The sequence below is a fragment of the Symphodus melops genome (genome assembly GCF_947650265.1).
Source record: "Symphodus melops genome assembly, chromosome: 16".
Taxonomy (NCBI): Eukaryota; Metazoa; Chordata; class Actinopteri; order Labriformes; family Labridae; genus Symphodus; species Symphodus melops.
Genome location: NC_136706.1, coordinates 6,931,474 through 6,999,032, shown reverse-complemented (window position 1 = coordinate 6,999,032; position 67,559 = coordinate 6,931,474). Strand labels below are relative to the sequence as shown.

The 67,559-nt window shown below is 39.9% G+C and overlaps 10 protein-coding genes across 12 annotated transcripts in view; 6 read left to right on the top strand and 4 right to left on the bottom strand.

The window, feature by feature from the left end:
- Window positions 1-3,747, bottom strand: part of usp20 (ubiquitin specific peptidase 20) — a 14,055-nt gene extending 10,308 nt beyond the window's left edge. The window contains exons 1-10 of one of the 2 annotated variants that reach the window (XM_079364135.1): window positions 3,585-3,747; window positions 3,277-3,495; window positions 2,921-3,013; window positions 2,597-2,650; window positions 2,279-2,341; window positions 2,027-2,167; window positions 1,827-1,929; window positions 1,430-1,499; window positions 868-981; window positions 672-771 (exon numbers count right to left, since the gene is read on the bottom strand). In XM_079364135.1, coding sequence (XP_079220261.1) covers window positions 672-771; window positions 868-981; window positions 1,430-1,499; window positions 1,827-1,929; window positions 2,027-2,167; window positions 2,279-2,341; window positions 2,597-2,650; window positions 2,921-2,998 — 723 coding nt within the window. In that variant the 5' untranslated portion in view covers window positions 2,999-3,013; window positions 3,277-3,495; window positions 3,585-3,747. Of the gene's footprint in view, window positions 1-671; window positions 772-867; window positions 982-1,429; window positions 1,500-1,826; window positions 1,930-2,026; window positions 2,168-2,278; window positions 2,342-2,596; window positions 2,651-2,920; window positions 3,496-3,584 lie in introns of both variants that reach the window. The other variant, XM_079364136.1, reaches the window with a different exon arrangement.
- A 927-nt stretch (window positions 3,748-4,674) lies between these two features.
- rpl7a (ribosomal protein L7a) lies at window positions 4,675-7,832 on the top strand. 2 transcript variants are annotated; one of them, XM_079364137.1, is made up of 8 exons: window positions 4,675-4,773; window positions 5,646-5,766; window positions 5,969-6,118; window positions 6,354-6,494; window positions 6,756-6,835; window positions 7,090-7,220; window positions 7,538-7,607; window positions 7,698-7,832. In XM_079364137.1, exons 1-8 carry the CDS (start codon window positions 4,771-4,773, stop codon window positions 7,800-7,802), a joined length of 801 nt encoding a protein of 266 aa, XP_079220263.1. In that variant the 5' UTR covers window positions 4,675-4,770; the 3' UTR covers window positions 7,803-7,832. The 2 variants fall into 2 exon arrangements, with proteins under 2 accessions (XP_079220263.1, XP_079220264.1); XM_079364138.1 differs by lacking the exon at window positions 4,675-4,773 and adding an exon at window positions 5,188-5,211.
- Window positions 7,833-8,371: 539 nt separating this feature from the next.
- Window positions 8,372-11,561, bottom strand: surf1 (SURF1 cytochrome c oxidase assembly factor). The gene is made up of 9 exons (XM_079364140.1): window positions 11,428-11,561; window positions 11,259-11,325; window positions 10,453-10,580; window positions 10,285-10,367; window positions 9,725-9,916; window positions 9,563-9,635; window positions 8,865-9,027; window positions 8,669-8,750; window positions 8,372-8,564 (listed from the first exon to the last, which is right to left on the bottom strand). Exons 1-9 carry the CDS (start codon window positions 11,488-11,490, stop codon window positions 8,501-8,503), a joined length of 915 nt encoding a protein of 304 aa, XP_079220266.1. The 5' UTR covers window positions 11,491-11,561; the 3' UTR covers window positions 8,372-8,500.
- Window positions 11,562-11,687: 126 nt separating this feature from the next.
- On the top strand, window positions 11,688-14,945 carry surf6 (surfeit 6). Its single transcript, XM_079364139.1, has 4 exons — window positions 11,688-11,822; window positions 12,393-12,605; window positions 12,761-12,843; window positions 14,108-14,945. The coding sequence occupies exons 1-4, from the start codon at window positions 11,732-11,734 to the stop codon at window positions 14,783-14,785; spliced, it is 1,065 nt and encodes a 354-aa protein (XP_079220265.1). The 5' UTR covers window positions 11,688-11,731; the 3' UTR covers window positions 14,786-14,945.
- Window positions 14,946-15,804: 859 nt separating this feature from the next.
- Window positions 15,805-19,634, top strand: kyat1 (kynurenine aminotransferase 1). Its single transcript, XM_079363626.1, has 13 exons — window positions 15,805-16,187; window positions 16,283-16,341; window positions 16,468-16,615; window positions 17,037-17,186; window positions 17,307-17,393; window positions 17,504-17,629; window positions 17,711-17,831; window positions 17,918-17,994; window positions 18,081-18,170; window positions 18,631-18,817; window positions 18,897-18,973; window positions 19,078-19,164; window positions 19,254-19,634. The coding sequence occupies exons 1-13, from the start codon at window positions 16,116-16,118 to the stop codon at window positions 19,308-19,310; spliced, it is 1,338 nt and encodes a 445-aa protein (XP_079219752.1). The 5' UTR covers window positions 15,805-16,115; the 3' UTR covers window positions 19,311-19,634.
- Window positions 19,635-26,469: 6,835 nt separating this feature from the next.
- Window positions 26,470-30,671, top strand: spout1 (SPOUT domain containing methyltransferase 1). The gene is made up of 12 exons (XM_079363628.1): window positions 26,470-26,585; window positions 26,663-26,702; window positions 27,298-27,411; window positions 27,501-27,660; window positions 27,739-27,828; window positions 27,912-27,961; window positions 28,416-28,546; window positions 28,903-28,975; window positions 29,081-29,179; window positions 29,266-29,368; window positions 30,129-30,276; window positions 30,427-30,671. Exons 1-12 carry the CDS (start codon window positions 26,523-26,525, stop codon window positions 30,505-30,507), a joined length of 1,152 nt encoding a protein of 383 aa, XP_079219754.1. The 5' UTR covers window positions 26,470-26,522; the 3' UTR covers window positions 30,508-30,671.
- Window positions 30,672-31,518: 847 nt separating this feature from the next.
- On the bottom strand, window positions 31,519-37,486 carry st6galnac6 (ST6 (alpha-N-acetyl-neuraminyl-2,3-beta-galactosyl-1,3)-N-acetylgalactosaminide alpha-2,6-sialyltransferase 6). Its single transcript, XM_079363631.1, has 6 exons — window positions 37,378-37,486; window positions 36,822-36,900; window positions 35,618-35,812; window positions 33,988-34,400; window positions 33,781-33,888; window positions 31,519-33,189 (listed from the first exon to the last, which is right to left on the bottom strand). Exons 2-6 carry the CDS (start codon window positions 36,843-36,845, stop codon window positions 33,003-33,005), a joined length of 927 nt encoding a protein of 308 aa, XP_079219757.1. The 5' UTR covers window positions 36,846-36,900; window positions 37,378-37,486; the 3' UTR covers window positions 31,519-33,002.
- An 845-nt stretch (window positions 37,487-38,331) lies between these two features.
- Window positions 38,332-44,201, bottom strand: st6galnac4 (ST6 (alpha-N-acetyl-neuraminyl-2,3-beta-galactosyl-1,3)-N-acetylgalactosaminide alpha-2,6-sialyltransferase 4). The gene is made up of 5 exons (XM_079363623.1): window positions 43,679-44,201; window positions 43,437-43,583; window positions 42,675-43,084; window positions 41,792-41,899; window positions 38,332-40,828 (listed from the first exon to the last, which is right to left on the bottom strand). The coding sequence occupies exons 1-5, from the start codon at window positions 43,688-43,690 to the stop codon at window positions 40,642-40,644; spliced, it is 864 nt and encodes a 287-aa protein (XP_079219749.1). The 5' UTR covers window positions 43,691-44,201; the 3' UTR covers window positions 38,332-40,641.
- A 622-nt stretch (window positions 44,202-44,823) lies between these two features.
- Window positions 44,824-54,356, top strand: miga2 (mitoguardin 2). Its single transcript, XM_079365114.1, has 16 exons — window positions 44,824-44,937; window positions 46,299-46,552; window positions 46,674-46,884; window positions 46,975-47,090; window positions 47,208-47,328; window positions 48,228-48,355; window positions 48,600-48,717; window positions 48,928-49,034; window positions 49,213-49,325; window positions 49,783-49,855; window positions 51,043-51,129; window positions 51,265-51,363; window positions 51,857-51,991; window positions 52,109-52,162; window positions 52,256-52,372; window positions 52,879-54,356. Exons 2-16 carry the CDS (start codon window positions 46,457-46,459, stop codon window positions 53,095-53,097), a joined length of 1,794 nt encoding a protein of 597 aa, XP_079221240.1. The 5' UTR covers window positions 44,824-44,937; window positions 46,299-46,456; the 3' UTR covers window positions 53,098-54,356.
- Window positions 54,357-59,912: 5,556 nt separating this feature from the next.
- On the top strand, window positions 59,913-66,368 carry dolpp1 (dolichyldiphosphatase 1). The gene is made up of 8 exons (XM_079364684.1): window positions 59,913-60,071; window positions 60,762-60,862; window positions 61,000-61,084; window positions 62,783-62,882; window positions 63,227-63,325; window positions 64,305-64,433; window positions 64,578-64,667; window positions 64,968-66,368. Exons 1-8 carry the CDS (start codon window positions 59,996-59,998, stop codon window positions 65,002-65,004), a joined length of 717 nt encoding a protein of 238 aa, XP_079220810.1. The 5' UTR covers window positions 59,913-59,995; the 3' UTR covers window positions 65,005-66,368.
- Window positions 66,369-67,559: the final 1,191 nt, after the last annotated feature.

Below are 67,559 nucleotides of genomic sequence, written 5' to 3'. Positions count from 1 at the left end.
TCGCAGACTTGAAGAAAGTTTAGGACGTTTAGGAAATGCACTCAGCTGCTTCTTCTTAAAAAAGAATTAGGTTGGGTTGACTCCTCTGTGCTGAGACACAAAGCTTCATCTCAGAGAGAGAGTTAGCTTAGCTTAGCATAAAGAATGGGAACAGGGGGGAAACCGTTAGCCTTGCTCGGCCCCTGCAAAACAGTGCGTCAACATAGAACTCGTTTGCCTGATTTGTATGAAAGCAGATGGATGAAAAAGTGACAATTTGAAGGTTAGCCTAGTCCACATTCAACCGCGCTTCATGCTTAGCTCAGAAGCGAACTGCCTCTCTGTGAGAAAGAGCTCGTGTGTTCAGATTGTCTGTGAAGTCTTTATGTGTCAGGAGCAGAAAAGAAAACCCCTCAGAGGATTGGCTGGACTTCTCTGAGCACGTATTGTTCTGATTCATGTGCTTAGTAAGTTTCCTCCCCACTGTTTAAAATGCATCTACGACTTGGCCTAGTTGTGAGGATGAAGGAACTATCCCTTAAAAAACACAAAAACTCAAGAGCCACATTTCAAAAATGTAGTTGTTAAAAAAAACAAAACAGAAGGTTTTAAGGGGGGGAAGTACATGGGTTTGACGGTAAACATAAAAAGAAGACATTGTGAAGCTGCTGAGTGGTGCCAGGTGTAGTTACCTGCTGGGAGCTTGCCCCTACCTGCTGAGCGTAACCACGAAACATAGGGTTTACGAGTTTGATGCCATGAGACAGACTGGTAGGGACCACATAGCTGGGCCTGGGAGGGTTGATACTATGACAGTTAGTTTGAGCAACAGACACACACATTACTCGTCACAACAATTTCGGTTTCATCTTTTTCGCTGCTGATTACCGTTTTTTATGCCAGAGTTCTGAGATGAGTTTCTGGTAGCTCTTACACAGAGCGGGCTTCTTATCGGTTCGTACCAATCCACTGCAGTCCAGGAAGAACTGAGTGAGAGGAGGACTGGTGGGGGAAAAAAAGAGAAGGGGCAAAATAACATCAGCAAGACTTGTTTTACTGAAGGGGAGTTAACAAACATAAGCCCTTTTCAGAATTGGTAGTCATATTCATATTGATTCCGTGATGGTATAATATCTATGTCTAATATCTAAGTCTTGCAGAAGAACACACACACACACACACACACAGTGCTGTCCTCCTGGCTCAGCTGATACAGTCTCGCCTCTTTAATGCCTCTGTTACAACCTCTGATGACGGTGCATAGGGGTGGTCGCTTCGCCCTCTTATTATTATTATTATTATGAGTCATTCAGATTGAAGTCGAAACGTCACAGGGGCGTAAATGCTGCGGCTTCAAAAGGCAGTCTGAATAGGGCTGATGAAAACGAAGAAGAGGAACAAACACATCTCTGGGGATGTAGCAGGTGTACTGAGAGGAAGTGAACCTCACCAGTTGGACAGGGCTTGAAGAGCAGCGTTCATGTAGCACGAGTTTCCGATGTTTTTCATCCCTGTCAGGCCTGCATAAAAGGGGAGAGAGAATGTTTCTTAAATTCAGAGAGAGTGCAAAATGAAGCAGCGGCGACTTATTTTTGGACCTAGCTGAACAGAGGAGACACACAAAGAGGGATTTTTGATTATCAGTACCACAGGGCCCCTATTCTTAAACTCCGAAGTATTTATCTCTATTAAAAATGGCTGCTATGACCTGTGATTACAAGCAATATTTACAACTTTTGACGCTGATTCTTCAGGGCTTTTTGATTGAATTCATTCCTCTTAATAGCTTTTTGAACATCCAGGGGGGAAAAAAAGTTGTTTGGGAAAGAATTTATGACTCTTTGTACCTCTAGGTTTGAGTTCATCCTCCTCTGACTCTGACCCTTCATCTTCTGCAACAGCAATGGGAACGCCTTTTAGCGGGTGACCTACTGGTTGAGGAGCTGCTTCCTGGATAAACCAATCGAAGATACTTCTAATGTTAGGCACGTGAAGAAAAGGTTGTGTGAATTTTAAAAACGCAGCGCTTTAAGGAGAGAGAAGATACCTGCTCTGCAGAGAGACAGTGGTGAGGAGCGACGGGGACGGGCACCAGCGCCGGCCTGGGCTCCAAAAACACCTCCCGCTCACACACGTAACACCAGATCCTGAACGTCGTCAGGTTAACGGTCAGGTTGTGCTTCTTAGTCTACAGAGAAACAAACTCACAATGATTTACAGGACTGGTTGTTGTTGTCATCTGCTTTTCACAAATCACCAAGAAGGTCAAGTGATGACAGAAGCCGTGTGGGGGATTTACCTGTGCGTGCAGGGTGCTGTGATCAGAGAACGACTCGCCACAACCGACATACGGGCAGTCACTCTAAAAAAAAAAGCACAAATAGTGCATTATAGAGGAACCTTGAGGTGTAAATCACAGCTCTAAAGGTGTTCTTGATTTCCTGCTGATGCATTTATAACAACATTAATGGCCCACGTCATCATTAATTATTGAACATTACGCTGGACCTTGCATTTAAAATGCCGTGGTAGCTGCACTCAGGAGTTCAGAGTTGAGGTGCACGAGCTAAACCATGCAACACAATGTTTTTGTAAGTATTCAAGTCTCAACCATTACCTGCAGACAGGCCCACAGGTTTGGCCCTCCAGCTCCACAAGACTGGCAAGTCCCCTGCAGCAAAAGAAGAAAATCTTAAATATGTACACAACACAAAAGATCAGGATAAAATGTGCATGTGTCCAAATGATTTAAAAGGAATAGGAGCTGACACAATCAAGGTTGCTCTTAGCACTATAACAGAGCTAATTGCATTACATTCCATCTCATGTGGTTATTATTGCAATCTGAAATGATAAAGGCTGAAAAGGTCATAGGTACATGGTACATACAGTCAATGAACTGCAGTGAGCATCTTCTGACATTGTGAAAAATGACACCCACCTTGGATTTCTGAAGGAGGTCCTCCTTGGTCACCTCTCCTATGGAGTCCAGGTGAGGACACACTTCTGGTTCAGCCATGTCTTCTCACTGTCTCTATGGGGGATGTCAGCTGCTTTGACAGGGCAGTAACACTAACACTGACGTATTTCAGATGTTACAGCTAAAGCTAGCTTTATGTTAACACAATAATAAACGCGATGGGCAGCCACAGCAAGTGAAGCGTCTTGTCCCCGGACTGACAGATGAGACAGACGTTACACAACTGTAGTGTTGTTCAGGCCATCTTTTCATAATAATAGTCCACGTTTAAACCAATTATCTAACAGCTCTGCAGCGTGAAAGGCCCCTATGTTTACCAACGAAAAGCTTGTAGCGACCATCTCACGGCTGCAGCGATGACAGCGTCCTTAATGTAGGACTCGGATTCACCAACACGAGCTGCTCGTCCATGTTCAAATCCGCAAGATAGAAAAGAAATCGAGGAGCCGAGACGAGGGTCCACCATCCCTTAAACTAGTCCGCCTCCTCCCCATCCAGAGTCAGCACGGTCCGGCACGGCACGGCACGACGCAAGGCTAGAGGAGGAGGAGACAAGGAGACAAGGAGACGTCAGCTAATTACAGATAATCCTTCAAACGTACTTTTTTCATTATTATTACATTACCTTTGTGTTTTTGCGTATGACGCGTGTGTTAAACAACGTGTGAATTGATATGAAACATAATTTAGGTTAATAGAGATGACATTTTAAATCCCTAACGGTAAACTGTTTACGGAAGTGACGTACCAACAAACGTCGCTTAAAAACTCCGCCCGTCCACTCACAGTGAGAGATTCGTTCCGCCTGTTTCTGAGAGAGAGACAGTAGCAGCGTAATAAAGAAATGTTTAATGTGAAAGAGTGCAGATACCTCCCTTCTCAGTTACGTTTATTCTGTGTTTTCATATGAAAGAAACGTAAAGGTGAAAGAAAGGTCTGAAATAAAGTAATTAAACCTTAATAATTTCTCAAGAAATGTATTATATATGAGGATAAACCCCTGTGTGCATCACCCCTGGGTGTATCACTTCGTTTTCAAAGGGGTCCCAGACAACATATTCACAAAGACATAAGTACAACATAGTAATATATAATTGTGCAAATTACATGGTTATTTAAATTATTATTTTAGTCCAAGAAAGACATTTCTATAAATTCGTATTTTTATTATATGTATAATTTATTATATGTATTGTATGCATTGTTTTAATATAAAATGTTGATAATTCCAGGAAAATGAAGAGACGTTAATTAGTAACACATTCTCTCAGACTTATTTTCAATATTTTTGCATTTGTTTCGATGTGAAGTTTCATTGATTTTAGTCACAAAATTTAATCACAAAATCAGCTCACAGTTTAGTGAAATATACCATCAAATATACATTTAAATTCATAGGAACAGTTTGTCCTGTAATTACTAATCAAGTATAGTATAATTAAAACTAACAATATAATAAATATTGTAACGTCCTTCCGTTACACTATTATACGGTGTAGCTTATATGCCTCCATCAAGTGTAATTATGTGTGAATAAAAGTATTTTTGTATTAAGTTGATAAAGACTGAAACACATTTCTATTGCTAAATTTATCTTGAATGACGTACACATTAAATTAACACTTTAGATGATCATCTTCAAACGGATCCTGAGTCGGTATTTAAACTTTTTAAAAACATTTCTAGAAACACGTGTCGTTGTAAAATCTGATCTCAGATCGGCTCGTGACAGGACCACGTAACCACGGCGCAAACCTCGCGGTATTTATATTACCCAGAATCCTTCTGTCTTCCTTTCTGCCTGATCCGACATGGTGGGTACACAGTCGCTTCTTCTGAGAAATCATCGCTGCTGTTGTATCTGTTTGCATCCTTGTTTATTTTCTTTTTTCGGTAATGTTAAGTTCACGTATGGATTCTCTGAAGCATTATCTTTCAAATGTTGTTGATATTGAGTGTAGATGTGATGTTTTTTATCGGATAACACCGGTTTAAGTGTCTCCGGTGTTGCCGGCTGGAGTAGCACTGTGACTGCCATTCGGGAGCTAAAGCTAACTGGGTGAACATGCTCGATTCCTGGTGGTATTTGATGATGTTATTACATGTTCAGCATGGATGTAAATAGTCACTTTATATTACGTATTTCAGTATTGTGCCTTGGTACAGTATAGGTCATTCAAACGTTGTTTAGTGTTATACTAGTATGTCCGGTTGTGTGAATGGGCCCTGGCGTTGCTTTCAATTTGTGAATGGTAATGCTAACTAGCAGCTATGGTTATTAACTCTTTAAAGTTCTCGACGTTCAAAGTTCTTTAATGTTAGACGGCTTTGTAAATTAATTTTGAGGGTTACGTCTGTAATGTATCTTCAGTAGTGGCCGATTTGGTAGTAACAGAGTCTTCTAATAGTTTCGTGTGGCTTGTCAGGAGCAGAGCAGACTGGTCAGCATGGACACTTGTGTAGCTTGATTAACTTTGAGGCTTTCAGTGAATCTGAGTTTGTTGGTAAAACTTTGTTTTCTTAATATTTTAAGAGTATGCAAAGGAGCAGATGAAAGATTTAGATGGGACTCTGATTAATCTGTATTACCCGCATGCCCTTTCAACTATGAAACTTCTGCCTTACCTATTCTTGTTAATGACTAAGTTATTGTATATTAACACCATTTTTCCCATCTTTCTGACAGCCTAAGGGAAAGAAGGCTAAGGGGAAGAAGGTGGCTCCTGCCCCTTCTGTGGCCAAGAAACATGAGGCCAAAAAAGTAGTCAACCCCCTGTTTGAGAAGAGGCCAAAGAACTTTGGCATCGGTAAGTATCTCTGGGACGCATTTTGTGAGGAATCAGAACAATTACTGTGCAGATGATGTAAACGAATATTTGCTATCTTAATAACACTGCTGACAATCTCCCACCAAGATCTCTGATGCACTTTTAGATTAAAAAAAAAAAGTTTCTTCAGTTTTGCGCAGCATGATGCTGGACACTTACTGTTTTTGTTGGATCCACACAGGCCAGGATATTCAGCCCAAGCGTGATTTGACGCGCTTTGTGAAATGGCCTCGTTACATCCGCCTGCAGAGGCAGCGCTCCATCCTCTACAAGCGATTGAAGGTTCCCCCTGCAATCAACCAGTTCACCCAGGCTCTGGACCGCCAGACTGGTGAGTTTAAAATGGTTTTGCTGCTTGCTGAAGAACAACAATTCATCGACACTACTTTGTTGGTGTAAGGATTTTGCAAATGATGTGAAAGAATATTTGCTATCTTATTGACAGTGCTGACAATCCACCAAGATCACTGATGCATATACTAGAAGTTCTCTGCCATAGAGCAAAATGTGCATGTTTGCACTTGCGAGTTGTTGAAGGTAATTTTGTAGTGTGTTGCTCTCCCCAGCCACTCAGCTGTTCAAGCTGGCCCACAAGTACAGGCCAGAGACCAAGCAGGAGAAGAAGCAGAGGCTGCTGGCACGCGCTGAGCAGAAGGCTGCTGGAAAGGGAGATACCCCAACCAAGAGGCCCCCTGTCCTCCGTGCAGGTGAGCATTACAAATCAGAGAGCTTTACAAATTGGTTGTCGTCATAAAGTGAACCGACAATATCTGCTCCACCTGTAACAATTGTACGCCTCATTTAACTTGGCCTTACTGCAATGATGACTTGAATTTCTTCACCTGAATCACACCTTGATGCTTTATTGAGCTTTTTAACCCTGAGCATCGGCCAAAGTTCTTTGAAATAGTCTGGAGTCTGCTTGGTAAATATTGAGACATTAATTCTATGTTTCTCTTTCCACACAGGTGTGAACACCGTCACTTCTCTGGTGGAGAGCAAGAAGGCCCAGCTGGTCATCATTGCCCACGATGTGGATCCTATTGAGGTAAATTGTAATACTTTGTACAGCAGCTGTTGCGTCTAGAAAAGTGGTCTCTAGCAATGATGTTTGAATTTCTTCACCTGAATCATCTGTGTGGATCAAAACACGAGCTTTTTAACCCTGAGCAGAAACCACCCACCAACCTGTCCTGACCGTTGTTAGACAGTGGATGCTTTTTTGGGTCACATTTGAAAGAATTGCTTCTTGGGGTTTATATTAAGACTTTTGTCCTTTTGTTCTTGCTGTTGCCTCTGTAGCTCGTCGTGTTCCTGCCAGCACTGTGCCGCAAAATGGGCGTCCCATACTGCATCGTCAAGGGCAAGGCTCGACTGGGCAGACTGGTGCACAGAAAGACATGCACTTCAGTGGCCTTCACACAGACAAACCCGTAAGTGTGCACACTAACTGAACTCTTGAGTTTGATAAAGGTTAGGAGCGACATTACAGGCTGAAGCACGAGACAAACTTAGTAGTAGGAGGGGTTTCATCTTTTCACAGCATGTCTTGTAATCCCGTTACAAATGTTTATGTAGCATTTCTGTTTGTACCCAAGTGTTGTCTTAAACGGATCTACACACTACAGGATATTTTACTAAATCTTCACAAAATATTTAATTCACATTTGGGCAGATTGGCCCAGAATGAAAACCCAAAGGTGTAAGTGCATGTCTCTGTATTGTACTGACTGGTTTTGTTCTCTCCTAGTGAGGATAAAGGTGCGCTCGCCAAGCTTGTGGAAGCCATCAAGACCAACTACAATGACAGATATGAGGAGGTGAATAAGACTCGACTGTTGGATTACAACATTTTGTATCTTTAAACCCTGGCCACCATCTAAACTGGTTGAATTTTTTTTAATCCTCAGATCCGTCGTCACTGGGGAGGTGGAATCATGGGTCCCAAATCCACAGCCCGCATCAGTAAGCTGGAGAAGGCAAAGGCCAAGGAACTGGCTACCAAGCTTGGTTAAATCGTTTGGAATAAAAAATGTATGTCCTAATCGAGTGTTGGAGTTTTGTGTTTCATCGAAGTGCTGTGGAGCAAAGTTTCAATTTACAATCGATTACAATTAATTTTGGGGGGTTAAATTGCATTACTCCTGACTCTTCTGAATGTCAGACCAAACTGAATTGGGACCAGCGACGGTTGCATAATGTGACTTCAAAGCACAATAAATGACAATTACCATATTTAAAGTTATTAGAATGGAATGGTTATTTCAGAAAATCACTTTGGGAATGGTAACTTTTGTGTACTTTAGTGTGTGGGATCCCCACATTAAAAAGATGAACCACCAGTTGGTCCAGCATATGATACAACTATTCTAGTTTGTCCCTTTGGCAGTCTCTGCAAACCCAATTAATTCACACTAATAACAGCATTACAACATGCTGAAGGTACTGTTAACTACTTTATGATGGAGGATGTGGAAGTGCTATTTTCTTTAGAACCTGATAATCAATAAAACCCCTGACAATACCAAAATGTGTATCAAAGTATTCCTACCAGGAGATGTGTAGCAAAGAATGCAAGGGCCAAATGAATTAGTCTTAATTTATTCTTATAAACATCTTTCTAGAGGTCAATCCAGTCTGCTGTATCACTGGAGTTGACAAAGCACTAATCAAGTATAGCACAACATTAACAATGTCACTGCTTAACATCACTTCAGACGATCTTCTTGACAAACTTTGCAAACCACATGTAGGAGGTGGCGGCGCACAAGCCATACCTGAGGTAAAGAGAGTGACAAAATCAATTATACAACATACTGCGGCTAACAGGACATAGTAAAGTTTGTTCAGTGTGCATTTATAAAGACAGCATCCCACTTACCACGTCATTATGTACTGCATGTGTTCATTCCTCAGAGTGACTCTGGTCTGTCCGCCTAGTGGCCCACCAGGGATGGTGCTGCCTAATAGGCACAAGACAAGTTCATTGAAGTCAACGTGATCTTAATGGCTCCATTTAACACACAATCACTATGACGTAGTCGAGTCTAGGAGACTTAGTAGTTCTTGAAACGTACCAAAGTCAGCATCAATGAAGATGGGTTCTGCTCCAGTGACAGTGGACATGCCTTCCAGGTCTCTGTAATGCCAACGGTTTCTCTCCACATCATTGTTGGGCACAAAAGGTTTTCGTTGCTCTGTCAGTCGGACTACACCGACCACATCCACCTCACCCTCCACCTAAACAGACGCATTATCACAGCTCCATTAAGGAATAAAAACATTTTTTGGCTATAGTTAGGTTAATTTTTTTTGCACCAAGACAAATTCCTTGTATGTGCAAATATATTGGGCAATAAAACCTGATTCTGATGCCAAAGGATATCAAATATTTGCAGATGAGTCTACAAATATTTTATCCACATACATTAAGTTTAAAGGGAAACTACAGAGTGCACACAGTCGGTGTCTGGAGCAAACTAACATTCTTGGATGCGTTGTTAAATTGAAGTAAATTCACCAGAATTCTTTAATCTGCTCTTAATTTTTAAGTTAAATTCTAAACGTCGGAGGCTTAATTAGCCACCAGCATAAGACAGCTGAATTGACTGCAAATGTGCTGCATTGTGGGTCATGTAGGAAACCATTTTTAACAAAGAAGAAAAACTGAGTGGAATAAAAAAAGACATCTTGTGTTTTGTACTATTCACTATGAGTCCCATATTGGTGAGAGTTTCAGCATAAACAGGTGGAGTATTTGTGTGTCACTACCAACCTGCCCCTTCATCCTGGTCTCTGGTCTTATCTTCTGCCTCGGGACGTATCCTCTGTTCACGAGGATTGTGATGCTGCAGTGGAAGAGGGCAAAGGTCACAAAATGCATTAAATGTATAAATACGAGGATAACAAAATGAAACAGTTTCATGTGTTGTCTTACCCGAGGTCAGAACAGTAGAACGGAGTGATGACGTTAGCGCCAGTCTCTCCGCTTGAGGACAGCCTGCCTGCCTCTCGGGCCTCTTTCTCGGGGTCTACAGGTGAGCGGGGCAGAACGTACAGCTCCTGCGAGTGGTCGAACCGTCCTCGCACTCGCACCCTCCTGTACTCTAAGCTGTTCAACTCATGAGGACTAACATCCAGGGAGGAAAAACACAATGAGGATATCTGCACAATAGTAAGTTTCCAGGAAGTACATTTCAATGTGTACATGTAGTGTATCAGGTGCACAGCGAACAAGATCAATCATAGTTGAGAAAGAATGCTTATGTTTTCGCACGTATTCCTTCAAAAATGTCTAAATCAATGCTACACACATTTCTCTTATTATAAGTGCAAATAATATTTTTTTGTATTTTCTAATGTTCTTGACATTTTGTGCATTTTCAATTTGACCTTTGAAAGAAAAATAGCAGTTGGGTATGAAGTCATATACAATGTACTGCGATGAACAATTAGTTTGCGTGTGAGAATATTAAGAATTCATATAAGGGTACTCACTCAGCAGGGAGAGGAATTGGTTCTGCTGTTGTTAGCTTCAACAGCTCATCAATTAGCTGCATTTTCCACTGACGCCGTTTCACCTTCACGGAAATAAAAGTATCTGAGTCGGTTCAACAAACACACACATGTTTCTCAAAGTGAAAATACCAATTTATTGAGCCATACCTGCCATGTACCGAGGCCAAAGGTGGTGACGGGGATGAGCAGCAGGACCCATTTGAGGAAGGAGTCTTCTCCTCTTTCTGCACTCGCAACCGTGGAGCTGGACTGTCGCACAAAGGGAACAAACCGACCTGGTAATAACAAAGGATGAATGTTCATAAATCAGTTCATAAATGTATAGGCTAATGAGAGACAGGAAGTGGTGGAAGTGCAAATGACAACGCTTTGACATTAAACTGAGGACATTTATGACAGGAAACGTTTGATGCAATTTCACATGTATATAGCTTACCTACTGGATATGTTTTCATGAGCTCCAATTTTCTTTTTCTATTTACATATAAATGTAGTTCTTCACATATCCCTTGTAACTTAAATTGCATTGTAAGGCAGAAACAATACAGGGAAATAATCCTTTAGACATGTCCTTGAAGCAAATTTCTGCCTTCTTCAACTAACTATTGACTTTTCTTTTCACACAAACATTTTTATTTTATTTTTATTTGACCTTTATTTAACCAGAACGAGAAACTCATTTAGATTAAAAATCTCTTTTTCAAAAGTGTCCTGGAGAAAACAATCAGCCACACCAGTAACAGAGTTTCAGGTTTCAAAATACACTTTGACCACAACTTTTTTTCTTCGTAATTTCTACAAAAGTGCAATAAATGCCACTAACCTGTTTCCCTCAAATTGGTTTTAATTTTTTTTGTGTGCAATTTCTGGGATTTATGTTCACAAAGTACAGAGGAAAAGAAGTAACAGGAGTCTAGTTTCACATTGTACAACACTGTCATGACTTTATTTACCTTCTGCACGAGTGATCACTGTCAGCCTCTGCAGTAGTAGAGTCCTCTTGATGTGAATGACATGTGTCTGCAGAAACACAAAACAAGCCTTAAAAACTGAAACCACAACAATGACATTCACGAAGCAAAGACAAGAAACTACCCGAGGACGTAAAACACATCTACTCACCTGCTTTTTAAGAGTAGAAAGCAGTCTGTTGGAATAGACCAGCGCTGCTTTCAGAGAACCCATACTGAATACAGACAGTGAATGAAAGAGGTGGAGAAATTGGATGAGATAAACGATTACAGAACAACTACATAACTGCTCTCAGGGCGGACATCTTTAGGTGTTACTCCTTCCGGGTTGGTGACGCTCCGCCCCCCGTGTTTTCCCCACGTGTGTGTGTGGAGAAATATGTTGATATCATCTGTCTGTAAATCACTGGTTTCACGTGTTTGTTGTAACTAGATTTAAGGTTAATTTCGTCGACATGGATCTCGCCTCCAGGGACTCGTACATTCAGAAACTCGCGAGTAAAGTTTTCTCTCAGCGAGAGCAGGAGCCGAAGAAGAGACCTTTTGGTATGTTTGCTATCTGTTTTAGCCATTTCACGTATGTTCTTCATATAATTTCGTCTGCTGTAATTACAAATATATCTATTATACAGTGTGCGTGCAATGGTTTAAAGAAGGCAGCTAAAATGTTAAATGTGTCATGGAAACTCTGGCTATTACAGAAAGTGACCACAGGAGGCGCTACACTGTCACATTTATACCTATTTGTGTGAACAAAATAATAAATGAACATACCAACTATATTAAGAGCTTCTTAAATGAGACCCTCCTTTCCCCTTTTTTCTGCTTTTCCAATAATTCATTCAAAATTAAATATTTTTTGATTCCGAGTGTTTGTAGGACAGAATCACAACCATAAACAATCAATCACCCATTTTCCCAGTATCTCTATTTTTAATGAAAACAAATCACAACAAGTCACTTACTTTGTTTCAGACACAAATGGCCATGTCAGTTTAAAATGACAAAATGACACAAGAAAAGATTGAACAGCTAATTTTAGTTATATTGACCCTATAATGTTGAACATTCCCAAATTTGTCCATTTATATACATGTTGTGTTTGTCTTTGTGTAGCTCATTTTAAGGCTAAAAGTGACACAGGTCCACCAAAGAAGAAGAAAAAGTGCAAGAAGAAGAACTTTAAAGAAAAAGTTGCTGATGAGAAAACTCAGAAATCCCTGAAGAAGTCTGTACCCTTGACTGCTGCACAGAAAAGCCTGAACACAGCGAAACTGAATGGCTCCAAAGCCCAGAGTGTGAATGGATCGACAACACAGCCACCTAAAGGTACAGTCTGTGTTCCTCCCGTCAATTTATGTGTCTTTGTTCGCTTGATAACCTGTCTGAGAGAGGATGTTGTTTGCTTCCAATACAACAAAACAAACATTAAGTAAGTGCTTCTCCACAAGTTCTTCAAGTGTTCTCTTGTTTTTCTCTTTAAGGAGTAAATGTAGAGTCCAACTTCTCCACGGTAGATGTTCTCCGCAAGAGATTACATGAAAAGATCGAGGAGTCCAGAGGGCAGGTACGCAGAACACATGCAGGTTTATTAAAAGCTAAATCCACACATGAACTCTAAATATCTTCAGGACTGTTAGGCCCTTACAATGTCATAGTTTCACACATGCACCGTTAAGTGAGGGAGAGTCATTGTCAGCTGAAACATATATCTTCAAACAGTCAAGGTTTAGGAGGAGGCGGAGTCTCTGAAATCTTTACAACACTGTCACATGTATAGGGGCATTCATGCATCAAAAAGAAAAGACATATACAGGCAACTGAGGCAACCACCAAAATACAGTATGTTTGCATATCTACTCCCCCGACTTCATGCAGACTTTTTATTCGAGGGATGACAGGAAAAAGTCTGCCGAGGTGAAGGGGCTCTAATGGTTCTGAATCCAACTTTAAACTTCACCCAGAGACTTCTCAGCAAGATGCATGTTTGTTTGTTTTTAAACAAGCAAGACAAATTAGTATTGACTGTGAAGTGTTTGCTTGTACCAAACATGAATGTTATAGGTTACAAACAGTAGTGTGTTTGTTCTGTTTCAGATGTAAATGAGAAACAAATGTAGTGTGTGAGATCACAGTGTCAAAAACATGGACAAAAAAAAAAGTTCTCGTGTGGATTTATGGTTAAGGTTGCACAATGTAGATTTTTTTTTTTTTCAGCCAATATTTATTTAAGTTTTTGCACTTTAAGAAGTTTACTACCTGACTGTGTCTTTGCAAAGTTATGGTTAAGAAAGTTAAAGAGGAATATAAATAAATTTCCTTTTCTCTTTTATTCCATGACATTTCTTGTTACAGTTCTTGTAAAAGCAGAACAGATATCTTATTTGCTCAATTTCTTCTGATGCAAGCATGCTTTTTCTCCTCTATGGTGTATGAACAAATATGTGAATACTGGGGAACATGTATCCTGAATAGATTAACACTAAGATATCTGTTTTGGCTTAAAAAAAAAGATCTAATTTTATGGTGACTTCCTGGCTGTGATCAGTGGCTGGTCGGCCAGATTTCATCCTCCTGACCTGAAGTCGTCTTTATCCCATGCAGCTACAGGCCGCAGCAAAGAAGGCTTGGTTTGGTGATAGCTGAAATATTTTGATTATTGGAATATATAAGGTGGACTTTTGATACAGGAGACACCACAGATTCTAATCCTCTTCTTTAGTATGATTCATGTAGTGGACTGATCTGTGCAGTAGTTAAACATTTAAGTTTGGTTTCTTTTTTGGACTAACATGTTTTATTCATTTTTTATTTTTATTTTTTATTTTTAGGGAGCGCCAAAGGATGCTTCATCAGAGGCCGTCCAGGCAAAGCGAGCAAAGCGGAAAATGGAGCGTGAGCGCAAGAAGAGAAAGAGGAAAGAGTTCCGGCTGAAGAAACTTGCTGAACAAAGTGGCCAGGAAGAGCAGGCGGAGATAAAACAGGAAGCAGCACCAGCTCCGGCTGCAAACAAAAGAAACCAAACCGCCATCATCTTCAACAAGGTGGAGACAGTGGAGGAGGGATATGTGGACAAAATCCAGAAAAAGAAGATGAAGAAACAGAGCATGAAGGGTCAGATAACGCCGCTGACTGGAAAGAACTACAAGCAGCTGATCACGCGCGTGGAGGCTCGCAAAGCCAAGCTGGAGCAGCTGCGGGAGAAAGACGAGGGGAAGGCCCGTGAGTACGAGGAGAAGATGAAGTGGACCAACATGCTCTACAAGGCAGAGGGCATCAAAATCAAAGATGACGAGAACATGCTGCGCACAGCGTTAAAGAAGAAGGAGAAGAATCGGGCTCAGAGGAAGAAGAGCTGGAACGAGCGAAGCCAGAACACATTAGGAAAGATGCAGCATCGGCAGGACAAGAGACAGAAGAACATCCAGAGACGAAAGGTGGCGAAAACAGAGAAGAAGAAGGACAGGGCGAGGAAGAGAGGCAGAGTGCTGCCTGAGGACTTGAAATAAGATGCAGTTTAGAAGGAAATGTGTGTTAGGTGATGTTTTCAAGCAAGAGTATCGATACAATTCTGTAATGAGTGAAAAATAATTAGTGCTTTTTACAGAGGTATGTCTGTCAAGGAGCCATATGATGCGTCTGTCATAATCAATAAAATGTGACCCTTCATTCTTGAAATTACTTAAAATATTTTTTTAATTATACCAAATAGCTGTGAGTCATTGAAGCTGAACATTTACTGAGAGCAATAACAAATCTCTCCAAAAATAGATGTAGGGCCATTTTTGGCAAAATCAGATCTACATTTTCCAGATCAGGATCCATTATGAAAGCTGGTTTAAAAGTTTATGAAAATTTGTGAAATGTGTTGTGACATGACTCACTGTTATCTTTATCCTTAGAAACCAGCAGTTTTACTCAAGTTAACATCACCTCCCTGTTCACCCTGTAAATCAACCTCTCCTAGCCCAACAGTGTGTGATTTGCAGAAGCAACCCAGCACTTACTGGAAAGCAAAACAACTCAATCAAAAGGAGAAATTCACCAATTAAGTGTTTATCATTAAAGTAAAATAAGTTAAGGAACAGAAGAAGTACTCTAGTATGATGACAAAGGACGCTGCCATTGATTCAAATATATATTGTTGCCTCTGTCAAAAAGGATTTTACTGTCAGTCCTGGATGAGCTCATTAAAAACTATTTGTATACTGATTATTCTCAGCATTGATTCAGTTTGGGAATATTCTCTTCATTGATCAATTTGCTTTTCAGGTTGAAAAAGGCAACATAGCAGTAAGACATTTCCCAATATGAAATTCCTAATAATGCAGTTGATTTGTATGACCTACCAACTTATACCTTGTTGGTAGTTATTAAAATGTTGAATAGAAATGGAAATATTGTCCTTGGCGAATTATGGGAATCCTTAAAAAAAAGAAAAGAATATATATATATATGTCGGTTTTTTATTATCTGTGTCAATTGTGTGATGAAGGGTCATTGAATATTTACAGTCTTTGAGCTTCGTTGTTAGTTTGGTCGCGGTTTCTTTTACACGCACGCGCCTCTCTTTAAACGCGGTGGGCACGTGCTCACATCCTGGTAATCTCGCGACAGGAAGTAAAAAGAAAACACAAGGAGACTGAGGAGGTGGTTCAAGAGTGTGACAGAAGCAGTTGTGCAGTGTTTGAATAAAACATTAAACAACTCCAGGCGGTGACAGTTAAAGACACACTTTAAATAAAATAAAATAAAACCTTTTAGGTGCAGTGTCGTCCTTCCGGTCGAGATTGTTAGACGTCTGCGCGCGCTGCTTGACGAGGCGATTTTCATCCATTAATGGGAATTTTTACGAATCTTCCCTTTCATTTGACTTTAATTCATCGGATCACAATAGGACACAACAACAAGGTGAGAATGGCTGCAACCCAATAATAAAAAAAAAACACTTTTGAATAGCATCTAGTTTGTAATGTTTCAACCTTATAATGTTTTAATTATTTCAGATAATTATGGCAAGACGGCTTCATGCAAGCAGAACTGAAGGAGTGGACAAAAACGTCTGGTAAGAGATTTGATTGACACTTCAGAGTTTAACCCGAGATATTAAAAGAGTTAGTTTAAAGATTTAAGTGCGATTATTTGATTTTGTAACAACAGTTAAATGTCCGGACTGTTTTTTCAACCACAGGGTTGAGTTCACGAAGCTGGCAGCTGACTACAAAGCTGTGAACCTGGGTCAGGGGTTTCCTGACTTCTCCCCTCCAAAGTTTGTGCAGGAGGCTTTCTCTAAAGCTGTGAATGGAGGAGCCCTGATGCACCAGTACACCCGAGCATTTGTAAGTGCAGATTTTTTTCTTTTCTGTCACGTCTTGTATTTATTAACCTGATGTTTTAAGAACACCTGGATGCAGATCAAACAGCTGGATCAGGGGTCTCCAACAGGTAGCTCAGTTTTCTGACTGTGTAAAAAAATAAAAATAATAATTCTCACTACATTAAATGCACCTCTTCCCACTATTCAGTGTAAAGCAGTGCTATTTTCTTGGACCTTGATGTGAATTTGAGATTATTGATTGGTTTATTGCAATTTCACACAGCAGCTTAATTCATCTGACATGTGCTATGTAAATAAAAGCAAGCGATGTGATGCAAGTAGCTTTTGGCCACTTTAATTTTTTCTAAGTAGCTCTCGGATGGAAAAAGTTTGGAGAGCCCTGAGCTAGATACACTTCTTTCTTTGTGTCTCTTTCTTTCAAGGGTCACCCCCCTCTTGTAAAAAACATGGCTAAATTCTTCAGTAGGATTGTGGGACATGAGATTGATCCGTTTGAGGACATCCTGGTCACGGTTGGAGCGTATCAGGCTCTCTTCTGTACGTTTCAAGCTCTGGTTGATGAAGGAGATGAGGTTTGTGAATCTACCAAAGTCAAAAATGATCTAAAGTGCAGCCATAATTACAGAACGAGTATTGATAAAGACATTTTATTAGATGTAAATAATGAAAAATGTTCTTCTTTTGATTATTAGGTCATAATTGTCGAGCCGTTCTTCGACTGCTACCAGCCTATGGTGAAGATGGCCGGAGGGAAGGCGGTGTATGTTCCTTTAAGGCCGGTCAGTGGTCAACACGGTTGAAGAAAATGATTCCGCAGCATATTTAAACTGTTTCTTGTGTAAAGGAACCTAAATTAGCAAGCTATTTATTTTTGAACCGGTACTTACAGAAAGTTGAGAGCGGTGCCGTCCTGACAAGTGCAGACTGGGTTCTCTCCCCTGAAGAGCTGTCCAGTAAAATAACTCCACACACGAAAGCCATCGTTATCAACACACCCAACAACCCGTTAGGAAAGGTACGACGTGTGCTATTGCAGTGTCTCTTCAGAGCTACCATCTGTGCTTAAATAGATGTTACCTATATCTGTATATTGCAGGTTTATAAGACCGAGGAGCTGCAAATGATCGCTGATCTGTGCATCAAACATGACATGCTGTGCATCAGTGATGAAGTGTACGAGTGGCTGACTTATGATGGAGCCCAGCATGTGAAGATTGGTGAGACGCAGCCTGCACAATACACGAAAAGCATAAAGCTGGGCCTTTTTTTTTTCTGCATATCAATCATATAAATATTTTGACAGCGAGCCTTCCTGGGATGTGGGAGCGAACCATCACCATCGGCAGTGGTGGAAAGACGTTCAGTGCTACTGGCTGGAAGGTAGATACACAGATTGTTTGAGGGTTCAAATAATGAGAACGTTTTTCAGCACACTTTGTTGTGATGACCTGTTATTTTCTCGTCAGGTTGGCTGGGCCATCAGCTCTGGGCATATCATTAAACACATGAAAATCATTCATCAGAACACCGTTTACCACTGTGCCACAGCTGCTCAGGTAATAAGTCATGAAGCCTTGACATTTTTTTATTTATTTATTTTATTTAAAAGGAACGGTGCATATTAATGAACATAAATGTAAATATGCCAGAATTAGCCAACGGCTACTTTCCATCTGCAGTCCCTGGCAAATTGGAAATTGAAGTAAAACCCCCCTTATTGTTGTGATTGGGGAAACTACAAAGACCCAAAAAAAAACCTTATTTTAGCAGGCTGTAAACTGTATAATTTCTGTTGTATAGGTCAGAAGTTTAACATAGGGGGTCTGTAGGGGTTGACTCACCTTTGGAGAGACCCTCCCTCCATTTGAGGAACTTCAGTTTTTTTTATCATTTTTGTTCCTTTTAAAAGTCATGGTGAAATCATAATTATGTCTAATCTACAACATCATGAAATGTACATCTCTCTCTCTCTCTCTTTCTTTCTTTTTTTGATCCATCTGTGTGTTCCTTCATCAGGAGGCCGTAGCTCAGGGATTTGAGAGAGAGTATGAGATGTTTGGTTCTCCAGAGAGCTACTTCAAACAGCTGCCTGCGATGCTGCAACACAAGAGAAACAAGCTGGCCTCGTGTCTGCAGAGTGTGGGTCTGCAGCCCATCATGCCTGAGGGGGGATACTTTATGATCGCAGACATCTCCTCCGTCAGTGAGTAAAGTGGAAACTTTGGTATAAATAATTGTTCACGTCTTAATGACACTGACATCGCGGCTCTTTTTTTTGACAGACGTGGACTTAAATAACAAAAACACAGGGGAGGAACTCTATGACTTCAGATTTGTTAAATGGCTGACTAAAGAGAAGGTAATTATTCAGCTGTTTAATGTGATTTAATTACATAAATACACAAATAATTTTCTTGAAAAATAACCAAACTGACTCCTTCTTTATATTTTTTTTTTCTGCAGGGTTTAGCAACCATCCCTGTCTCTGCATTTTACAGTCCAGAGCACGGCAAGGAGTTTGACAAGTACATCAGATTCTGTTTCGTGAAGGTAATTTCTACTTAAAAAGCTCAAATAAACCACATCATATCACTCTTTGACAGTCCTTCTCACACTTTTGACCCCTCTGTGTCTCATAGGAGGACTCCACTCTGGATGCAGCCGCAGACATCTTGAAAAAATGGAGTCAGAGTTAGTGGAAAAAAAACTGTGAAGAACCTTTAACCGTCCACAAAGTTTTCAACATCCTGCTCAAACTATCATTGGTCCCGTCCTCAGAAAAGATATTTAATGTTTCCCTGTGAAAAAATACAAGAACACAACGTCCACTTCCAGATAGCAAAACACTGTGAAACTACTGAAGTCCTCTAAAATATTCCTGTGCAATGATATCAAGAGATTTTAAATAATTATTTCTCAGTAATCAAATGGATTTATTTAACTTTTTAACATGTTATTCTCCTGAGATATTTTCCTAAAATAAAGAAGCACAAATAGTAATAAAGATTTTAAGAAATCGATATGCCTTTTCACCCTTTTCAATCTGTCTGTTTTTGTCTGTTCTACAACCTCGACCGGCACGGTTACCTGCTCATGTCATGTAAGGAATCTACTCTAATATATATATATATATATATGTATGTATATATATATATATATATATATACACACATATATATATATATATATATATATATATATATATATATATATATATATATACATACACATATATACATATACACACACAATGAACATGTTTGAAGAAAAAAGTTTCTTTCAGGTCAGATGAGGTTTTTTGAGGGGCTTTTATAGCTTTATTTTGAAGACAGAACAGTGGAAAGAGTCCACTCACAAGAAGGTTCAAATTAGGTTTTCGAATACCTTCATCTACAGTGGTTATGTAAACAACATGATTTCACAGCTTCACCCGGTGGGTTACTTCAGATAGCATCAAAGTCTTTATTAGAACTTAACTCATAACAAAGAAGGTTGGATTCACACTCTGTGCCTTAAAACCATAAGGTTCTCTAGATAATATAAACTACACAGAAATTACAGAGCTATAGTAATCCTGCTTATCAACATATTCCACATGTATGATTTGACCCTTTTCAAACATACTCCTGTGGACTCCTAAATGAATCATCCGTGCCTTGGTCAAAATATAACATGAAGTAAGCACCGGAAAAGGTTTGTGACCCTGTATAAACTAGCACTCTCAGAACGCCCTGTTTTGGTGTGCGTTTCTCTTTAAATGTAGTGAGCTCTGCTTCACTCTGTGGAGTTGTGCCAACCGGTGCCGACTCAAGTTCGGCTATGAGCTTCCATGGCAACACGTCAGCATGCCCCCTGGGAACAACATGGCTGTCGGACACGATGCAGGAGGCGAGGAGATTTGATTTGATTTTTTTTACAGAATCCCACTGTGACATCACAAGGAGAGCAAATTTAAAACTGAGCATTTTTCTTTGTGTTGTAAGACTTATGCAGACCACAAATGAAAGATTGGATGAGTTTATTTCATGTTTTAACTCTCAGGTTACCCAAATATATGTTCAAAAACACAGTAAAAGAGGATTTTTCATAATATGTCTCCTTTAACATAACATTCATTTTATAAGTTGGTGGTCAGAAGGGTTGGAATGCTTTTTGGTAAATTAACTTAAGTGTTATTCTTAGTTTATTTCCACTCACTGACACTCTACAAACTGATGAAGGATTTGCAGGTATGCTGTTCCGTGTTTGAAGTGTCCAAAAAGTTTCCCAACTGCTGTGCACATTATAAACCAACCTTTCTTTTTCTTGTGCTTCATGCTCAGAGCATGAAAAGTGCTTTAAGAGACGTTTGTTAAATTGTTCTTTGTCACCGTTGAATTGCACCATTATACTATGACCACTGTAAAGGTAGTTCATTTTTTTGTTTTGTTGCTTTGAAGCGTCATTTAAAATCCTTTAAATGTTTAAATCGCTTTAAGTGTGAGTTATATCATTCCTGCTCTGTTTTGCATATAGATCCTATAGGTCTCTAAGTTTCATTCGACAGAACAATGTTATTGAAGGGAAAAGAAAGTGCAGTCATAAAGGTACAGAAGGTTGAAAGTTCGAGGGCAGGAGTGGTGGTGAAGTGCAGCTTGGATGCCACTGCAGATTGGATTGAGTTTGTCAGAGTTCAGTAAGAAACAACTAACAGGTAAGACAAGCAGCGGTGCAGAACGACATCCACACTAAGATCATAATGTGCTCATGGATCACTTCCGACGTTCTTGTATTTTCAGGTAATCATGTCTGGACGACTTCATGCTCACAGAACTGACAGTGTGGATAAAAATGTTTGGTAAGTGATTATGACAGGTGGACCTTTGACACCTGAGCTGTGCAGGAATTTATTGGCTTTAGAGACGATAGAAATGTTCAGTTAGTGTGTCAGCAAACAGCTCACTGCTGGTGAACATTATCTTAATCAGGATTTTTTAAAAGTCTCCCTTTAGAGGCAGTGTATGTGTAAGTGTTCATCACAACTTTTGGGTTGTGGTACCCCGAGTGAATTCTGTCAGAAAACTGTGCACTCACAACAAAGTGTTTTCTCCTTTAAAAAAACAATCATTTTCTTACACAAGGATTTTTTTTTAATATTCATTTGTGATCTGCTTAAGCAATGTGTACTCCACAGAATATTACAGATGATTATAATATTAGCAGCATGGCAGTGTCTGAACTGTATTTTAACAACAGGGTAGAATTCACGAAGCTGGCAGCTGACTACAAAGCTGTGAACCTGGGTCAGGGGTTTCCTGACTTCTCCCCTCCAAAGTTTGTGCAGGAGGCTTTCTGTAAAGCTGTGAATGGAGGAGCCCTGATGCACCAGTACACACGAGTGTATGTAAGTGAAGTCCTGTGATTCTGTTTGAATTCAGTATTTTATCTGGTATTAAAAAGACTAACGCATACACAACAATAATCAAAACCCGATTTGTTTCCCGCAGGGCCACCCCTCCCTTGTGAAATCTCTGTCTAAATTCTTCAAAAGGCTTGTGGGACATGACATTGATCCCTTTGAGGATGTTCTGATCACAGTTGGAGCGTATCAGGCTCTCTATTGTGCATTTCAAGCTCTGGTGGAGGAAGGAGATGAGGTCTGTAAATCAACCTGAAATTGGTCAAAGGAGTTTTTTTTTTTACAAATCTTTACAAAACTGATCTTTAATTTAAAATCAAACGATTAGCATTGAACAATAATAGTTGTTTGAGTATAGAGACAAAAATATATAAAACATTTTGTAACACTTTGTCCAATCAGCTATCAATAAACTATTCTTCATTGAATTTTGTTAATGTTAAGCTTATCAATGTTGAAAATAATTTAAACTCTCTTCATGGTATATTCACTGTACTTTGATGTAGTGTCGGCTCCAGCCTAAGTTAGGTGGGGGGGGCATTGAGACTGCTCTGGGGGGCACGGTTTGCACGCTTGCGCGCGTCTGCATGCACGCACACCTTTGTGGATGTAGCCCAGGATGCAACAAATATATTTAGCCTTCGTTTTCTCCTTCATTAACTTTTTATATTTAATACAGTGCATAAAAATATGTGATTTTAAAATGCAATCATCAATAAATGAATAGGATTTTTTTTTACACCAAACACATTATGGAACTTGGAGGTGCACAGTGGCTCGGAGTGTCAGTGTTTCCACTGTAGGCCTATGCCTAACCCCCATATAATAACACACGATTCATAGGCTAGCCTACTGATAGGTTTAATGTGCATTTCCACCTCCTTGGACCTTCAACTTCACGTTGCTCTTCATCAACTAGACTATTGTGCACATCTAGCCTGTGGACTGGCGCTAGCTAGTGATTGGCACCTGTAATTGGTGGACGTTTGATGACATCATAAGCCAAACCAGAATTGATGGAGAAAATATCAATCTCTTTGTAAAATTGGCGTCAATTTTGAGTGAGCTACTCATACAAAACACAATCTAATGCGACATTTGACAGCTGTGAATGAACATATAATCATATTGATTTTTTTGTTATTTTTACCCACCTGCCTTGGATAATTGGAGATAAATTAACTATGGGGGTTCCCTAGTGTAAAACAAGTTCACATGGGGGGACCTGGGTAACCGCCAGGGGGGGCACGTCCCGCGAATGCCCCCCCCATGGCGCCGACACTGCTTTGATGCTTTTCTTTAAACCAATTGTGTATGAATAAAAACTTTAATCATACACAAAATGGTTTTATTGTAATATATAGACAAGTTTTATTTGTGAGAAAATGCTTTAGGGGGTCACAACACTATTGGTTACAATGTAATTTTTTGGAGCAACTTCTGAGGAGCATGTTTCCCCCTTACATACTGTAACACCCTGAGCCTGTCAATCGGAGGAATCTTCTGGAGCAGTGCTAACAAGTTGAACATATCAGTCTGTCATGGTTTGGTTCTGTTTCATCTTGTTTTAGTTTTCATTCTGTCCTTAGTGTTCTATTTGTTTCCTAGTGTTGATTGTTTTCCCTTGTGTGCTTTCATGTTTTCCTACCCGCAACGTGACACAGTCATTGTTTAAACATGATTATATAGGGCCAAAGTTGAAAAATGTCATTCACCTTTAATGAGAAGACAATTCAAACAACCAAAGCATTTTTCATGTGTCTTTCAGGTTATAATTGTCGAGCCGTTCTTCGACTGCTACCAGCCGATGGTGAAGATGGCCGGAGGGAAGGCAGTGTATGTTCCTCTGAGGCCGGTCAAAGTTACGTTTGGTTTTTTTTCTACCTGCAGCATTTCCCCCTTTGTCTTTATTTAAATCTGCAAAACATTATACTTACAGTATTTTGTGCTTTTCTTGTTACTTCAAGAAAGCTGGAGGTGGCACTGTCGAATCAAGTGCAGACTGGGTTCTCTCTCCTGAGGAGCTGGCCAGTAAAATCAATTCACGCACAAAAGCCATCGTTATCAACACTCCCAACAACCCGTTAGGCAAAGTAAGATATGCACCAGTGCTGTGTGACTTTAAAGCGATCTTCAGTGCATAAACACATGTTACATATGTGTGTCTGTTACAGGTTTATAAGACTGAGGAGCTCCAAATGATCGCTGATCTGTGCATCAAACATGACATGCTGTGCATCAGTGATGAAGTGTACGAGTGGCTGACTTATGATGGAGCCCAGCATGTGAAGATCGGTGAGACACAATCTGCACAATAGAAAATAAATACAAACCTGTGTTATTAACAATATAAATGTATAATCAGCCAGCCTTCCTGGGATGTGGGAGCGAACCGTGACCATTGGCAGTGCAGGAAAGACTTTTAGTGCCACAGGCTGGAAGGTAAAATTAAAGATTTTATTTTATTTGAAGAGCTCCAATAATATGCCCTCTCTTCTACACATGATGATTCTCAACTCAGCTTCTTTTATGTAGCTCCTTTTATGCATAAAAAACATGCAGCCCAAAGTAATCTACAAAAGGACAATCAGAAAAGAACAGGAATTGTGGGAAGAAAAAAAATCACGTTCTTTTTTTTATCCAGGTCGGCTGGGCAATGGGTTCTGGAAATGTTGTCAAACATCTAAAAGCTGCCCATCAGATGTCTGTGTTTGACTGTGCAACCGCTGCTCAGGTACACACATAAATTAATTTGTAAATATTGTAGATATTGTTGTTGCAGTAAAACATGAATCCAACCAATTTTCTCAGATGAAGTTAAAAGTTTTAAGTTTAATTATAGAAAACAATTTAAAGAAAAAAAGAACTTACGTTAAAGCTTGCAAGTAAGATCCAGAAGTCAAACAATGAATATAAACTGAATGGACATGTTGAAAAAATCTAATATTCTAATACGGGTCATTGTGTTGGACTATAGATAGTCTACCTTGTAGAAATGGGCAGAATGTCCGAATGACTGCATTATGATTTTTGTATATGTTCCATGCTTGAACTGCTTTAGTCCTGCATGTTTCCTTTTGGGTTTATTTGATCCATCTGTGTGTTCCTTCATCAGGAGGCCGTAGCTCAGGGATTTGAGAGAGAGTATGAGGTGTTTGGTTCCCCAGAGAGCTACTTCAAACAGCTGCCTGCGATGCTGCAACACAAGAGAAACAAGCTGGCCTCGTGTCTGCAGAGTGTGGGTCTGCAGCCCATCATGCCTGAGGGGGGATACTTTATCATTGCAGACATCTCATCTTTCAGTGAGTCTAACCAGCATTAATCTGTGTCAATGTCTTTATTTTTCCTGCTGTACTGCACATTAAAGTGACACATCATAACAGGACACAGCACATACAAAAAACACAAAAGATACACAAAAATAGACGATGGCTTTCTTATTTAACAGAGGTGAACGACCAGAGCACTGAGGATGAACCTGACGACTTCAGATTTGTTAAGTGGATGATTAAAGAGAAGGTAAATATTAAGAATGATTTAAAAACTTTATCAAAGACGAAAATAAGACTTAATAATATAAGTTCTGAATAATGTATAGTGTTTGATACTGTAGGTTATTTATGTTTCTTTCTGGCCTTTACTTTGTAATTTTGCTTTTTGTTCTGCAGGGTTTAGCGACAATCCCGGTCTCTGCATTCTACAGCCCAGAGCACGGCAAGGAGTTCAGCAAATACATCAGATTTTGTTTCGTCAAAGTGGGCAAAATTCCTAACAAAATTCCTAACATTGAATGAAATCTTGACTTGACTCAGGACCTGTCTTTGATTGTGCAGCTCTTTGTCAGTCTCTGACACCCACTGTCTTTGTCTAACAGGAGGACTCCACCCTGGATGCAGCCGAGGACATCTTGAGGAATTTTAGTCAGTGAAAAAAAGTCAAACATTTTAACATGTGCCTACGGTGTCATGCATTTGCTGTCCATGTCTTAACCCCAAATTGTACATATGAACACACCAAGACTTTATCAATAAAATATCTATGGATGGGTCTGAGCAATACTCTGTATTTTTTAGCACAACATAGTAAATGTTTATCACAAGGGTTTGATTAAGCTTTGATTAAACAAGACTTAAAAGGGACAGAAATATCCCACCTTACACTCGCTATATCAGTAAGCGCCACGTCTCCACAAGATTACTTTTTTTTTTTTTTTTTTTTTACCTTTCTCTGGTCTATAATTATATCTTTTTAAATAATTACTAAAACATCTCTGCCTTTGAAGGATTTCAATTTATAGAAAGAGATTTTCTATCAATGAATACTCAGAAGTTAGTAGAGCCCTCTTTTAGCTGTAATAAAAGGAAAGGGGAACTTTGGGAAAGGCAATTAAAATATTTTGCACGGTAAAACTGTTACAGTCCAGTAGTAGGTGATAAATAAACGATTGTGAAGTCCGACCGCCAAGATCAAGACGCCGAAGAAGAAGCACCCGGAAGTAAATAAACTTCACATGGTGTGCGTAAAAATGTCCACCGATATGGCAGCAAAAAGACCCAGCGTTGAATCCTCTCAGGTACCAGAACACATTTTTTTTAAACACAATAAACCCAATGTCATCTTTTAAAAAAATGTATTTTGTTGATTTTATAGACTGTAGAGAAGGTGGACTGGAAGAAAAGAAAATCAGAATGTAAGTAAACAAGTTAGCTCCATGAAGCTAACCAACTCTCAGCTGTATCACTAACATTTGATACATGTGCTAAAAGAGAGCAACACATTATTTATAATTCAGAGTTAACGTGTGTCAAAGTTTCTTTGGAAACTTAACAGGAAAATAACGTGTGTATTTAGTTATGTAGGTGATTCACTATGAGTAAACAACGATGTAAGCCTGTAAGCATTCATATTAATGAGCATCAATTAATAAAGATTAGTCTCATAATTGTGTCCTCAAGAAATGTTTTTATCCAACTAGTAACATTAGAATACCAAACCTTTTAAGCACTCTTCCGGTCTGTTGTTTGTCTCGACGTGTGATTGTTTTTAGATTAAATAAAGGGCACTCCGGGTCAGTGAAATAACTAAAACACTCATCTGACAGATGAATTTTATGACCATCAACTCTTTCTAAAGTTTGTTCAGCTCAAAGTCCTTCAGATTAAATCTGATTTGATATGTTGAAGATAACCCTTTGATTGGCCACTAAAACTCAGATGTGATTACATATTGAAGTACACTCTTAAGTAGATGTGATTTTGGTAACTCCCATTTCCAATCACTACCAGTAAAAGAAACTCAGAAGCAAAGGAAAGAGGCAAAGCTCATCAAACAGCTTGATAAGCAGAGGGAGACAGAGGCTGCAGAGGCTGCCAGATCCACACAGAGCCACAACAAAACAGGTAACCATATCATTATATCATAGACTGCTATGAGCATGTATACCTATGATTATATTTATTGACGTGTTATCCATGTATGTATGTTTTAGGTCGGGATTACACAGTTAGCGTGGCTTTGCCAGGCTCCGTTTTGGATAACGCTCAGTCCACTGAACTTCGCACATATTTAGCAGGACAGATCGCCCGAGCCTGCGTCGTGTTCTGTGTCGACGAGATCGTTGTGTTTGACGAACAAGGAGAAGATGTCAAGTGAGTTAGTTTGGGATGTTTCTGTAAATAGTCCTTTAAAACCTCTGAAACTAACGCAAAATACATTTTGTCCTGCAGGAGCGTTGAAGGGGAATTTACAGGTGTCGGGAAGAAGGGACAGGCTTGTATTCAGCTGGCTAGAATACTTCAGTATCTGGAATGTCCCCAGTAAGACGGACTTTACTATCAGATCACCTGCAACACACCACTTAGTCAGATCTTTTTAAAGCTATGTTTTTTTTCTCCGCCAGGTATCTGCGCAAATGGTTTTTCCCAAGGCATCAAGATTTGCAGTATGCAGGTAAAAACCCAAATTACAAATGTATCAAATTATGGCAGTCTGGAAATGGGAGCTCTCGTTGGACTAAATTGAGATGGATTTAGAACATTTCTGCAGCATTTAAAGTGTAGTTATTTGTCCAATAACAGTTTGAAATGTGTTCACAAATGTGCAGACTGCTATTCACTATAAAATGTCTGCAAGATTTTGATAATAAATTGTGTGCACAAGATATTTTATTTTTTTCTGTTTGAGCTTCAGAGGCTCCATATTTAGCCTAATCTTTAATCTACAAAACAATGTTCACTTTTCAAAAAACCCAACACAATCTACATCCTCTTAGTTGTGATGCTGTTGGAGCAAATTCTCATAGATTTATCTGGTGTAAAAAAAAAAAAAAATACAACGCAGAACCTTACATGAAGGCAAACGAGGACACAATTTCACAAGTTCTTTTTTTTTTTTTGTCTCCCAGGTTTGCTGAACCCTTTAGACTCCCCTCACCACATGAGGATAGATGATGAGTCAGAATACCGGGAAGGAATAGTGCTCGACAGGCCATCCAAACAAGGGAAAGGCTCGCTGGTCAACTGCGGAATGAGAAAGGTGAGCATGTTTTAACAGGAGAAAAAGGTTATTATATTCTGATGTGGTCACGACAGTCAAATATACTCGTGGTATTTAAATGGTAACACAGACTGTGGTTTCATTTTACTTTATGTATTGTGCCAAATACATTCACGATGAATTGATTAGAAAATGTGAAAAATATCCATTCAACTTTAGAATACGAGTGTGTTGACGTCATACAGCATGCCTAAAATCTAAATACCAGATATGAAATGCCCTTCAGGAAGCTGCATAAAGTACATTTCTTCACTTCGGCTTGAATAAGGTGCATCGTCACAGGTTTTTTCAGATTATAAGACCTCGACTTAACTTTGAATCATCTGCTCCCACAGGATGTTCGGATTGACAAACAGCTGCAGTCAGGACTTCGAGTCACAGTACAGCTCCATAAATCACGCAATCCAGGTTGGTATCTCTATGAGACGATCCTTTTATATGCATTTGTTCTCGGACAAAAACTTCTCAACATGCTGAAGTGAGAGTCATCCTCTTCGTCTCCTTCATCTGCAGAGAGCAAAATATATAAAGGTAATGTGGTGGCTCCTCACCAGCCGAGGACTGAAGGAGGTCTCTACTGGGGCTACAGTGTCCGTCTGGCATCTTGCCTCAGTAAGTCATCTTTTCAAACATTACACCCGTCACTTTTACTCCGCTGTGACTGCTTAAATGTGAAAACTGTTGGTTTGTTAATGCAGGTGCAGTTTTCACAGAGAGTCCACACAAGGAAGGATACGACATGACTATAGGAACATCAGAGAGAGGCAGCAACCTGGACCAAACAACGCTGGCACCATTCAAGTAAGTTCAGAATAAGATGGGAGAGCAAGTCGGATGAAATGCATTTTTAAACATTCTGGTCTAGAATGAAATCTCCTATCGGACATTGAGGCTTTCCTGGTTCTTGGAGTACGGTGGTTGGAAGCGACCTGGTTCCTGTTTTGAAGTTCAATCAGCGTCGTCCACTCACATTTCAACGGGCATTGGCTCTATGCAGGAAAACCGTCCAAGAGGAGAGCAAACGAGGGAGTTAACATCAGCCATAATGCAACATGTTTACCCATCAGCAGTCAGCTGATGATGTATCTTGAATTGATACATTAAAGTAAATGAACAGAAATCGGCACGCCAGTTCAGTTAATAAGCCGTTTAGAAGTCGACCCAACTCCAATTCTATCCTCCTTTTTCAAGTTCCCAAGTAGGACTGTAAACGGTATAGCACAAAAAATGGAAGTCCTGTCCAGAAGGCCTTTATCACTATACACTGGAAGCCCCCAAACATTTGGCAGTCCAGACAGTTTAATACAAACCTTCCAGTCATGAATGAATTTGAGTTACTTTTACTTCTCTTAAAGGCCAATCACAAGCACATTTTGACATTTTCAGAATACCTGCCAAGCAAATGCCAGTGTCACTGGCCTCAGCTGTACTTTGGATGTATTCATAATAAGGAACAGTCTCACAGAGTTACATGCCTGTAAAGTCTCAGTCTTGTTTTACCATTTTAATGGTACTTTACTTTCTTTTCTATGTTTTTAAACTTGACTTTTCCCCCCTTCAGGCATCTCCTGGTCATTTTTGGAGGTCTTCAGGGATTGGAGGCGAGTTTAGATTCTGACCTAAACCTTGAAGTGAATGACCCCAGTGTGTTATTTGACCTTTATCTCAACACATGCCCGGGTCAGGGCAGCAGGACCATACGCACAGAGGTGAGGGCCGATGAAGAGGTTATATGACATCATATATCAAAGCCAACAAACATTTTGTAACAAGATCGATGACAAATCTTTTGTGTATTGTTGGTGCGCCATGTAGTAATTCCGTATTAATTCTTATTTCTTTTCGTTTCATCTCTGCAGGAGGCCATCTTGGTTTCAATGGCAGGGTTGAGACCCAAAATCACAGCTGCTTTTGCAGATGTTTCCAGTGGTTTAAAATAATCAAATAAATTGGATTTGAAAAAACTGCTTCAAAAACTTTGACCTCAAACGTCACATCACCATCATCAGAGACAGTTCAGCATCATTTCAGTGTGTCTGTATTTTTGAATTGTCCAGCAAATTGTACATATTTAAAAGAAATAAACTCTGCAGGCTTGAAGTGATTTGTATTTATCCAAAGCATATCATTTGATTGTGATAGACGGTGTACAGAGTGTTTAATGAACAACAGTTTCCAGCACAATGTAAAAAACAAACATCAGAAACACCAACGTCCGGTTTCTAAAGGTTAAGAGGAAGTGGCACATTTTAGTAGAGCGAGTGGAGGCCTTCACAGCCTATTATTAGGTTGTGTCTTCCTGTTACAGTGCATGCGGCATGCTTCCTTATACCACTTTATATCTGTCTTTCATTTTCCCTTCATCCAGAGGAGAAAGCAGGCACAGATTTAAAGGCAGGGTTGGTCATTTTATCACTTAAGATTTTGGTTGAAATTATCTTGTGTGCTCTGAAAAAGAAACTGAAAAAAATCTGTAGCAAGTCTGTAAAAACTTTTGATGAACCAATCATGTCTCACTGCTCGTTCTCTACCCCATGCACGCACATTTTGAAGCGTGAGCTGAGGTCCACTTCTGTAACAATGGCGCTTGTGCATGTAAGTGAGGGGTGTATTTTTTGAGGGAGCACAGAGGGGAGGGGTGGGTGCAGATGGAGCACTGACGGAATGCTACTATCGAAATCATGCTAGTTTAAATGCTACCCTGCCTTTAATACTATTGGGAAGCTGGCGGTTTTCTTCTGGGTAATTTGGGATAACTGAGTTGACGGTCATCAAAATAAAGTTTAGCTTTCAGAAAGGTCATGTTGAAGCCTGAAGTTTGAGTTTTATTGAACTGCATTGAGATTTACTCCACCCTCATGGAGTTATACCTCAGGACATAGTCAGTGCTTGTATCTTATCCATAACATTTAAGCATCAATGCTGTCAAAATCGATATCATTTATGTTCCCTTTGTCATTGTTAAATACATTTTATTAAAAGAAACATCATTAATAGAAGAATTTCATATCACTGAATTAGTTGCAACTATCAGTGCGGTGAGTTGCAGTGTCATTTTTGTTCTGTCGTCCCACTGTCAGTTTTAACATTTTCATTCATTCATTTAGTGACAAGCAGGTTGAAAACAGGGATTATACAGGTTTGTCATCATGAATCCAACACACAGCCTACATGGAAAGAAAGGCCTCTTCTAAAGATAAATACTTGCAAGAGTTTAAAATGATTTAAGACAATGCAACTTTTTTCCACATTTAAAATCAGAAACTGTATTTTTCCTTTGAATTGACTTCCACAGTCCAGAGAGCTAACTCTTACTAACATGATGATGCATTCTTTAAACGTTTTGAACCTCAATCTGCATGCGCCAGGATGCCTCAGAGGTAAAAGTTTTTAGTTCACAATGCGACCCATTTTATATTCTAACCTTCCTGAAAACATTCAAGTGCAAACAAAGTGCAGTAAAGAAAATAGAGGTATGATCTTTTGTCTGACTTAAAATAACTTTGATATCATATTCAAACTCTTCATCGCTGGTTTAAAGCTGGTACTATGTAATCTCTGCATTCTGAATGTGTCCAGGTAATATCAAGAATGTAAATCAAAAGGCAAACACTGGAGTGATGTATGTCACTGTTAAACGTACAGAGTAAATCCCTAGAACTACTTTCATGCACTATCCTCATAGAGACCTTTGTCTCATCTCAAAGTGACTCCTGATGAATTTGGCTGAAGTTTGAGCACCAGACTGCCAAAAAAAACAAAACCCAACACTGATCAGAATTTGTCTGAAGCACCAAGTTTCCCTTTCAGATTGTTTCTCTTTTGATCAAAGCTGAATTTTGCCAGTGTTCAGTCTTTGAGATTTGTTTCGGGCTGAGATATTAAACACTGTTGCAAGGCAGGAAAATGTTAATAGAAATTTTAAGTCAGCCCAAATCGTCTTCCTGTGATATTGATGCCAAACTGTGTATGCAGAATCTGAAATATTACACATGGCTTATAGCTAATGTACAGCAAATAGAATATAGTGACTTTACCCATTTAGTAACTTAAGAGAATGCTTGTAACCCCCACACACCACAACATGGGAACTTAAGTGCATTTTCAATGCATAATACAAGTTTTAAAAACATATAAAAATCTTCTTTAAATTCATTCTTTTTCCATTTACAAAAACACTTGTGTCCTCATGGAATGGACTTGTTCAGAAACCTCTGTGATTCTGCACGCCTCTTTGACAGAAAATACTCCCAGACATCTCCTCAGTCCTTTGGTCCAATAATAACTCTCCCTACAAAAGCTTCTTCCTCATACTTCCGGTGTATCCTGAAAATAGCTGTCATTCATTATCTGGCCCTTTGAATCTTTGTCAGAGTGAGGTCACACTGAAATCCTGCTCCAAGTGTTCAGAGAGATCTCTTTCATGAAACTCTTTTCACCATTTGGGATGAATGAAGGTGATGTTGTACTGCTTTGCCCAGCGTGCAAACACCTGTTTCTCTGTAATGAAGCGATGGTGGTTCCCTCTGCGGCCGCTCTCGTTCTGCAGATATGTTAAACATTCATCCGGTCCCCGGGGCTTGTAGTAGTGGTAGGGCATCTTTTTGGTTCCAGGCTTTTTTCTAAAGAGGAAAAGATAACATATTGGCATAATGTGGGGACTCATAGGTTGTTAGTGTACTAAAGGTCTATTTTGTGAGCTCTAGGAATCTATTGACAAAAAATAAATATACTGTTTATAAAAACTTTCATTAGAGTTTCACATGGAAATTAGGATAAGCTCTTTTCATCTCCAAACCAAAGGGGTTTCTTCTAAAGAGTCCAACCAAGTGTAACCACTAGTTTAAAAAAGTACCCTTATTTAGGTAGACTAAGTCAGTGTGACAGCATCCTTTACCAGACTACTTCTTAAAATGAGAGATACACTTTGGTAAGTCTTCATCCCAGTTGAAATCCCACTGCATGGCGAAGCTACTTCCAGGTTGGCCTACAAAAATACATCATTTGGTTTGTTTTCTATTCCGCATTAGCTATAAGTCAATGAGTCAGTACAGTAACAAGGGAAGTAAAACCAAAGCCCTGGCTTTAGAGAGGGCTCGAAAGTTTTGCATCAACACAGTACACCCTGGAGAGGAGAGGATTATGGGAGGGTGTATTCTACTGTCCTTCATTTTAGAGTCTAAACTAAAGGTTAACGCCATCACTATACTTACGAGCAGTGATTGGATGGAACCATCCCGTAAACTTTGATATTGTCACAAATCTCAATGGCTATGACCATGGTGAACCAGCCTGTGCTCAACCATGAGTGAGATTTTTGTCTGCAGAAAAACAGAAAGTCATTAATGAAAGCAGCAAATACGGATGATGACAATAAAAAATAAAAATAAAAATATGGATACATTATCTTAAATCCTCACCTGTCTCGTCCCGTCTCCCTATGGAATAGATTGTCAAATCTGCGCATCTTGGTAGGTGTGACACTGAAACAAGACAAGTTGCTGTAGGTCATGCTGACTCTTTGGATAAGTCTGTACAAGGTTCCTTTTGCATCCTTCCCGATCTTGTTCGGGGGTCCCCAGAAGATGATCACAGGGTTGCTGTCTGTCCGGTGTAGGAACTCATTAGGCCTTCGGACCACCCTGAACACACTGGAGTGTGCTACAACCCTCAGAGTGGTGTGGTTCCCTACATCAGTCTCGTACCCCATCGTAGGCGCGTCGTTCATCCTGATCACACACTCCGTATGGTCAATCTCTTCTCCTGCTCCGCTGCCGAGGACGTGGCTGGAGCTCGTCACCAACGCACAGTTATGGCAACGTAGCGACATGTTCTGAAAGGAAAAAATCAACATGACACTTTTAGAGACGATGTACAGTATTAGTGACTATCACTCATAGTGGAAAATACAGTCCATTAATAAAACAGTGGTTGGGGATGAGTAGTCCATTTTTTAATGTAATGCTAATAATACTGAGAAGTGCCCAGAGCTTGCACAGAATACCGGTAATACAAATCTGGTGCTAAAGAAGAGTTTATTTGAACCTTCTTCGATGAGTTTTTCAGTGGTTTTGAGACAGTTTTACTTTTTTCTGATTTCTTTGATGCCCTAAAAAATGGAAAACAATGTTACAAACTTCACGTGTGGACAGCAAGTTGGTCAGTTAGAGGGAGGCAGGAAGAGATTTGTTTATTCAGTCTAACAGAAGGATGAAGGCCAGCCATAATCCACACAAAGCGACTTTCTAATAGCTGCTTTAAATACAGTTTGAACTACTCTTCAACCACTGACTGACTTTCCATTAGAACTGTGCTTCACTTAAGAAGAATTATGCAGTTTGATCCCTGGCTCCTTCAGCCCCGCATGTTGCAGTGTGCTTTGCCGAGATACCGAAAATCCTGAAAATTAGTCTTGATGGCTCTAAAGTGGTTTTGTATTTAATATAAAGTTAACAAGTTACCTCTGTAAATTTAAAAACTATCAAAAGAACTCACAAATCTTCAGCAGAACTCAGTGGGTTTTTTTTTAATTATAGTTAACATATACTCGCTTTCTATCTAAAATGATAAAGAGGGTTAAACCAAGGGAAATCATCTGGTTTTTCAAAAACAGAAGCCAACGGGGAAGTGTGCATTTAGCTCTTATATAAGCACATTCAGAGAGTGCTCATTATAGCAAGTTTAGACTTCCTGAAAGTCAGTAATGTTACGGTGGCTGCTTTCAGAATAACATCACTTATTTGAACTTGTTGGCGCTCAACATGAATTGTGAGAAAAAAGAAAGCACAGGTCGAGAACAGGATGGAGTTACCTACAGTAAGTCATCCGGAGAGAAACCTCAGGAAGCCGCTGTGCTGCTTTCTCATCCTGTTTTGTTTCGAGTTACTGATCTGTGGCATTGTGTTCTGAAGTTTAGATAAAGTCCTGATAATATCTTTCATAAGCAGCAGTCACAACAGTAAAAATGCGTTTAGTTTTCCATTCGAACTAGATTTGAAATCCGTCCTGATTCCATCACAGATTTGTGTTTGTGCACAGCTCATTTGGTACCTTAGATCCGCTGACTGGCACATATCCGTCTCTGCCAGCCCACCTCTTCAGATCTGTTGTCACCAGAGCATGATTTGTGGCCACATGGAAGGGAGCATAGATGTCATCGGTGACGTTGTTGGAGCCGTACAGGATGAGGAGTGTCATCAAGACAAAGATGGCCGCCAAGATTACCATCCTGTGGCTCTGCTGTCCCTTTTAAGCAACAGTTGTTAAATGTCACTAAAGGTTTCAACTCAAGTGCAACAGCTTTATACTTCTACTTGGACATGTTGAGGGAATTGTTTGCACATTTTCCACCAACAACAGATATACTTTGATTGAGGGTAAACTTCACTACATACACGTAAAATTAGTGTAAAACCATTAATCATGTTTGACACCTCATGGTCTGACGTTCTCAGATGTTAGGGGGCACCAAAATGTAATAAATGATCGGTAATGAAACACAATGCTGAGCCCAAAACATAATAACTTTTTGTCAGTTATTACATAATGGGGAAGGCAAAATATTGTTCTCCTAATAATTTAACAACTTGTTACATTTTGGGTAGTTTTTACATTTCAGGCTCTAATAGGGCCATTTATCATGTTGACTCCATTGGTACAGTGTGTATTTTTTATTTCTAGTAACCGAAATGTTTAAACTTGCAAGTTTAATGAACCCATGTCATTAAAATCGGGCACCAGTAGCCTGGTGGTTAGTTTGTGTGCCCCATGTGCAGAGAGATACAAAAAGGGGTTTATCCACTGTCCCATCTCTATTATAAAACTCTACATGTGTGGGGTACCCCAAGGTCTGGGCACCAAAATAATTAAAATAATCCTCTCCCTTAATCTTATGTAATGTTTTAGTCGACACCTGGTTGAATCCCTGACTGTTGGTGCTATTTTAGTTGTATCTTTATACCTTAGTTATAATTTACATGAGCTTGATGCTTTTTCACAAAAGCTGTTCCTCAGGGATATTCATGAATATAGTTATTAGAAATTATTTTTAGTTTTATTTTATAAACTTAACATTTTCAATGCAGGGCTTGATTTTTTTTTTTTTCACTTGATTTTTGTACAAATTTGACACCACATGTAGGGTGCACACCAAAAACGAATGCCATTGTAAACTCATCGCAAAAAAAATAATAAAAACATGCAGACAATAATAATAACAATGATAGTGTTCAAAAAAATTAAAAAAAAGACTTACCTTGACGCTGAGCCTGAGCCCCATCCTTTAAGATCAGGCAGTGAACCGACACACTGGCTGTGACTATCTGTCATCATACCTAACAGACAGAAGAAGAAAAAACAACTGTTACCCCGCAAAAGGTCCCCCCTTATTGTTTTAGTGTTTATTAATATGCATGTACATAAATGATGTCACACGTGACGAGGAGTGGGCTATAGGTAGGTTATTAACAATTCGATAGGATGTCACGTAACGTAACGACACACAAAGTAATTAATAAACCTTAATTGAAATTTATTTATGAGAACGAATGGAAACATATGCATAATAGTGTCAGCTATGCATTTTTAGTTTTTATTTAGGCTATCCAGCGCTATGAACATAGAAGCCAATTTTTCTGACAAAAAGAGAACACATTACGCAGCTATTCTCCGTCCATTGTTGACGCACATTTGGTAAATAGCCTACCTTTATAAAATGTATAAACATCCCACTAATGTGATTAGGGTATTAGCTAAGGTGTCATGTCAGAAGTGTCAGGATGAACACCAGTGAGTTTGTTAATCCGCTTTACCGTTTCATGACCGTTGTGGTTCTGCTGGGTTGATGTGTTCCTCATTCCTCGCGCTCCCCATCTTCCTGCACCACATGTGACGTCATCACAGCGTCTTCCACTGCAGCACAGAGAAGAGTTGTGTAGGGGGATGTCCGACTTCTTTGAGGGCTGTGTGTGTGTGTGTGTGTGTGTGTGTGTGTGTGTGTGTGTGTGTGTGTGTGTGTGTGTGTAAGTAAGTCTTTATTTATATAGCACTTTTAAAACACGGTTACAAGGTGCTTCACATATGGTAACAGTCAAACAAGTCATACATTGCGAAATCATTGAACATAAATAGATCAAAGAGAGGAACAAGGAACAATTAACAACAGGATAACATACGTGTGTGTGTACTCTCCTTAAATGCACCTCAATTAAAAATGCCCTTTATCAGTGTCTTAATTTGAATTGAATTAAAATACATTTAACCCCCCCCCACCCCCCACCACCGGTCATGAATATGTCTAATTCACACTTTTAATGAATACTTTAAGTCATATTTGAACCAATAATTAATTTTGTACATAACTGAATAGTTTCTCAGGGCACCTTTTGTACATCTTGTGTGGTATATTATGGTTTTTCATTGCTTTTTATGTTTTTCTTTTATTTGACTCCTTGCAAATGAAGGCTTGAAACTCAGGCTACAATGTTCAGCTGTGCTTTAAATAAAAGCCCCATGAAACATTTAAAGCATGACTGCACCCATATACGACTAACACTATCTTAAATAAAAATCAATTCTTGTAGCAATGGAAAATCCCTTTAAAAATCAATGAAACTACTCCCATTATTTGAGCACGCACACAGTCATGAGAAGATACCCTATTATGTGGATGGACAAAGGCTGTACAGATGAACATGTGTCGACCACATTCATGGGATTGACTATGAATAGAGGCAAAGAGAATCTATTTGAAGCCAAGCTCACACAAAAGCAGACTAACAACAGATTTATTCTTACACCAATCAGCAGTGACAAGTGCTCAAGTTTACATTCAAGTTTTCATTACATTTATGGTCAACAAAACGCCATTCATAATATATTTCAACTCAAACATGTAATGCCTGAAAAGTATTTTGACACAGTAGTTTATTCAGCAGCTCATTTACGATTACAGTCTTTGGAATTAGTCATAAAATAAGATTTATGCAATCGTACAAGAATAGCTATTCTTTTCAACGTGAACAAAATGAAAAGGGTAAAGTTAATTTTTTATGTCTGAAGATGAGGAACTAGATGCATGATTAGTCGTTGATCAGAAGGAATGCTTTGATGGACCTCTCAGTTGTCACATTATGATACCATGAGGTCTAGGTTTGGTATACACATAATCACATAATCACATAATCACTGTATCTCACTAGGCTCCTTCGCTCATTTGTTATTCGTTTCCCCACTTCACATAGACAGCAAGTGCATTATCACATTTATATATGCACAAGGGAACATCTGAGTTAAAATAGAGAGCTAACTTCAAGCATGTAAGTCCTTTACTTTTCCAGTCAGAGCATGAAACAAGAGTAAAGCTTCAACATTAAAACTTTAAAGTCACAAATTATCCTAATTTTCAACCAGATTATATACAGTAAGTCTCAGATCTTTACAAAACATATCTATGAAGTTTTATGTTTAAAATCCCCTTGTATCCTGTTTTTAATTACGCTTATAACCCCTTCTATTTTAGTCCTGTTCAGAACAGACAGTATCTGTGTCTGTAGCTTTAAATGCAAATGAGTTATGTCTGACCAAACCCCTCTTTGAGGGGCTCAGGCTTTCACGCACCATGCCCTGTTATTTATGCCCTATCGTTTAGGGTGAGAAGGCAGACTCTGGGCGTAACAAACACCTAGCTATGGGAGTGTCACCCACCAGTGTCACTTGTGATGTCACAAAGGGAAAATCTGTTTGAGAACACATTTTCTGAAAAAAAATACAAGGCAAGAGATGGAGAGTTTGGATTTTTCTCATAATTAAAGAAGGATTAGGGACACATTTAGTTTGAGAAAAAAACATGGTCAAGTGTATTTTACATAATATGTGACCTTAAAAAAATGTCAGTAGTATACAACAATTCAAGCCAGAAACAGCTTGATGTGTTTGTTAATTTGTTCTTGTTTTAGTCAGTGAGCAGATAGAGTTAAGGTTGGCAGCTTCGTGACCACAACTAATTGAGGGGAAAAAGGGGGAAAAGAGGGCTTTCAAAGAGCTATGTTTAACTGACTATAAGACACACATGTCATAAAACAATACAACATTCTTTAACAATTCACTGTCAGGTCTTAAGGCAAAACACTGTTGTGAAACTCAACAGACAACTAACTAATCTCCCATTCTTAATGTGAACTGCAAACATAATGTTCTTGTTTTCATGATGTAAATTGAATAACTTTAGGTTTCGCACAGCTTTTTGAACATGTTATTAAAAAAAGTCAACGTCTTTAAAGTGATAGCCTCTGTATCTCTTTGCTGATCTTGTTTTGTACATTTGTGATTAGTGAGATCTCACAACAACAAAAAAACAGCTCCTCCTGCTGTTGAAGTGTTCGTGAAACTGAAGTGTTTCACACACTGCAAATCTTTTCCATGGAAAATTTTAAAAAAAGGCTAATTTGGCAGCGTGCGTTTAAAAGCATCATCATCTGACACCAACCCGCCCTACAGCAGCATTAACAGGCATTACAAATGACCATAAAGAAAACATCTGCTCAGGAGCATAAACAATTGTTTGAGTAATATACAACTACATCAGAAAATAAAAAGCCAGATTAACTGTTGATAAAAAACAAATGCTTTGTCCCAGCAAAAATCATTACACTTCCTGTTTAAATTGTAGCTGCAGCATAAAATATGTGCGCAATAACACTTAAAATCAAGGCACACGTATAAAGACATTAAAAAGAGTTAGCTTTGGTTTGAACTCCCTAAAGTTTCTAGTGTAGCGGCTCTTTAGTCCTTCTCACCATCAATTCTGACATATGGCTTAATACAGTTGATTTACTTGGTAATACTGGGGATGGTACCCACCACATGTTAGCAGCTAAATGCAGCTAAATCTACACATTGAGTCAGTTTAAAACATGGTATTTTAGTACATTTAAAACTGTTGTGACAGTAAAAATTCCACCAGTAACAATCCTGTATATGATAAAGTTCTACAGTAGCTCAAACAAAACCATAGACTTCAACAAAGAGAAATAAAAGCCGGCAAAAGGCAATTTGGGTGTTAAATATCTTCTTCTTCATGGACTCCATGAGGGGTGTTTAAACTCAATCTTGTGCCGGGTTGCCCACCTGCCATAGATGGCCTTCTCAGTGATGAATCGATGACCCCCGCGCTGAGTGTGCTCGTGGATCTTGTACATCCTGCATTCATTGGCCCTGCTCTTCTCATAGTAGTGGTAAGGAACAGGAGTTTGGTTGGCTTGGCTATTAGGAGGAGAAAACAATGGATTACCAAAATGAATGATGTAAAATGGAGTGGAAAACAAACAAGGAGATGAAGTAGATCATGGGATGTACATATACTGTGTTGAAATTGGAAATAGCCTCTTAAGTTAAAAAATTAAGCAAATATGTAAGTTGACCTGCATTCTTTATAATGACCAGCAGGGGGGGCACTTACATTGATGCAAAAATCTACTAGTAAGGAGCCAGAGGAGAAATTATCCCCACATCTGAGATGACCTAAATAAAGGGTTTTTATTTTCTAGCTAGTTTATAGTTTCACATGATAGTTTTAAGAGTTCTTCACACAGCATACATTAATTGTACACATTTGGTCCCCATGAGAGATTAAAAGATCACAAAAGCATAAGCCCATCCTAATGTACGATTCAAGCTGCTTCTTCAACATGTTGTCACTTAAAAATAAGGCCAAACTCTCACGAATCACAGGTGCCATAATAATTGGTCACCCCATACCAGACCTAGCAGAACTCAACAGCAGGACCATCAAATGCATTTCAACCTCGACTAAACATCCAGCTCACCCTACTTCCTTCAGGACGCAGGTACAGAGCGCTACGCCTGCCTTTGAAGCTTCCCGGAACAAAAAAAACTTGCTGAGTGTGAGTTCTTCTATTGTTGTTGACGTTGTTTGTATTATGCACTGTTCTTTGGTGGGAACTTTGTTGGACAGAAAAATGAGGAAGTGAGAAGGAATTTACCCATGAGGACATAAAGTCCTCAAAAGGTATTTGAGACATCCTGTGCCTGACGAGCCACGACAAAGACGACCAGGTTACCAGGATAGAGATTTAGCAATAGTGTATGTATCCGCCCTCTCATTGACAAATATGATCACAGTGACCAAAACATACGGCATAAATGACAAACTTTCTTCAAAATGCCAGTGCAATCTTTAGCTGACAACCTAAAATGAGGTCTCACCTGCAGAAGTTATCCTTGACCATTCCATAAACATGGATGCTGTCGCACATTTCTATAGCAAGAATCATTGTGAAGAAGCCTGTGCTAAGAAACGCCCCCGTCTTCATCCTGAGTGAGAGACAACACAGTTCTTATAAAACATATGACAGCTTGTTCATGATTAATATAAAAGAATGGAATCAGCCATAAACTTTACATCTTATCTTTATGGTTGATAACATTATTACAGAATGGGGAACATGTTGATGTTTATTGCTATTACACCAAAGTCCACAGTGCCAAGACTGTTACAGTCAGTTAAAGAAAGCAATGAGGAGCTTTCCTGAATGTCAGTGAACGTTTAAGATGACAGCCGAGTTATGTGAGACGCTCAGGGGACGTTCAATCTGTCAGTAAGCTTTGGCATCTATGACAGTTATCTGTCCAAGATATTACGCCTCTGATTTGCAGAGAGAAAGAGACGGCATGTTGTTGTGTTTTCTGCCGAGTAATGGGAATGTTTAGTCTCAGAGCCCGCAGCTAAAGCCATTCACAGGTGATGATACAGACAACAATTAAACTTACCGGCAGGGTATTGTTTTAGTGTGCCCAAGGCCCACAAACAACTAAGCTAAGTTAATATAATAAGGCGTGGCAAAACAGGGAAAACCTGTCCTTACTTCATTAATGTGGAACTCGAAACAATCACCCCATTACATTGTGTCATTTAATATGATATGCATTCATGAGTGTTTTGTTTTTTGGAAATAATAACTTGTGTTTGGCCTTCCTGGACAAAGAGAAGTTTCTTACTTTAAAGGAAATTAAGGGGAAAAGGGAAATAGGAAAGGTAAACAAAGAAATGATTTTGATTTTGATTGAAATGATTTTTTTTTTACTGTACCTGTTTTTTCCAGTTTCATTCTGAAAGACGTTATCACAGTGTTCAATCTTCTCTCTGGTCAGTGCATACATTGAGACATTTGGATACTTCTTTGCTATTTTTAGGAGAGCATTGAAGATACGTCCCTTCCCGTCTTGCCTCATGTTCCTCTCAGGACCCCAGAATACGTATGTGGTGTTGACTGATTGCTGGAAATAATAGCTCTCCTGTTTAACCAACGAGGGTACGCTGGTGTGAGACACAACCCGAACACTGGTGCGGCTTCCCACGTCTTTTTCGAACCCCAGCGAGGGCGCATTGTTCATCCGGATCACGCATCCGATCCTGTCTATCTCTTCTCCAGCGCCAGCTCCGAGCATGTGGCCTGAGCTGGAGACTAAAGCACAGTGGCTGCAGTGCATGTCCAGGGACTGTTGTGAATGAAGGCAGGATGAAAAAAAAGCATTAAAAACATTTAAACCTGGGCTTTCGGAAATTGGGACTTGATGTTTTGTAAAGTGACACTCAAATATATATCACAAATCTATTTCTTTTATAATTCGAGAAAGCATTCGCAGGTTAATTTAAAGTGACCATTACATGCATCCCCTATCTTGACCAATACCGGCCTGTAATATGGGAATATTCATTTTAACAAGCAAAATATTACACGCAAAATTGACAGCGTGGAAATCTATTTTCAGGTCCATTTTCAAGGCTGAGCTTTGCTCCCTGCCCGGTTAGATTCAGTACTCGAGTAACACAAGCCCTGCTGTTTCTCACCTCGTCCAACTTGCCGGGGCTGACCCTCATGTAGCCCCTGAGCTTGGAGCTTTTCACAGCAGGGGTCCGAGCGTCCCGCGTGATCACATGTCCAAACCAAAACAACACAGGGAGGCAAAGGGTGAGCAGGCAGAGCCAGCGGCGCATCTGCAGAAGACATGATAACACATCAGGACATGTACAGAGCAAGAACATCTGGCTCAAATATCACAGCACACATTGCAGTAAAGCAGCTGTCTTACCAGAGATTTCATAGCCTATCAAGTCCTTCGGGGAAGCGCTGTTTTAGAGAGCCCGATGCCTCATGTTTTGAGCTCTTTTAACTCCAGGGAGGAGTGTCCAGAGAGACATAGTTAGCCACGATCAAAAGGATTCATGCACATTTTAATGGCTGCTCTCGGTCAACTCTGATAACTGTTGTCAAATCCAGTCCTCTTCTTTACGATGTCCGTAAAGTTGTTTTTTTTAAATCACCTGACTCACAGTGATTTCATAATAAAAGTCCATGCACAGGATGTTTTATTTGACTATAATATGTTATCTTTGCAGATGATTAATACTATTTTAACCGCTTTGTTGAGCCTACTAAACATCAAATTACTCCTGCGCTTCCGGTCAGGAGCAAAATCTGGACACCTACAATTTAAAAAAATAAATCTGTCTTGACCCTTGCTCTAAATCTTGGAGAATTTGTTCACTAGACCGTGTTTTTAAAACTACTATATGAGAAATATTGCATAAAGATGCTGGCGCTGCAAATACCTATCTATGGTTCGTACGTACCTGCTCGACCTTTTATTTTGAAAGATAGAGCCCGCATCCGGAAATGCGCATTTTTTCCAAATATTTTAGTAAACTTAACACACCTGTGGCACATTCATAATGCTGCCTTCACGGGCCTGTCGTAAAATGTATTATTCCACAACACAAAGTCAAAGGACTGCATGGGGAAAAGGCCAGCAGGCAAAAGCAGCAAACAATAACGTTCAGTAATATAAAACGAGTCCTAAAGGTTCTACAAAAACAGCCCGTTTTTATTATTATTGTATCTAATATTGTAACATTTTACAGTTCGTTTAGCAGACAGCAGGTTTTGTTCAAAGCGACGTAAAGGAAGAACGCGTATTAAAAATGTGTCATTTTTTTTAAATAAATGCTACTTTATTGTTATTATTTTAATAATGTTATATTATTTTTGTCGCCATGTCTTTAATTTCATTTTAATCAATTTTTAAAAAAAATACAATTTAATGCGCCACAGAAAACTTTCTGACAGCGTTCACATTTTCTGATCAACAATCTGATTGGCTAGTAGATTTTTTTTTTGCTGCCCTTCTCACCTTCTATCTGATTGGTCATAAAAAAAGGAACCTGCCGTACACGTCTTCCGATTGGCTTGTGGATGAACCAGTAAGCTCCGCCCCCCTGGCAGTAAGCTAGTGTGCAGCTTTCACTGCCTGTGACACCGGGATGTCCTTCCTCACCGACTTGGATGCTCACGGTATGTAGCAAAGTGATTATTTATGTTATTAACTACACAGCCGATTATGAGCACACGTACATACCGAAATGTTTGTGAGTGAAAACGGCCCCGTGCATAGAGTGTCCCGGTTCACCGGATGATGATGTGATGTCACAGTGACAGATGAGCTAGGCTACCTGAGTGTGCTAACTAACATTAGCACGCTTGCATGTGAGTGTGAGGCTTCTTTCACTTTGTCAATACCGATTATCACTTGTTATTTCGTCACATTTTGTAGACGTGATGAAGACGAAGTTCTCTTAAAAAAGGAAGCTAAACAGTTTTGGTGAGATTCATTATGGTCAGATGCAGAGCTCCGTGTATGCTAATGGTGCTTTTTCAGCTAGCAGCTTCTACATAATGAATACAACCTAATGCCTGTCTGACTGAGAAATGACTGTTCGTGTGTAAGTATGTATTTTAATGATTAGTTAGCTCAAGAGGAGGGGGAAAAGTCAGACACACACACTTGGCTGCATACCAGACAGTGTAGAGAGGTAAGTAGCTGGCAGACAGCCAGGCTACTCTCCTGCTTAACAGTTAATGTGAGATTAAACCATGGACATTTGCAACTTCATTCTGATTTGTCTGGAAGGTTTTCTGTTGAGCTCTATGCAGTTCTGTGGTGGTGATTGTTTCTATTGATGCCATGTCTTTATTAGGGATGTCACGATTCACTCTACTCCCGATACGATTTATTTGAAAGAATCGGGAAGTGATCGGAGCTTCTCATCGTGCTGTCGATTTAAACGCTGCATCATGTTGGTGGTGCTTTCCCTTGTCTATATTATTATTTTGCAGCTTTTTACCTTCTATCTTTCTGTCTCGGGGAAACAAAAAATGCTTCCATTGCCTTGATGACGCTTCACGATATTTGTGGTATTGTGGATAAGTATGAGCAATTATCGGGCGATACAAACTACCATGTTGTTGAACAGGGGCTATGATTCAACATAAAGAACACAATACATCTGAAAGCCAAGTTCATGGAACTACATTTTGTGTAATCCGACCAAGGGAATAATTGGCATGAAATTGATGAGTCTGGCTCTGTTCGAGGTTTCTGCCTGTTAAAATGTAATTTTTCCCTCACCACTGTAACTTTGCTAAATGCTGGTTAGTGCCATGCTCATGTTGGGTTAATGTCAGGTATTAAAACAACATTAGAACAAATATTACAGTCTTTTATCTGCTCTTGAGATTTCTTCTGAATTGGCTCTATACAAACAAAACAAATGACAATCCAACACTCTTCTAGTTGTCATAGTTGTGATTGCTTTTTTCATTCAATGCACCACTAAGGAAGGAGGTTGTTACACTCGTGCCTTATTCGCCTGTAGGGTCATAAAATCCACAGACGCTGGACCGCGTTTGCAGCTGGGGTGTGAATGAAGACAGGCAGCTCATCATCAAGCCCTGAGCTGGCTGATCCCGGACTAGAAAGGAGACCTCGTTCAGGGTGAATGTGAGGGGGCCTGAAGGCATTTCCATTTCTGAGATGTCAGTCAAACAACCAGACGGGATGTCCATCGCCCAGGCTTTGGCCATGACTGTGGCCGAGATCCCGGTGTTTCTCTATTCAACATTTGGGCAGGTAAACCACTTTGCATCTCCTGTTACGCTTTGCATCTCTGTTGACTCTCACTCGAGGCTTTTGAAACGTTTTCCTTGAGCTGTTGATGTCGATGTCTTTTGTTTGCCTTTCCCTCTTTCAGTCCATATTTTCTCAGCTGAAGCTCACGCCGAACTTGAAGAGGGTGCTGTTCGCCACAGCTCTAGGAAGTGTCGCTTTGGCGCTTACCGCTCATCAGCTGAAAAGACGGGGGAGGAAACGAAAGCAGGCGGTACAGGGGAAAGAGGGCCAGAAGACCGTGGGAATACCTGAGGCACTGATGAAGACAGGAAGGCCCTCCTCATTGAAGAGAGGTGTGATTGAGTTCACGTCACATTGGATATTATCCTGCAAGAAATACGCAAATCAGAGCTGGGGTTTTTCTTTTTTTCTTCTTCCTACAGGTCAGATTAGTGGCCGACAGATGATGAGTCCTAGCACCCGGAGCAATGACACCATGAGTGGAATTTCATCCCTGGCCCCCAGCAAACACTCGAGTTCCTCCCACAGCCTGACATCTGTGAGTATTACAATGAATGAACTCATTTTGTGACATATTTTTTGCGCCTTTTCTCTTGAGGTTCTTCCACGTATTTTTTTTTTAAATGTTTCTGTGTGTTTAATGTTTCGGACAAAGATGCGGGTCCCGAGCTCTCCAAATCAGTCTGTTAATCCATCCACTCCCTGGGAAGCAGAGCCTGTGGTGGAAGAGTCCGGGGCGGTGGAGGACGCAAACGCAGAGAATCTCTATTTAATGGGTAAGGTGTTCAGAACGTCAGACGTCGCGTCGAGAGGCCACGCCGACGCGTTTAGCCACTGAGGCGCTGCACCTGGGTTTAATAATTAGCGCGCTAACATGACCCATTTCTCATGAATGAGCGACCAAGGGACACTTCTTTGTTAATCATACCATTTGTTTATTTTTGTCCATTTGGCTCCTCATGTCCATATTTAACAGCAAAAACAACACCCGCAGTTGTGCCACTGCTTTAGGGGCAAAAACTGATTGAACACCTGACCAGTAACAAAAGTTTCCAATCGTGCCTCACCCTCTGAGTTGACATCTAAACAAACGCCACGCATCATTAGACTTAAATGGATCCTCTTCGTGCTTCCTTCTCTCTCTTTCCCCCTCTTCATGCCTGGAGCAGCACTTTGAAAAAATGTTTAAACCAGAGCTTTTTTTTTCTGTAAAAATTACATGTGTTGACATGTTCGGAACAAGTAAACAAAATGAAATGTTATGCTACTAATCGGCTCTAACATGACGCATTCACACACTTACAATCTCAGTTTCTTAAGTATCATGTAAAGAGTATTCTTTGTGTTCACACCTCAGTTGTAATACAGATTTATGACGCACTACGAACCAAAGCGAGTTTGGTTGAACAAGTGGAGAAAACTTTGCATATAATCCTGTAAATGTTGGACTTTTAGACCCAGAGTGTCGTTAGGAAGATTATCCTGCATTATTTATTTCACTATGTTCCCAGGCACTCTCCCTTATAAAAAGAAATGTTACAAACTCTTGTGTTTAACCACGTTTGTGATCAAGTATAACGTTCCCCCAGCCACCAAAAGTTCTTTCTGCATGTCTTCACCCTTAACATACTGCATGGACAGTGAGGTCAACGTCCATCTCTTATTTCCCTGTCAGGGATGGAGCTGTTTGAGGAAGCGCTCCAAAAGTGGGAACAGGCCTTGAATATTCGACATCACCCGCACTCGGCCTCCGACAACAACAGCCTTGCTCTGCAGGGTGCAGCGTGTGGAGACTTTCCCATGGTAACCATCAAACAAATCCTAACCAGCTCGTGCTCCTTCCGAGTGTTGTGCATGGTTGGATCACTTTCCCCCTCTTCAGTTCACGATTGTGGAGAAATGTCAAGCTCTGTTCTTCAGATGTTTTTCAGCACCGCACAGACACAGTATATTTAAAGGATTAAAAAAAAAGAAAAGAAAAGTTCCTGAATGTCTTGATTGCACACTGATGAAGTAACACCGGCCATATCGTATGTGTTCATGACAGGGTGACGCCCGTAATAAAGTGTTTGCTGAGAAGCTGGAGACATTACTGCACAGGGCGTACCACCTACAAGAAGATTTCGGCAGCAGCATCCCAACAGACAGCGTGCTGGCAGACTTTGGTAAAAGTCATTTTGAGACTTTAAAAACGGTTTAAAGTTTGTAAAAGTAACTCGAGCATGTTGTGGTTCAGGAGGGTCGCATTGGAGTCGTTTGTACTCATCGGTGAGGAGTAGCAATGATGCATGTTCTTGGTCTTTCCACTTGTGTACCTCTGTTAACTGTTTAAATGTGCTCCATGCTAGTTAGCGTTTGCCTTGTTTCTTTGGCAGAGAGTGAAGGAACCCTGATCTTGCCGACGGTGGAGAGTTTCCACCGACTGCGGGATGACGACGCCACCACTGTTACCTCAGACGCCTCCTTTTTCTCGGCTGCAGAGGTGAGCGTCCCTCTCTCTCTCTCTCTCTCTCTCTCTCTCTCTCTCTCTCTGTCCGTCCTCTCTCATCCTGGCGCTATGACCCCTTCTCGTCTTGCAGAGCCGGTCACGTCTGCCGCTTTCTATTTCAAACTTTTAAGCGGACTGTTCACCGAGGTGCGTGTACCGTCTTTGTTTGCAGCTATTTGATGCCATGTGTCTGGGAGACGTCTACCAGCCGCTGAAACCAGCAGCTCTCTATGAAGAAGCCTTGTCTCTGGTCCGGGAGAGTAAAGTGGCTTATCGGTCTCTGAGGTAACTGAAGAGTATCAACTGTACCTAAATACTTAAAGCTGCATTAATCAACATAAGTCGCTCCGAGTGCAAAAACCCCTCTGAGAACCACTCTGCTGTTAGCTGCAGCTCTGCAGGGAGGTTTTTTGTTTTTGTTTTACTCTGATTACAGTTTTGGTTGACCCTCACTGCTCTCATCGGTGTAATTTGCAGAAATAGCAGGCTGCGTTAGCACCCACTGAAGTAGAGCGTAGAGCATTAAGAAGCTTTAGAGCCAAGTATTTCTTTAATGAATTGATGGAGGCCAAAAATGGAGGCGAAAGGAGAGTAAACGATTGACTTGCATTCATCAAAAGTCTCCTGAAAATGAAAGCTAATATTGTTCGGTTGGGTTGACAGTTACCAAAATAAAAGCGTGTTTAAAGCTTTATTTTGTTCAGTTTTAACACAAGAGTAACTCTCTCTTTCTTTACTACAGGACTGAATTATTGGAATGTTTTGGTGACCAAGACTTCCTGGCCAAGCTTCACTGTGTGAGACAAGCCTTTCAGGTGTGTTTGAGCTCGCACAGCGTTCTCTCTGCTCCCAGGATTTCAATCGTCACAAAATTCTGCATTTTTTTCTTTTTTCTTTCTTTCTTTCCTAAACAATTTCTTAGGAATGAAAGTTGCACATCTCAGTACATGTCATTTCTCTTTGCAGCGTCTAATCTAGAGTTGGCTTGTCGTCATTTTGTATTAGCAGGACGAGCTGGGCTAGCTTTGCTTCTGTAAAACATTCGAGTAGTTGTAAACAAAGAGGAGGATTGCATTCAGGTAGCGCTCACTGTTATCAATGTTTTTCATCCTCCGCTGGCTGACTGACTGTCAGGACTTATTCCTTCGAAGGTTCGGGAATCGCAGGTTAACAATACAGAGATTTTGCTAGAATTTAAATATTACACGATGATTCATCACGACGTGAGATGTGGCTAGTGAAGAACTTTGAATGCCCCTAAAGAGGTTAGAGGCAGCATACGCGCTTTATCGCTTCACTTATTTTCCAAACTGTCCAACATTATCCCCGCTGCTGTTTTCTTCTTTGCCTTTTATCCTACCAACAACTTCTTTTTTCGCTCAAATTCACTTCTGTTATCCTCTTTCATGGCATAATCGCCAAGAAGAGGAGTCGAGAAGTAGTGATGCAAAAAGTCAAATTCTCGAGGAAATCTGTTTAAAGCGGCAGATTTAAAATAAATTTAAAAAAAAAACGAGCCAGGGTGACGATAAATTGTGGTTTCGACACTTAGACCCACCCCTAGTGTTTATGCCTTGTCGCCAGTTTTCTGATACTCAGTCTTTTAATCACTTTTTGAACTTGTTCAATATGGGAAAAAAAGGGTTTTTTATGTCATTTCACTTTCTGTGTCAGAAGGCCCGTTAACATAGATCTCTTTGAGCCATCATGTCTGTTGGCATGATGCCTGAGTAGAAACCTTGCAGTACACTAACAAAGCCTTCATGCTGCAGGTGCAGTTTAGTAACCCCCCCCCCCAAAAAAAAAAAAAAGCAATGACTCAGGTTTCTTTAGCTTGGGTTGCTTTCAGATTCTTTGCATTACTCTTTTTGATGCATGTGGAAATAACTCCCATCTTTGAAGAAAGCAGAACCCACTCTGTATGCAGAGAAATTTCTTTTTTTTTTCTTTCTTTTTTTTTTACATCAAAGGGTAAAAAGTTGATCATGCTTTTGTTTCTCAGATGCTGTTGTTAGATGAGACTCACCGCACGTTCTTCATGGAGACCGGGAAGCAAATGATTACGGGCTTAATGGTGAAGGCAAACAAGGTAAAACACTACTCATCTGGATCCTCACTTATTAACTCTTCCTAATTGGATGAACCGAACAAGCTTCGGCTTCAGTGACCAGATCACTGCTGTAAACAAACTTCTTCTTCTTCTTCTTCTTCTTCTTCTTCTCAGAGTCCTAAAAGCTTTCTGGAGAGCTACGAGGACATGCTGCTGTACACTCAGAGGGAGGAGACGTGGCCTGTCACCAAGATGGAGCTGGAGGGCCGAGGGGTGAGACCCTGCCGTTCTTGCTATCGTTCTCGCTCGTTATAATTCCGTTTTGTTTTTTTGTTTTATTTTTTATTTTTTCATAATGATACAGTGTCATCTTCAAGTTGTTGTTTTTTTCTTTGCTTGGTTTTTTGTTTGTGTCTCCATGGGAACAGGGACGCTCGGCCAGGTTACATGAACTTGAGATCGCCTGGGACTAATCTGAATAATACTTAAACTAAAGTCTGCTCACTAATAATCTAAGTATGGTGAGCTGTACTTGGTCTCGAGCTCTCTTTTATGCTCACGCTGAGGTTGGATGTGTAAGCCGCAATCAATCCATCCTGATTTTGCCATCAGAGATGGATAAACAAGCCTCTCCCTGAAATCTCAACTGAATGTGACAAATAAAAAAAGAGCTTCTCAGCAGAATGAAATCCTGTGCCGAAGAAAATCTTTGTGTGTACCCTGTATCTAAGTTCAAACTATACCACTGTTATACTGCCCCCTGCAGGTGGTATGTATGAACTTTTTCGACATCGTGTTGGACTTCATCCTGATGGATGCGTTTGAAGACCTGGAGAGCCCGCCCTCCTCTGTGGTCGCCGTCCTGAGGAACCGCTGGCTGTCTGACAGCTTCAAAGAGACGGTACGTTTAGAGAGACACACACACACACACACACACACACACACACCCTAATTCTGTCCACCATCAGTACACAGTTGGTTTATAGAGTTTATTTTTTTCTCTCTCTTTTTACTGCAGGCTCTGGCAACAGCTTGCTGGTCTGTCCTCAAAGCAAAAAGACGTCTTCTTATGGTGAGTGTGATTTATTGCTCTCTGATTTATTTTTTATTTTTTTTCAGTTTAACACAGTTTGAACCTTTTTAACGCTCGGACTGTTCGCCACAGGTTCCAGATGGTTTTATCTCCCACTTCTACGCCATATCCGAACACGTGAGCCCTGTATTAGCGTTCGGCTTTTTGGGGCCCAGGCAGCACTTAAGTGAAGTGTGCACAATCTTCAAGGTGAGAGGCACACACGCCTGAGAGGCAGACTTTTTATTTAAGCAAACGACTTCTTGTGAACGCGGTAAAAAAAACGAGTACTTTCAGCATTGCCAGGACGAGCAAAGTGAGCGTGTGTACCTGCCTGAAGACTGCTGGCATTGTGAGTCAGGTTCACTCAAACATCTGGAGGACCAACAGACTTTCCTAAACAAAGTCTTGTTCGGTTTAAAACACCTCCAAGAAATCAGAGTGGAGTCAACTTTGCATTATTTAGATGAAGGCAAAAAGTGTTGTTTAGTGATAAACCTGTTTTTTGTATAAGTTAACGATTACATTTGGGTTTTAGCGTCAGTAAGTCAATGAGTCTCTTCTTGGATGGACAGTTACTAAGATGAATCTGAGTCTCTTCAGTAAATCATTCGTCCACCCAGCGTTGACGAACTTGACTGCTTCCAGTGTAAGGTTTAGCGTTTACATCACACCCCTAACTCTCTGTCCTTTCATTTCTCCTCTCTCACGTGCAGCAACAAATCGTTCAGTACCTTAAGGACATGTTTGACCACGACAAGGTCCGCTTCACCTCCACTCAGTGCTTAGCCGAGGACATCCTCAACCTTTCCCACCGGCGAAGTGAGATTTTACTGGGTTATCTGGGAATCGATAGTCTCATGGAGCTCAACGGTGCCCTTCCCAGAGACACAGAGGGCTCTTCAGGGTGCAACAACGACAGCTACGATCACTGAGGGAGTCACACAGGCCGGCTAACCAGGAGGGAGCGGCAAGGACTCGCAGCTCAACATCTGTATTTCCATTTTAAGACTGGATCAAGCTATGAGTCGGCATCATGCATTCAAAGGGTGTATTCATCAAACACAACTGCTGCAAGAGGATATTCCCCTCCACCACCACCACCACCACCAGATCTACAGTCTCGATGGTCCTCAGTTAATAAGAGAGACTGTTGGATGTGATTCTGTCTCTTGCTTGTTATCAGCTGCTGTCGCGTTTCAAAAAATGCCTACTGTAGTCTCAGACGTGTGAGGACTCGTCTCTGCCTTTGTTCGTGACATGGACACTTCTTGCCAACACACCCGACAGAAGCTCAGACAACATGAAGACCGGGACTTCTACACTGTAACTTCACATGGATCAAGTCTTTTCAGAGAGTTTCCATTCAAAGATTCCTTTTAGCTGACGTGTGTGGAATTTGGTAAGGCATCAAGGTTTTTGTTAAAATGTCTGCAAAGTTTGTTTTTGTTTTTTGTTTTTTTTTTACATTAAAAGGGGAAAGGATATTTGTTGTGATGATTCCAGATGTGCTCGGCCAGCTCTAGACTTGTGCTGCTGCATGATGGTCGTAATGGAATTGCCCCTTAAGTGGCCGTTCCTTAATCATCTTTAATCTGAAGACATTTCTGTCCCAAGTGGTTCAATCAAGAACGAGACGCCGCCAAATATTCCAAAAAGTGTGCTCAATCTAAAAACTATACACGTAAAGAAGATTATTTCAGAGTCACCGTGATCCCTCTGACAGATGATAAACATCGATCAAACTGAGGTGGCGTGTAAAGAAACATCTACCCTGATTACATCCCACGTAGGATCATTGTTACTTGTGAAGGTGGAACAGAGCAAAAATCTGTTCACATGCTCTCAGGAAGTTACAAGTATTGTATCTTGAAACCAGTTTAAGGACGTAAGTGATGCAGCGCTTTTTGTTTTGTTTTTGTCTTGAGTACATTTATTTATTGTTTGAGACGTCTGATTTCCCTCCAAATACTTTGACCTGCACTCAACAACGTGCTCAGCTTTGAGTCACAAAATGAAAAAATCGGACAGAATGATGACAAGTTATCTCACAGCTTATATAGAGGTTCAAGTCGGCACTTTCTGAGAAAATAGTGAAATGATGGAGGTGGGGTTATTTTTCACTTGTGCTTCCTCATTTCATGGAAGGAATGACGCACGTTATGTAAAATCATAATTTTACATGCGATCAAGTGTTGACAAAAAAAACCCCCAGCGTGACCAATGTTGAAACTGACTCCGCTACAGCTGTCATTCATTTCACTTTTCACACATGCTTTTTTTTTTTTTTTTTTTTTAAATAATACTGCTCTCTAAAAGTTCAAATGTCTCCCTTGAAGAAAGGTCTGCTGCTGTAACAAACTAAAATCAATCAGTGCCATCTACTCTTGAAAGAAACCAGAGGTACTTGTGAAGACACCCCTCGTCCCAGTTCTTCTCCTGTTCATCCTCCGGTGTTCAACCCACCCAGTGGCCCTTCACCAGCGCTTATTCTCTCGGGATGGCCTGACTGAACTCCGGTGTCACCCCCTCTTCATGTCAGCTAGATCAACGTATCAATGTAGAACTTCTATATCGTACCTACCAGCGCTGGGAATCTTTGAGTGTCTGAAGATTCGATTTTGATTCTTAGCTAACAATTCGTACAGAATCGATTTTTCAATTCAAAACAATTCTGCATTCATGGATCCGTGGATTCAAAGTCATCTGCGAGACTGGCTTAATTTCTTGTTGCTCTATTTGGCATTCTACTGATTTTAAAGAGCAGGGAGTGACTGATTAGCATCCAGATAATTTCCAAAAATCAATAAAAGTGATTTTTGGAAACTGAATCGATTTAAAATCTTAGTAAAGAATTTCAATTTTTACAAGAATCAAATTTTTTGTTTTTTGTTTTCCCACCTCTGTTACTTACCGTACCACATGGCCGTCACAGTCCAAACAGCATTGTCAACATCAACATACCCAGACTTAGCAAGAGTATAGTTGTTTTGGTTCTGATTTCATGAAGACGTGTCAGTGAAGAACCTGTTAATGTACTGTCTGACTGAAACGTATTGACCAAGTGCACTGATGATAACCTCTGACTGCTTTTGTCCTTGCCCTTTATTTAAAGTTTACAGAAGCCCTGAGAGGACATGCATCCATTCCTTTTATTCACTCCATTTTCACGGGTTGAAGTCATGTCCAGGTTTTTTTTTTTTTTTTTGGTCTTCTTAAGATCTCGATGTGTTTAACTCTAAAACCTAGAGCGGCAAACTAAAGAGATAGGCCCAACCTTTATGGCCAATGGCAGCTTGGCATGTCACTGTCTGGGATCTCACATCGAACAGTCTATCGTTCGGTTTTCTAGATCACCAGGAAATGATCCTGATTAATTGTATTAAGATATTGAGTTACATTAATCCGGTATAATGAGAAAACCTTAATCCAGAGGTAACAAGATTGATAAATCCAGATCTGAAGAAAACAACCTACATGATCTCTTTATCACAGGCGAGCCAGCGTTCTTATGATGGCACACTGAAATCTCTCAGGAAAGGATTCTTCATGACGTGAAAATGGAACAAATAAAATCTATGGTTGCATGTCCAATTAGAGCTTCTGTAGAAATTAAGAGATGTTCTGATGCCATCGTTTCTTCCTTACACTGTGTCTAATACACAATCTCCTCAGAGAGTAAGTTATCAGAAGTAAATCTTTCTATCGGTGGAAAAAGCTTTCACTAACACTAATACTGTTTCCTCCTGTCATCCTCTCATGGGCAACTCCACTACTGTAAAAAGAGATTAATGAATGCAGACTGTTTAAGAAACTAGAATAGTGAATGATTTTGATGAACAGATTCTTTCCTCTCGACATTAGAAACACAGAATGTATGCTTACTGCTGCCTGCGTGAATCAAAAAAAAAGGGAAGACGTTTCAAATCGTTTTTGGCTCGCACAGATTTTTTTATGTTTTTATCTCGACATTGAATCACGTGAATTAGAGGAAGTCTGCTCTTTGTACAATCCTGATCTACTGCGATTGTTGCAACACGCCTCTGATGGAGGGATTTGCTCTCACACGATGCCATTGTGTTGTCTTTCAAAACTGTACTTGACGTGTTTCAAGTGGGCATAGTTGGATTGTTTCGGCCTCTGTCTGTAAATAGAGCTTATTACCCAACATAGTATAGTTCTTTGTTCTTGACGGACGTGCAGCTTTGTGTTTTGAAGAAGCATTTTTGCACTTTAGCAGAAAAAGCAGGAAGATTCAGGAAACAGCCCTTATTTGAATGATCTGTTTGAGAGTATAACAAACATATTGAAGTATTTATTGCAACATATGACTGACAAAGTTTATATAATCTAGAGCATAAGAAGTGTACAGTAGAGAATCTATCTTTACGAGGAAAGAAATGTGATGTGGTAACGTTTTATTCCATCCAAAGTTTTGAGTTTTCATCTTTGAAATGTTGAACGTTTTACTTTGACCATGTGTGGTCCCATCCCTAAGCAGCTGCTTGAACAAAAAATGTCTCCCCTGTTATTGTAGAGTGTGTGATATATTTGCAACAATATGCATCTTGCAGGTGAATGCATTTATGCTATTGTTTAGTCTTGTGTTCACATATTGGCCTGCTTTTTCTGTATCTGTAGAGACGATGAACTTCTCCAAAAAGCCTTTGCATGTTAAGTGTAAAATTCTCTAAAATGTATCATCAATCAGTGTATCCCTGCGACATTTGGACCCAGACTAGCTTTATAGTTGTCAGTAGTTTAGATCATTTCAATTAGTAATCAGCTGAAGACAGTTTTAAGGAAGTTAAAATCAAATGAAGTCATGGTGTCAGCATGGACTCATACTTAGCGTATATTTAATAGAGTATAAGATTCTCAGACGGCCAAAATGTGGAGAAAAAAAAGATTCTCATTTCATTTCTTTTGCAAGTCACTGCGGTACATACCAAGTGTCCTATCCATGCCTTTTGTCTTTTGTATTGTTAACTTTCATGTCAGCACAAACTGTAAATTGATTTTGATTCTCCATGTTAAATGTTATTTTTGTTATTAAACATGTTTATTATGCCTTTTCCCAAAAAGATTATATCTCCTTGTATTTTTATCTTTCACTCAGAAGTCTGTTAGTGTTTCATTTTTAGATAGATAGATAGATAGATAGATTAAAAGTTTCAAAATATAATAATAAATAGCAGCAGCAATACATGGAAGTAGCAGCAGTTGTTTGTATTTGTCCTTTGTGTCCTCCCGTCCCCCCTTTAAGTGTAGAGTTATACAGTTTGACAGCACTTGTAGTTGTAAATAATAGAAGAAGACACATTATCTTAATTAAAACAAAGTCTGCTCTGAAGTGAAGTATAAATAAGTGTGATCATTTTCAGTAAGCTCAATCTGATGTTCTAAGTAGAGCCTAACTGATCAATCTGCCTGTCGATAATATGAGGCAATATTAGCACAGCAGAGTATCAAGGCGAGATGCACGTATACATGTGCAGTGGCTTTCCAGCTGGATGACCGTCTAGTCTTATGTATCCTTTGACTAACCCTACGGCATTTGAGGGACCAAGGCAATACGTATGTACATTAATATCAATCTCTAAAGATTGAATATAGATATAAGAAATATATTGGCCGATATATGGTATTGGATTTTTTCACTCCCTTATATTGGTATCCACCAAAAAAATCCGAGGTGAGTTGAGCCCTAGTTTTAAGATGTCTCTCTTTTCATTGTATGGCACTTTCACTATAAGGACAAAATGTCATTTGACCCATACTTTAGCTTTATAACGAATGACATTCCCATCAGCCTCAGCTTTGGTTTTGTTTTAGTGCAAACAGATTTTTTGATCTAACAAACTGTGAACATGTTATTTACAGCTGTTCAAAGTCGTAAAGTACACTATTTGAATCTTGTGTGCAGTTAGTGTTTTTGTTTTTCCATTGAGAAAGTTAGACAGTACTGCTGATGCAGTGTTTCATTGCAGTTGGTGGTGGTAGGATACATGTAATTTAAACCATCATTACACTGTTTCAGGCCTTTATCCTGTTTCTTCAAGGTGAGTATCCCACAATGCATTGCTAACTAAAGTTTTGAACTGTTTTAGATTAAAACAGTATTTTAGAAATTTGGCTGTAAGATGCTTACAGTCTATCGTAGGTTGTAGATAGAAAAATATGTATGATTCAATGTCAGGGCCAGAGGAGGGTGCACTTCAGCAAGTTTAGAAAACGTGATCGTTCAACTGTCTGCACAGTAAAGGGATTTTGAGGACATGTTTACTTTTGCTCACAGTTAAATAAACGTTAATGCCCTCAAAATACCTGTATTGCAAACATAACCAGGGTAAATAATGAATAGAACCCAGTTCAAAAGATGGCTTTGTTTAAGGGATCTCATTTCTCCTGGACATGGCAAAACTTTTAGTTTTTAGCTCCTGCTTAAAAAATCTGGGGTCTTTTCTCTTTTCTCCTATGGGGTACTTGGTTGTCAGTCTTACTCAATACAACTATGTACTGATCTCACCCTATTGTGCATGCAGAGAAATACTTTTGTTATTTACCCGAAGGGATGTAATATAGGTCCCACAAAATGTAAGATACGTGTGTCTGTATAAAGTTGTAAATGAAGCCAAGTACAGAAGAATATTACATCAATAGGATGTAGAATTAATTGATGGCTAGGAGAAAAATAAAAGCTTAAATAGGCCGATGTAGGCTATGCCATGGAAATAATGATACTTAAAGGGATACTTCACCCATTTGCATGAAGCTGTGTATCATTAGAAACATGGTAGTAGTGTTGGAAGTCTTCTTCATGTGATGCAATATGACGCTTTTTGCATCACATGAAGAAAACTTTCAAGCAAAGAAAAACACATTTTTCTCGTCTCAGGGCAAAATGAGGGTTGGATTCACGACCATTCAACACTACTACCATGTTTCTAATGATACAAAGCTTCATGTAAATGGGTGAAGTATCCCTTTAATTGCAGTCTTGCGAATGGCTCAATTACGAGTTGTCTCTAATGAATATTCTTGGTAATTATATGAATAACATTTATTGCAAATGAGTTACAAGTTATTTTAAAGGGGATTAATTAATTATGAAAAAATCACTTTACAGTGTTTTTGAACATTTAGTTGGGTAACCTGAGTATCTATTTTCCCATAAAATGTGAAATAAATGCATCCAGCATAAGTCTTACCACACAGACAAAATTGCTCTGCTTCAAATTTTCTCAGTTTGTGACATCACAAGTTGGATTCTAGTTAGAAATTCCCCTCCCTTCCCCTTGTATTTCCACCCATGGACTCCACCTCCAGACAAGAGTAAAACTTTTGCACAGGTCCACTATTTGTATTGTCTCTACAGAGCAGTGATGTCCACCAGGAAATTGATTGATTCATGTTATTTGGACCAAAGCACAGCACAGATGTTTCATTTAGAGCACAGGGGACTGTTTGAAAAGGTGAAAAAGGTGGATAATATGTCCTCTTTAAAATGTTCAAGTTTGCTCCATAATTAATGTAACATAGGGATATTTGGGCAGCATTTTTAGGCCTAATTAAATACAAATTAAATAACCACAAAGTTGTTTTTTTTCAAATGTAGTCTAATGTATTTGAATGAGAGCTACTCAGTGCCTAAATGTGGAGCACTGGACTTTTTTTTTTTTTGTTCATTCAATAATTCTTCTCTATGGGCTAAATATCTCATCTTAGCTGTGCGGCTGTGATTGGACGGCTTCAACATAGAGCTCCGTCCCCCATTGGCTGAACACGTGTCTGGGGCGTTTCACTGGGACAGCCCGGCTGTGTCCGGGTAAGATGGCGTTGGAAGAGCAGTGCTCGGCACCACCTCAATGGCGGTCCATTTCTTTGACACACGTAGAATTCCCCGACGGTAAGTCAACTTAACACGTTTAAATAATGCCTTAATGTCTGCTTCCCGATAGTCGCTGTGAATTTTTTTTAAAATGCATGTGTTCGCGTGCGACTGAATGGACACGGCCGATGGTGCTTCTGCCAAATTGTGAGCCGCTATAAAATCTCAAGCACAGCGGGGGAATGAAACCCGGACTGCCAAATTGTGAGACCGCGACGCATGCGCAGTTCACGTCAACGTCCACAATGAAGGCTAGTTAGCCTGATAGCTATTTTAATATCGGTTTTGATATTTTATGTCTGGGGTAAAAAAACATTCCCAGTCCTGCGATATAAATGCGACAAAATATAAACTCTTCTACCTGCAATATAAGTTTTTCCGTATTAACTAAATTATAAGCTTTTCGTCTTACAGGATAGTAGCCGTTACTGTGGCTAACGTGTTAGCTCGCTTTTTTGGTCTGCCACTGTAAAGTATAACTAGCACGAACTAAATTGCACTAAGCTATTCGATTCATAAAATTCAATTTATTATATCATTTATTTGACATGGTTAATGACGTCGGTTCTCCAACACAACAGTTCACTGTTTTTTGTGTTTTGGCAGAGTTTAATATATTAACCATCCGGGTTCTTTGAGTGTTTTAAAAGTGTCACTCCCACCTGTGTCAGTTAGCTTCACCTGTAGTAATGTGTTGATGTGTTGTAGGTGATCTGACGGGGAATGTGCTGGCCTACATCAGTCTGCTACCCATAGCTATTCTTGTGGGTTTTGTTACACTCATAGTGTTTAAACGGGAGCTGCACACGGTGAGTCCTGCACTTGCACGTTGAGGAGTTGCAAACTTTAATGTCTGTGTTTTAATTGGCTGAATTTCCTCAATGGTTGTGTCTGGTCATATGTTTTTAAAGTGCTCATGTTTTGGCTTGTGTATTTCTACCAACAGATTTCTTTCTTTGGTGGGCTCATCCTGAATGAAGGGGTAAACTGGCTGCTTAAGCACATACTCAGAGAACCACGCCCATGTGCAGGTAAATGATGCAACGAGTTGATAAAAGGATTAACAAAAAAGTTCACAAAAGATCAGGCAACTTGCAAAAACATAATTAAAGCCACTTCAGAAATCAGTTCTTCTGATAGGATTTCTTACTCTATCCACTGACCTATCTCTACAAATAAAGCCACACAAAGCCCAAAATGAATAGAAAAAGTTATATTCAATTCAATTTCATTTGTATAGCACATTTCCTACACATGTAAACCCAATGTGTTTTACAGAAGATAAAGATGAACACACAAACACAATATAAACTCATTAAAAAATAGTAAATAAAAAATCAGGGAGAGAGAGGGGATCGACATGCGAGAAAGAGGCCGGAGTCGAACCCAGGCCGCCCGCATGAGGACTGTACCCTCTAAACGCGGGGACACATGCACTGCCACTGCACTACCGGCGCTTCCGGATTTTTACTTTTACAGTGTTTATAGCTGTAAAGTAGGGGTAATTCGAGTATGTCCTTAAAAAACCCAGGGTTATCAGTTATTACAGTAAATAATAAATTATCTAATGTAACTTGGATTACGTTATTTCCTTTTTTAAATTGATACGTGAAAAGGATGACGAGTGAGTCTCTAAGACGACGATGTGTGATGTCCCAATAACAAACTTTATTTTTTAGTAAGAGGATCTGGCGCAGTGTTCCTTTCTAGACATTTTCACCAAACATTGATGACGTATGACTAAATGTTTTAAGTACCTTCGTGAATGTGTGAAGAATCTGGGAACAGGCAGGCAGACTCCAGCTCCTGCTGTCAGCGAGCGATCGCTGGCTTAAAGCCAGTGAGAACACCAGTCCCACATTTGACCGCTTTAATCCTCTCTACTTTCAGCCCACAGAGTTGTTCTTTTACAGTCTCCTGTCCTTGGTCGTGGAATTTTTATTTTTTTAATACATTTGTTTTTTAAGTCGTTGGAAGTACAAAATGCTCTTCAACAGCATTTAATCTCGTCGCAACCGGCGTTTTCTAATCTACGGCCAATACATACTCAGGGCTGTTTTCACCCAAATGGGGGAGTGGTCTCTCTGGCAAGCAGGAAGTGACATTTTAACTGCTCTGTTTAATAGCACCTTATAAGATCAAGAGCCCCAAATCCAATGATATTCAGTGAACAATACTGGTAGAAAAAAAAAAGTGAAATCCTCAGATCTTAAAAGCAATGAATGGAGACCGGTGTGCTTATTTCATTAAGAAATGATTAACTAACAGAACAGTAACCAGTATCTCTTATGCTTGTCTTATTTAATTCACTAAATGGCAAGATGTATTTTAGCGTAGCTTTACTGAATGAAGTACCTGCACTCATTAGCTGCCACAAGAAAGAGAGGTTATAGCTTTATTTCTCATTATTAGAATGTAGTCCAATTAAGTTTATAATGAATTCAAATAGTTATCCCCAGTGAGATTTAGATCTCTTATTCAACAGAGAGTAGTGGAATAAGAGCGAAACATTGAGTGTAAAAGACTGGACTAGCAACCAATTTACATAACAAGTGGCCTTTAAAATCATTCAAATAAAAAACAAATTCACAAATAACCTCTAAAGAACCACATGTACATTAATACACTGATAAGAAATGTGAGACGATCAGCAGTAAACTGTGTCAATCTTTACATGAGTTTCTCTTCTCATGTCAGTGTTTAAGTGTGGTTCTTCTGTCTCCCTGCAGGAACGCACTCCACCCTGCACACAGATTATGGGATGCCCTCCAGTCACTCCCAACTCATCTGGTTCTTTGTTGTTTACTTCTTTCTTTTCCTCTATTTAAGGTGAGCTTGTTGATGTTTTTTTCTGTTTTGGGAGAGGTATAAAAGGTGGACATTTTTAGGAGTCCAACAGCGAGCTAAAGCTGACCGAAGATGCGAATTAATTTGCCGACATGAATTAATCAAGTAAATATGTTCTGTGCAGCCGTCGTTGCAGCGTTGTTGAATAGATTTGTTTTCCATCTTACAGCTCGATTCTTTCATATTTCTGTCAGACGTATGTTTTATTTTGATCACAGATCAAAAACGTGTTTTTCACGATCACTCTTCAGAAGTTTTGAGCACAGCTGTCAGAAGGTTTCTGGTTTGTGAACTCGTGCTTGATTTATTATTATTATTTTTTTCAGAATGCATCAAACCAACAATGCTCGATGTGTGGACCTGCTATGGAGACACATACTGTCCATCATCCTGCTGGGCATCGCCTTCTCAGTCTCATACAGCAGGTAAGGGAGTGTTCCAACCCTGTCAAAAAAAGAGTCACAGTATTTCTCTAATAAGCTCCACGACCAGAAAGGTGTTAAAACCAGCATAATTATTTGAGATTTTGAAAAACGGAGAGACGTTAGAGTGCAGAAAGGTTTCAAGACCGATGCTAAATACTGAAGCTTCAGTGGCTGCGACACGGCTACACGCATGAGCATCGACTCTAAGGAGAGACAGCTCTCTTTAATGTTTAGAATTTGGGCTGCAGTGTTTTCGATGCTACTTGTTAGAGTTACGTATTACTCCTTTAAGGCGGAAGCTGTGTCTTGTTCTAAAGCGCTGCGTGAAACACTGACTCTCACTCATAACACAAACATGTTAACCAACTCTTGAGATTTGAGAGTTTGTATACGTCGTGATTGGTTAGTCCAGTTGTGTTCAGTGTTATTAAAAATACGAGTCCTTTAATGTTGCTCGTCTGTTAGTCCCATCTGATGTTTACATTCATCCGAATGTTGTTTAGATAAATGAATACACCTGAAATAAAAGATGCAGCTCACTCAAAACATTTTTTTAACCAAACCACTTCAATCAAATCCAAAGATATCACACATGATCCATAAACAACAATTCAATGATTCATAGGTGATCCTCTAAACTAAACATTAGATAACAGAGTCACTTCCTGAATGATTGGTCTCAACGTAGAAATCTTTTGCAGCTTATAAATAACAGCTTGGATGACCCTCTCTTTTACAGAGTGCTCCGGGCAAACGGACTCATTTCAAATATTGTTTGTTCCAGCCGTCTGCTCACACTTTGAGCAAAGGAAGCCAAACTGCGCTTTTTCTTGTTTAACACTTTTTTTTTTTTTTTTTTTTTTGACTGTGTGAACACGCCAAATGTGATCTCATCACACATGCATGCTGGAGGACTCAGTTTAGTTCTTAACTCAGCGATTAAATGTTGTCCTTCTCTCTCTCTCTCTTTCATCATCAGAGTCTACCTGCTGTATCACACCTGGAGCCAGGTGTTCTGTGGCGGAGTGGCCGGTAGTGCGATTGGCATTGTCTGGTTCTTTTTCACACAAGAGGTGTTGACACCATTATTCCCGAAAATAGCAGCGTGGTAAGTCGGGCCCTCATTCCTCTGCTTCCTTCTCGTGCCACAGGGGAGGACCATTCCTCCTCAGCCTCAATACGTGTCTAAAACAGCTCAATTATGGCTGCTCTAATTATTCTTTCCTGCTCTCTGCTTGGATTCAATTGATAGGCCAGTATCAGAGTACTTCCTGGTGCGAGACACAAGCCTGATCCCCAACATCTTATGGTTTGAATATACAGTGACCAGATCAGAGGCGAGGTAAGTGTGTGTTTTATTAGTATGTTAAATCAACCAGCAAACCACATTTATCACCAGAAGGTCCTGCACACCTTACAGAGACGCATTGATGTTGACATATTGGATATTTATACTATCATTTAACCATCATCATAACTAAAGGAACGTTAGTTTAGGGGCTCCAGTGGACAAGTGGTTAGTTCACACGCCCCATGTACAGAGGATGAAACTTTGACCAATAAGAGATGCACGCTTGAACAGATTCTTTGCTGATATAAACCCTCCTTATATCAGGATTTCTTTTTTTCTTTCTTTTTCTAGGAACAGACAACGAAAGCTCGGGACGAAGCTTCAGTGATCTGCACATTTCTTTTGTGAAACTGAATTTAGGACCACATCACGCACACGCACACAGACGCCACACACTGACACTCAAAACACAAACCAACTCTCACCGACTTAAAAAAAACCCACACACACTGGAGAATCATCTTCTGGACTGACGTGGCTGCGAGGAAAAGAGGGGGGCAGAAACCGTTTACAGGTGGCGATTTAAGAGTGCCTGGACCTGACCCGGAGCCTACAGCCTGAGCAAGTCCGTCCACACGCCTCTCCTCCTTGTACAGCTTGCCCACAATGCTCTTCTGTGCATGCAAGACTGTGCAAGAGGCATACTATTTAATGATAGATTAATATATATATTTTAACTATACACGCACGCTGACAGTAACAGTGTACTGTAAGAGAGAGAGGAGGAGAGGAGGAGGCTCTGGTCGGACACATCGGTGGGCGTCATTGCAGCATGTATTTAGTGATTCCTGTTCTTTTTTTCTTTTCTTTTTTTTACTCTTCTGATGAATAGCTGGGGGGAGGGAGTTGGGTAATGGCTAGTTTTTTTTCCATTGTTATATAATAGAATAAGAAATATTTCTTAAAACAAAAAAATTGGGAATGATGTAATATAAAGGAAAATTTGCACTTTGAAATAAGCAAAAAAAAAAAAAAAGACGACTAACACTAGTTAAATGTTAAGACCCTCCCCTTTTTTCTCCCTCATCAGTCTTTGCTTTGTATCTATGACTGTCAGCCCTAATATAATAGACTACAAAGCTGAACTGCAAACTGTAAATTAAGTGTACCTTCTGTACTACAGAGCATCCAGGTTGTGCTTCCTCTTCATATCCACGTGAGGATTAGGACACTCACTCGCAGCAGCAGGGTTTTTTGTCGTTTTTCTTGCCGATCACTTTGGACTGAGTTGTTTGTGAGCGCCTCACTCACAGTAGCAACCTGGGAACAGAATTCTGGGAAACCGTTATCTTTTTCTTTTTATTCAGTGTCTTTTTATCACATCTTCTTCCGTTGCAACAAACAGGTTTTTTTTTGTTTTTTTTAACTGCATTTCTAAAATAACATTCCATATCACTTAGTGAGAAATCGTACATATAATGACTGCCGAGGGTGGTGTTTTCGTTTTGTCAGTTGAGAGGAAGAAAGGAAAAAAAAAAAAGCCTCAGGTCAGTCGTAGCATGCGATTATGCTTAATATCCTCACAGCCCACGGCAGCTGATGTTGAGAGCTGTCCAGTGAGCATCTGAGCTGATTTCAAACAGTCATATCATTAGCTCCACAAAGGGAAGTAGTTCTCTTAGAATTTGATTTTTTTTTTTTTTTCATGCGTTACCTATATCAGGCTGAATAAAAATGTGTTTATGTACAAGAGATGGTTCATACTTCTTCTTTTTGCATCGTTTGTCTGATGGCCACACAGTCCTGTTGTGTTTGTCCTGATTCATCACTGACTGCAGCGAGCTGATGTCAATGGGAAAGAATTCTGGAAAAATGGTTTTGCAAAGAGCCACCTGCCTTGAAAAACCCTCTAGGATATAGTGAGGATACTTCACAGCCTTTTTGGTTGGGCCTACTTTAATATTTAGGAGAGCTGAGTTAAAAAAAAAAAAAAAAAAAGTGAAGTTAAAAGTTTGGTCTGAATTGAAAGGCTAGAAATGTGTCTAAAAATAATCAACCTTTTCAAACGAAAGAAAAGTAGTCTTTAACTCAATACTGCCACATTAAACCCCCATAAACTCTTTAGTTCAGTGCACATAGGGACAGTTTGAAGTCCTGATGTGGGCCATAATTTTGAAGTTGGTTTGTTAGCTGGAGTGATGCCAGGGCACTTCCCAAGTAATGCCTAGGTGCCCTTGAACAAAGCACCAAACCCCCAACCACTCTGGTGCTTCCTCTGTTTAGCAGCCCCACTCAGACATTTCTCCACTGAGTGTCCACTGGTCCTGTGTGTGCATGTGTGTGAGGAGTGTGTCTCAATAACAAATGAAAGCCATAATTTCCCTCAGGGAAATATAAAGAATAAAAACATTCACAGAATTGATTTTTACATCACTTAGGCCAACAGTAATCATCTGATGTTTATAAGTGAGAAAGGACTTATAGTATATTTTATATTAGCTGGTGTATGTTACTTAAAAAGGTATAAATAGATCCTTGTTCTGATTGTGTATAGAAGAAAGAACAATCTCCTTTTATTGTAAAGGGAGTTTCTCAGTCTCTTTCTCTCATCATGCAGCTGAACACTGCCTGAGAAAACCCATCTTTCCTCTCCGTCTCAAAGCGCATAAAAGGAAACATGCCCTATTTAAATGACCCATTCCTTTTTGGATTCACTTTGCAGGTCTAACCTCAGGCTATCCCTAAATACCCGTTGGGAAGCGGAACAGCCTAGATAAAAAATGAGGAAGACCTCGACCTATTTGTGTTTCTCCTGGCTATTTTCTCTCGCGTGCCCTGTTTGAATGAGCGAAAAGAGCACTTTGGTTCCCTTCCGGAAGGTAAAATGTTTTTTTGGTTTTTTTTTTTTTTACAAAAGAGATGGTCCGGAGTGAGTGGTCGCCC

Coding starts and splice junctions, on each gene's coding strand:
- rpl7a (XM_079364137.1), top strand. Junction 5,767..5,968: donor GCCAAAGAACTTTGGCATCG/GTAAGTATCTCT, acceptor GGATCCACACAG/GCCAGGATATTCAGCCCAAG. Junction 7,608..7,697: donor ACAATGACAGATATGAGGAG/GTGAATAAGACT, acceptor TTTAATCCTCAG/ATCCGTCGTCACTGGGGAGG.
- surf1 (XM_079364140.1), bottom strand. CDS start 11,490: ATGGGTTCTCTGAAAGCAGCGCTGGTCTATTCCAACAGACTGCTTTCT. Junction 11,326..11,427: donor TTTCTACTCTTAAAAAGCAG/GTGAGTAGATGT, acceptor GTGTTTCTGCAG/ACACATGTCATTCACATCAA. Junction 10,368..10,452: donor TTGGCCTCGGTACATGGCAG/GTATGGCTCAAT, acceptor ATTTCCGTGAAG/GTGAAACGGCGTCAGTGGAA.
- surf6 (XM_079364139.1), top strand. CDS start 11,732: ATGGATCTCGCCTCCAGGGACTCGTACATTCAGAAACTCGCGAGTAAA. Junction 12,606..12,760: donor GACAACACAGCCACCTAAAG/GTACAGTCTGTG, acceptor TTTCTCTTTAAG/GAGTAAATGTAGAGTCCAAC. Junction 12,844..14,107: donor TCGAGGAGTCCAGAGGGCAG/GTACGCAGAACA, acceptor TTTTATTTTTAG/GGAGCGCCAAAGGATGCTTC.
- kyat1 (XM_079363626.1), top strand. CDS start 16,116: ATGGGAATTTTTACGAATCTTCCCTTTCATTTGACTTTAATTCATCGG. Junction 16,188..16,282: donor CAATAGGACACAACAACAAG/GTGAGAATGGCT, acceptor TAATTATTTCAG/ATAATTATGGCAAGACGGCT. Junction 16,616..17,036: donor ACCAGTACACCCGAGCATTT/GTAAGTGCAGAT, acceptor CTTTCTTTCAAG/GGTCACCCCCCTCTTGTAAA.
- spout1 (XM_079363628.1), top strand. CDS start 26,523: ATGGTGTGCGTAAAAATGTCCACCGATATGGCAGCAAAAAGACCCAGC. Junction 27,412..27,500: donor ACAGAGCCACAACAAAACAG/GTAACCATATCA, acceptor TGTATGTTTTAG/GTCGGGATTACACAGTTAGC. Junction 28,976..29,080: donor CCATAAATCACGCAATCCAG/GTTGGTATCTCT, acceptor CTTCATCTGCAG/AGAGCAAAATATATAAAGGT.
- st6galnac6 (XM_079363631.1), bottom strand. CDS start 36,845: ATGGGGCTCAGGCTCAGCGTCAAG. Junction 35,813..36,821: donor GGCTCAGGCTCAGCGTCAAG/GTAAGTCTTTTT, acceptor GTTGCTTAAAAG/GGACAGCAGAGCCACAGGAT. Junction 33,190..33,780: donor GTTCCATCCAATCACTGCTC/GTAAGTATAGTG, acceptor TTTCCTCTTTAG/AAAAAAGCCTGGAACCAAAA.
- st6galnac4 (XM_079363623.1), bottom strand. Junction 41,900..42,674: donor AATGAAACTGGAAAAAACAG/GTACAGTAAAAA, acceptor TCTCTCACTCAG/GATGAAGACGGGGGCGTTTC. Junction 40,829..41,791: donor GTCAAGGATAACTTCTGCAG/GTGAGACCTCAT, acceptor TCCTCCTAATAG/CCAAGCCAACCAAACTCCTG.
- miga2 (XM_079365114.1), top strand. CDS start 46,457: ATGTCAGTCAAACAACCAGACGGGATGTCCATCGCCCAGGCTTTGGCC. Junction 51,130..51,264: donor TAATGGTGAAGGCAAACAAG/GTAAAACACTAC, acceptor TCTTCTTCTCAG/AGTCCTAAAAGCTTTCTGGA. Junction 52,163..52,255: donor CAAAAAGACGTCTTCTTATG/GTGAGTGTGATT, acceptor TGTTCGCCACAG/GTTCCAGATGGTTTTATCTC.
- dolpp1 (XM_079364684.1), top strand. CDS start 59,996: ATGGCGTTGGAAGAGCAGTGCTCGGCACCACCTCAATGGCGGTCCATT. Junction 61,085..62,782: donor AGAACCACGCCCATGTGCAG/GTAAATGATGCA, acceptor GTCTCCCTGCAG/GAACGCACTCCACCCTGCAC. Junction 64,434..64,577: donor TTCCCGAAAATAGCAGCGTG/GTAAGTCGGGCC, acceptor TTCAATTGATAG/GCCAGTATCAGAGTACTTCC.